The 72,089-nt window shown below is 38.1% G+C and overlaps 1 protein-coding gene and 2 long non-coding RNA genes across 4 annotated transcripts; 1 reads left to right on the plus strand and 2 right to left on the minus strand.

The window, feature by feature from the left end:
* Window positions 1–4,093: 4,093 nt before the first annotated feature.
* On the minus strand, window positions 4,094–5,825 carry LOC122038573. The gene is made up of 2 exons (XR_006127900.1): window positions 5,764–5,825; window positions 4,094–5,035 (listed from the first exon to the last, which is right to left on the minus strand). It is a non-coding gene; the product is annotated as an uncharacterized LOC122038573 (long non-coding RNA).
* Window positions 5,825–24,758, minus strand: LOC122038572. Of its 2 annotated transcripts, none has more exons than XR_006127899.1 (4): window positions 24,241–24,758; window positions 24,105–24,154; window positions 23,603–23,666; window positions 5,825–8,730 (listed from the first exon to the last, which is right to left on the minus strand). It is a non-coding gene; the product is annotated as an uncharacterized LOC122038572 (long non-coding RNA). The 2 variants fall into 2 exon arrangements; XR_006127898.1 differs by lacking the exon at window positions 5,825–8,730 and adding an exon at window positions 9,984–12,651.
* An 8,189-nt stretch (window positions 24,759–32,947) lies between these two features.
* On the plus strand, window positions 32,948–38,133 carry LOC122038574 (probable chlorophyll(ide) b reductase NYC1, chloroplastic). Its single transcript, XM_042598372.1, has 10 exons — window positions 32,948–33,472; window positions 34,131–34,209; window positions 34,328–34,463; window positions 34,804–34,878; window positions 34,993–35,194; window positions 35,836–35,904; window positions 36,301–36,440; window positions 36,816–36,938; window positions 37,275–37,467; window positions 37,656–38,133. The coding sequence occupies exons 1-10, from the start codon at window positions 33,029–33,031 to the stop codon at window positions 37,839–37,841; spliced, it is 1,647 nt and encodes a 548-aa protein (XP_042454306.1). The 5' UTR covers window positions 32,948–33,028; the 3' UTR covers window positions 37,842–38,133.
* The last annotated feature ends 33,956 nt before the right edge of the window (window positions 38,134–72,089 follow it).

The following is a 72,089-nucleotide window of genomic DNA, read 5'->3' on the forward strand; positions in this document are numbered from 1 at the left end:
AGGTTGTTAGGAAAGGTTCGACACTTGTACAAAATTTTTGTATAGTGGAACTGGTACGATCTTCCTAGGATCAACCAACAGCACCTTCCATCCAAGCTCAAAGACGCCTTCAGGCGCCTTCGTGCCTCTCCGCACGGGTTTTCTGCCAAGCCTCCCGAGGTGCCTCCAACTGCCCTAGAGGCACCTTGAACACTGTTCATCCGAGCTTAACTTGTGCTTTTCACTTCCTGCAAGATACGTTAGTCCAAAATATAAAACATACCCTATAAAACAAAATTAGCACAATATAATATGAATAATAGAATTTCTTGACAGTCTTTGGACTGTTTGGTTCTGACTTTCAAATTTTTCAAAAATCCTAAGTTGAACCGACGCCTACTATTCCCTCTTCGAGGAACGTGCCCTCACCTACTCCTCTCAGGAGAGTTTACCTTTTGCCAGACCGGTCCTCCAGACCGTCTGGACTTTTGCTCAGCATCCGAGACTTCAGGATTTCATGCTGAACATCCGCTCCACGACCCGTCCAGTCTTCCATTTGGTGTCCGCGATTTCCATGATTTTTACCTAGAGTCCTCGACTCTAGGATTCGTCCAAAGTCCTTGACCCACCAAGACTTCACCCATTCCCTCAGACCAGGACTTCGTTGCCTAACGGCGGCTAGGACTTTCCATAACCTAGGGTTACCACCCCTAGGACCTAGGGTTACCTCCCCTAGGTTTTTCCACCTACCTAGAATCCACTAGGACTTTTTCCTAAGAACACTTAGGATTTTCCTGCAAACTCAGTCACACTTATTAGATCACAAGACATATTAACTTTTGAACACTTTGCCATAATGAAAACTTAGGTTCGATCATTTGGTGCTCCTCACACTAACAATCTCCCCCTTTTTTATTATGACAATTTGATTCAAAAGTTAAGTAAAACATATAACAACATATAGCAAAAAAAAAATGCAACATGTAGCAAAAGTTAAGAGATTCATTTATAAAAAAAAAAATTAACTTGTTAGCTCCCCCTTAATCCCTTAACTTTCTCTCCCTTTAACTTTTGAATTATTCTCTTCCCCTTTGACATATATCAAAAATAATTTAGGGAGAAGAGAAAAAAACACTTAATTTTAAAATAAAACATTGTAGTTTTTCAAATACTTTGAACCAGACTTTGCTTTTGAGATAGTAGAATTTTGCTTTAAAAAACTTTTGAAAAAGGAGAGTCAAAAATAATTTCAAACAGATTATGTTTTGAAAGTACTTAGCATTTTTTTTAAAAGCCTTGAAAAAGAACTTGACTTTAGAAAAAACTTTATTTTTGAAAGATATTATATCTTCGAAAGTATATTTAGAGGCTTTGAAGAAAGAAACAAAAAATTAGCTATTTCCTTAAAAACATAGCTAAATTCTTAGATTTGAAAAACACTTTGTCAAGTACTTAGTTTTTTTTAAAAAAATCTTCAAACAAATTTAGTTAAGTGAAAGATTCCAAAAAAAAAATTATTTAAGCTTTTTGAAAAGATTTCATAAAAAAAAAAAAACTTTTTCGAAAACTTATTTTTCCAAAAACTATTCAAACTTGCCTCTAAAAAAAAGGAGGTTATTTTTCAAAAAAACTTTCAAAAATAGTTAAATTAAAGAAAAACTTAACTTCTTTTTGAAAAATACTTTGCACTAACTTAACTTAATTCGATCCAGGGTATTAGTCTTCTAGATTGCTAAGAAGTGCGCGAATTTGGTTAATCGATCAACGATTACCCAAATCACGTCATGGCCTCGTCGTGTCCTAGGCAAACCCACCGCAAAATACATGGTAATGTGTTCCCATTTCCACTAAGGAATAGGAATTAGCTAAAGTAATCCGGCAGGTCTCTAGTGCTCAGCCTTCACCTGTTGACAGATAAGACATCTAGCTACGAATTCCACGATGTCTTTCTTCATGTCGTTCCACTAGTAGGAACGCCTCAAATCTCGATACATGCATGTCCCGCCTGAGTGGATAGCAAATCGGGAGCGATGAGCCTCCTAAAGTAACTCCTCCCTGACCGGGTGAGATCGAGGTAAGCATAATCGGCCTCGGAAATATATAATACCCGCATCATCTCGGGTGAACTCTGTCTGATGCCCGGAAGCTATCTGGCTGCCAATGAACTGAAAATGTTGATCTCCGGCCTGGACCTCCCGGATCCTCGTCTTGATCGACGACTGAGCAACCATAGTAACCAAAACACCTCACTCTGTCTGCCCCTACTCCTCAAGGCCCAACACAGAGAAACCCTAAATCAAGTCCGTGATTGAAGCTCGGTGGCAAGCCAAAGTCCCTCTAGACTTTCTGTTGAGTGCATCGGCAACCACATTAGCCTTCCCTGGGTGATAGCTAATGGTATAATCATAATCCTTCAGGAACTCCATCCATCTCCTCTGTCAAAGATTAAGTTCCTTCTGGGTGAAAATATATTTGAGACTCTTATGATCCGTGAGAATCTCAAAGGTAATGTCGTACAGATGATGCCGCCAAATCTTCAAAGCAAAGATGATGGTGGCTAGATCCACATCATGTACAGGGTAGTTCTTCTCATGCTCCTTCAACTGATGAGAAGCATAGGAGACTACTCTATCGTGCTGCATCATAACAGCGCCCAAACTCTGAAGAGATGTGTCAGTGTGAAGTATGAATCGATCCTCTCCAGCAGGCAAAACTAACACCGAAGCCGACACTAATCTCCGCTTCAGCTCCTAGAAGCTGGTCTCGTAGGCCTCGGACCATGTGAACTTCACGTATTTCCTGGTCAGGTATGTCAGTGGCATAGCTATGCGGGAGAAACCCTTGACAAAACATCTGTAATATCCTGTCAGTCCCAAGAAACTGCGGATCTCTTGTACTGATTTCAGCTGCTCCCAGCTGGTGACGGCCTCGATTTTCTGAGGGTCTACTGAAATACCTCGGCTAGAGACCACCTGACCCAGAAAACCGACTGAAGATAGCCAGAAGGCACACTTGCTGAACTTCACATATAGCTGATGTCGTCGAAGAGTCTCCAAGACTGTGCGAAGATGCTATGCATGTTCCTCCTTGGAACACGAATAGACCAATATGTCATCGATGAAAACGATAACAAACTGATCAAGATACTCTAGGAAGACACGGTTCATCAAATCCACAAACACAGCTGGAGCATTGGTAAGCCCAAATGGCATTACCAAGAATTCATAATGTCTGTATCTAGTACGGAATGCTATCTTCTGAATATCAGATTCTTTGACTCTCAGCTAATGATATCCGGACTATAGATCAATCTTAGAATACACTGATGTATCTTTGAGCAGATCAAATAAATCCTCGATCGAGGTAAGGGGTACTTATTTCTGACGGTCATTGCATTCAGATGTCTATAGTCTATGCACAACCTCAGAGTACCATCCTTTTTCTTGACAAATAATACTGGAGAACCCCACGGAGAAACACTAGGGCGTATAAATCCCCTGTCTAAAAGCTCCTGGAGTTAAACCTTCAGTTCGTTCAACTCCTTTGGTGTCATATGGTAAGGAGCTTTCGATGCCGGCGTAGTTCCTGGAATCAACTCAATAGCAAACTCCACTTGCTTTCTGGGAGGCAACTGATAATGAGTCTGTCACACTCGTAAATTAAATTAATAATGTATTTTCCACTGAACCCCTTAACTATAGAATCATGTTGTAATAACGAGCCCAGGATTGAACTTCGAGGAACAAACGGTAGGATGTAATCTAGGGTTGTATTTTATTCCTATTTTTGGAATTTTTAATATGAAAATGGGGGTTTAAACTTGAATCTAAGTCTAACAAAAGTGAAGCACAACAATAAAGAAATTAATCTAAAGCAAGAGTGAAACCTAACTAGGTGCCAATGATCAAACTATAACGCATTGCCACCCTACGTTTTGATTAAATCATCACCACACTTAAACTAAATATGAAATAATGAGACGCAATTAAATCTGATCTAAAGCACAATTGAAACCCTAACTTAGAAATTAAACATTAAATAATTAACTAAGCATCAAACAAGAATTAAACTAAATTGTATCAATGAAATTACAACTACTAAACATGAATTAAACTTCAACTAAGTAATGAAATACTAGATTACTTGCTAAAACATAACAAATACTAAAAGAAATATGTGTCAAGCTACAAAACAGTAATAAAAGGAAATAAAATGGTAAACCAATCCATTCTCACAATCAATCCAACAATCCGCACACTCTTGTCATCACACAAGAATGCCAAAGTCGAGAACACCCAACTCCGGACCTCAATGAAGCATCTCAGCTGCGTCTCAGTTCAAGGAATGCTCAACAACACCGGCGGAACACCTCCGGCGAGCTGAAACAACCCTAAACCCAAGAATGTCCCGAAATATGCAAATATGATCTCTGGATCTGAATGGAAGCTGCGGATGATGGTATGTTGTCTGATGGAGCTCAAGAACATCGGAGGACCACCTTCAAGCGTTGCTGATGGGAATCAGAGTCTCAGATTAGAGGAACACCTCCAAATCTGAGATGGAATAGAGGATTGCCGAGAGCCAAATTCCACCAGAGGGAACACCCTCCGATGGCTCCAGAAGATCGGGATGAGCTGCTGTAGAGATTATCCACCGAGGTTGAAGCTTGAAAGGATGATCCGAGAAGGAAAGGGGCCGGATTCCGGAAGAAGACACGCTCCGGGATGAAGTTGCGTGGAGGAGTTGACAATGCACGAAGGTTATAGTAGCTTCTCTATTAAATCAGATCCAGATCTGAACGGACGGCTGAAATCAATTTGGAGCTTGATCAATGGTGGAACATCACTAAAAATCCGATCCGGAGGTATTGATCTTGATCAAGGGTCTGGATCTACTCTCCCTTAGGTCGGATCGACCATATCTTCACTGGATGGCTCAGATCTGTCCAATCTTCGATGAATGGTCCATATTACTCCATAGCTTGATCGTCTCGTTTAAACTCCGATTCGAGCACAAATTCGGTCCAAATAGATTCAAATCCAAGATCCTTTGATGCCTACAAAATAAGAATCAAATATTAGTATCAAATAATACAAAAACACAATAATTTGTAATTAGGTCCAAAATCTATACAATGCATAAAATGTGATGTAACCATGATTTAAACTTATGAAATCAACATCGAACCATGCATATATGAATCAAAATAATATAGTAAAAATCATGGTTATCAAATCCCCCACACTTAGTCTTGAACGTCCCGTGAAAGTAAAAAAAAAACCAAAAATCATCTCCAAAAAAAATTCCCTAGCAATACCTAGAAGATAGTAAAAAAAATTTAACTAAGATCATCTAAAGATCACAACCAATCATGAATACAATCCAAACAATAATCAGTAGGTATGGTAGTTTCAATCCAAATGAAAAATTAAGCAAGTTACAATCTCACAAGGTATTTACCTATTCTAGCTCTCACACTCAAACATGTGTATAAGTGGAGCTCACTCAATGCAACTCACAACATTTCATTACCATAAGCTTGCTTATTTTCTAATTCTCCACCACTATAAACATAACATACATGAATCAAAAGGAATTTATCATGAAGAATTGAAATAGAATAAAAAAGAACAATATAAGTGGATGAAATAGGCAAAAGAAAAGTATTCAATGAAAAATTGAGAAGATGAGAGTATTGGAGAAATATACTTGATGAGTTGACCATTTTGATGTGAAAAGAGATGAATATCATTTGTTTTTACCAATTCAACATATCAAGCTAACCTCTTCTTCAATTTGATGAAAATCCAAGATTCTTGATACTCTATCTCCACACTTGATACTCTTTGTTTTGCCACTGTTTTTCCTTTCTTCTTCACTGTTTTTGCACTTCAATTTCAGCATTTCGAAACTAAAATAATCTCACATCAACTTGCCAAGAAGAGTTCCCTCCCCCACACTTAAAACATTGGTCGTCTCGGGCAATAAAACATATCATGTATCCAAAAACTCAACACACTTTAACCACTGTTTACTCCTTTTTAGCTACAGAATTTGTCCACTGTTTCTGTGATTGGCAGACTCAATAAAAATGTACATCTCTATTGCAATAGTAGAAGACCAAATCAAATTCCATTAACTACCAATTGCAGCTTTGATCACAAAGGAAAATAGAAATTCTTGAACCTGCAGAAATGCTTACGAGGACAGATTCCTTTTCTTTCTACTGATTGCTTGTACTGCAGTGTAGTTGAACAATTCCAAGTTCTGCAACATGGTACAGGTTATCAAAGGTAGCAAGAACATTAGATTACAGCTCTTGAATTCCACTCATATTTCTGTAGAACAACTTCAAAAATCTTTTAAAAATTCCTACAAAATTCCCCGCAACATAGTCTCATAAATTTTGCATCCTGCAGAATCAGCTTATGGAATTTTTGTGCTTACTGCTTCCAAATTAGAAATTCATTCCCAGAAAATTAGTGCTTGAATCTAGACTCCTTTCATTGACTTCCTTCTGCTCAGAAACTTTTGGCTCCCATAAGTAAATGCAGAATTTTGGTTTCCCATATTTCAGATCAGCAATTAGTAAAGTGCTGCTATTTCAGTAAATGGAATCTGGATTCTAACATCTGCTTCAAAAATTCTGTAGAGAAGATCTTAAAAGACTGCAAGGGCAATTCCAAATCAAAACTCCAATGATACTTCAATTTCAGAATTGATATTTACTGTAATTGAGTTGTAGTTTTTGCAACTTCAACTTCAAAACCTCACTGATTTGATTCTGAATTCTGCACTTTAAAATTCAGATTCTGGATTCATTGGAATTATCACTCTTCTTCCTTTTCTCATTGGCTTCTTCCTAACCAAAATTCCACAACCAAGTATGGAACACCATTGATACATCACATTAGAAATGTAAAAATTTGATTCCTTTTAAAAGTATGTAGCATCCATCTGAGGCTTTTGTTCAATTTCCAGGAGCATATTCCTGCTTCCATTAGAATCTTGGACTCAAGTATCAGAATTCAAGAAACTAAGTAGCTCCAGCTTAAGTTATGAACATTCCAACTTAGCAAAGAATATCATTCGACACTCTGCATTTTAAATTCCAGCAGCTTAAAATTATGTTATCCAACACACACACTCATTGAATCAATAGACGTTATTCTTATTCAAACTAATAAGCAGTTCAATCAGTATCAATGACAGCAAGAGAATGAAACAAATTAAAGTTACACAAGAACAGTAGCAAAATTCAGTACTCTAGACTTTATCTTAATTCTGATGTGTATATCTCAATTTGTCCAACCATCAATTTGCTCCCAGCAATGACTGTCATCAATTGAATAATCTTAAAGAACAACACCTGGTTTATAACTTCACAGTGATCCAAAAGTTCCACCATGTAGCACAGTTAGTGTAAACCCTGAATCCCCTCCCCTGTATAGCATCCTGATTTTGTGTCAACTATACATCATTTAGCCGCCAAACATCTCAATTCCTTTTCCATCTAGCCTTTTAAGAACCTTATCAATTCATCCTCCAAAAATTTTCAGATTTTAGAAACTCTAGCTTGTTATAACTTATTTCTAAAATGGCACAAAAATGCTTCATTTGCAGAAATTTCTGCATTTTCTTCATTTCTGATCTACTTGGAAATTCCGGCCAAACAATAAAGCTTTAACCTCCAAAAGACTATCTTCATAGCATTCAATCACAATTAGCTTGCCCTTCAATTCCTTCCAATCGAAAAGTTCATTACATACATCTAGTATATTCTTGCACATTAACTTACATGCATTTCTGCTCATTTTTTTCAAACATTTTTTAACTTCTGCATATCTGCACAACAATCTTAATTCCCGTCCTGCATTTCTGATGATGAACACTATGCTTCTCCTCCTAGTTGTTGTTGTTATAAACACCATTCTTAACTTTCTCTACTTCACAACTATTGTTATTTAACCAGCCAAGCCTCACAGACCCATAAATTCAGCCCTATAAATTTTGCAATTTCAGCACTTCTTCTGGAATTCAGCACCATGCTGGTATCTATAAATTATTACTTCAATCAGCAGCTTCAAAATAAATTTCAATGATTCCAATCAGCAGCCCTCCAAACATTCAGTTTTCCAGATTTCCATTTCAGCATTCTACAGCTTGAACATAATGTTTCTATTTCAGCAATTCAAATTCTAGTAATCTAAAAATTTCAGTTGGCACACGGATCAGGCACTACTTGTAGAGGAAGTACAACAAATAGCAAATAGAGCCAAATATATCTTCTTAAGCTTGATTCTGATTAAAAATCTGCTATAACTTGATATGTTTCAGAATTCAACATTTCTCTTTTACTTGTTATGTACCATTTCAGCTACACATTCCCCAGAATTCAGCTTCTTTCCAATTCAATGAAATTTCAGAAATTACAAAGCATAAATTTAGTGTTTTCCCATAGCTTTCCATTCTAATATTCACAGAAATTCCAAGTGCAGGAGCATCCTCTTCAAAGTGTTGCCAAAAAAGTTTGCAATTAGTTGGTTGGAGTTCTTGAATTCCAACTCAAGCTATAAAGATTTCTTCATACAGAATTCAAACTTTGCTTGATCTCTTCACTGATTAAGAAACATTGTAGAAGCTCAACACACTTCAGAATTAAAAAGTATATTTCTGCATTTCTCTGCATTTCACATTCCAAAATCAAGATCAATCCACTATTCTTCAGGTGTCACTTGAGAATTGCATCAACTGCATATAGATTAAGAACTTTCTCCTATCAGCAATTAGTTTGAAAAGTTGGTTTTCGGAAATGCAGATTAGTTTGGCACTCAATAAACCAAATAGATAATGTTGCAGATTTACTAATAAAGAACAGGTCCAAAGAATTGGTGTTTCTTCTCTGTTATCGAAATTGCAATTAATATCAGATAATTCGAGAGAACATTCATGCTATATGAGTGGAGAACCAAACAAGTTAAGTGCAACATCAGCAACAACATTCTGGAAATAAGTTTCTCCATTTCTAAATTGTTTCAACTTAGAAATTAGCTTCAAAAATATAAATTTCATACTTCAGATTAATAGTTTTGACAAGTTTTAAATCACCACGAACTTGAGGAGAGTAAAATAATATTTGCCTTGCATCATTCCAAACAATTCAACAACAAACAGCACAGCTCCAAAACCAATAATTCAAATCTATATCTGCACTGCCTACTGTAGTAACAAGCTGAAACAATTGCTGAGTTTCATTTCCAACTTGTGTTTCTGATTAGTCTTCAACTTTTAGCTTAAAAATCAGATAAACTCTAATGAAGCAAGATCAGCATCCTTAAACTTCAAACAATGTATCCATCAACTTGGATTCTCAACTTCAGAATTTCCAAACCATTTCAAGTATGAAAACTCATGAACCTCAAGCATATACAATTCTCCCCCACACTTAAATCTTTGTCAATCTAATCAATCAAACTCATCAAGAATTCAACCAAAACTCCCAATGAAATGAAGGCAAAGCAAAGTGATCAAAGGTAGAATACTAAAGGGAAATGTTTTAAGAAAATTGTGGGAAAAGAAATTAGAAATTATGATGGAACAAAAATGACAAATATCCTTCATTTCATGCATACATATGCTATTGTGACTTTGAAAAGAAGCAAAGCAAGTTCTAGAGTTTCAATTGTTGTAAGTGCATATCACACAAAGAAATTAATGAAGTATAGGCATTGAGGTGGTCCTCTCTAGGTATTATTCATGCAAACAAGCTCAACTAATCAAATTGGAATCCACCACCAAATTAACTAACATTATGTAAGTAGAGTATCCAATCATGTCAAAAGACCTAAAATTTGATGATCAAATTAAGAAACTTTTACCATCTTAAAAACATTACTAAACAATTCATGGAGAATTTTATTCAAAATAAAATGCTATGTAAACTAAACAAAATGTAAAGTATGAAAGCAAAATGTGGAAATAAAATGCAAAATGTAAAAAACAAAGTGCAAATGCAAAGTATGAAACTAAAGAGAAGTATAAAGAATTTATTAGACATAAAGCATGAATTAAAATGCAAAAGAAAGCTAAATTAGAACCAACTCCCCTTTCATTCCCGGTGGTTAAAGAAGGTTCAAAAGGAGTATCCATGCCGGTAATGGAGTAATCATGGTTATACTCAAATTCTTCTTATTAATCATTTTTCCTTTCACCATTCTTTCCGGAGGTCTAAGGTGATTCAGTTCAAGCATCCACTCTGGAAGCTTGTATTCTCCTACAACATCAATAAAGGAAAACACCTCCCACACACATGTGGGATACAAAGAAAATAGGAGAACATTAGTGTGGGTAGAAAATATATCAAGAAATGAATCACATCTAATAAAATCAATGCATGGTACCTCAATTAGATTTTCTGATGTATCACAAATAATACTTACCTTATCGTGTTGAAAGATACCTAAAGGTTCTAGAATGGTGTTTATTACCTCCTCATCATCAACTAATGGTTCAAACTCTGGTTCAGGTGAGTGTTCAACCTGATGTAGTGATTCTTGGGTGCTTGGCTCCATAGCACAAGTCCCTACACTTACATCCTCTATTCTTGGTGATTCTTGAGGTAATGCTTCCAGTAAGCATTCCCCTACACTTAAATCATCTTCAACATCAAAACCTGCATCATTTCCAACATCTAAAGCGACAACATTAGTTGAATCAGAAAGTTGAACAACTACATCATCATCACAAATAAAACTAGATAAATCTTGTGAATAAATAGAAGTAGGGTCAGGCCTGACAAAATCATTACTTCCCATCTCTCCACTGCAGTTTTGTGCTTGTAACTGATTGATGGATAATGCAATCTGATCTAACTGGCTCTGAATATTCTGTATCCTTGAAAATTGTTGCTCTTGATGCTCTCTCATTTGTTGCATAATCTCATTGGACTTCCATACTGACTCTGCAAATTTTCCTTGTACTTCCTCATACTGATATTCAGGCGCATAAGTCCCAGTCTAAGGCTGATAATAATAACTCTGACTCTAATCTCCAAAATGCTGATATGGATCCATGGTCAAAAGGAATTTCCTGTTCTTACACTGAAATACTAGCAAATAAAATTAGAAGACTCAGGAACAAATAAAATCAAACACATGGATATATGACATGAAAGCAATCAAAACAACAAAATTTTTAAAGTTTTCCAAAATAAAAATAATCCTCAGATTATCAAACACCTCGATCCCTGGCAACGACGCCAAAATTTGATAACGAGTCTGTCACACTCGTAAATCAAATTAATAATGTATTTTCCACTGAACTCCTTAACTACACAATCATGTTGTAATAACGAGCCCAAGATCGAACCTCGAGGAACAAACGGTAGGATGTAATCTAGGATTATATTTTATTCCTATTTTTGGGATTTTTAATATGAAAATGGGGGTTTAAACTTGAATCTAAGTCTAATAAAAGTGAAGCACAACAATAAAGAAATTAATCTAAAGCAAGAGTGAAACCTAACTAGGTGCCAATGATCAAACTATAACGCATTGCCACCCTACGTTTTGATTAAATCATCACCACACTTAAACTAAATATGAAATAATGAGACGCAATTAAATCTGATCTAAAGCACAATTAAAACCCTAACTTAGAAATTAAACATTAAATAATTAACTAAGCATCAAACAAGAATTAAACTAAATTGTATCAATGAAATTACAACTACTAAACATGAATTAAACTTCAACTAAGTAATGAAATACTAGATTACTTGCTAAAACATAACAAATACTAAAAGAAATCTATGCCAAGCTACAAAACAGTAATAAAAGGAAATAAAATAGTAAACCAATCCAACAATCCTCACACTCTTGTCGTCACACAAGAATGCCAAAGTCGAGAACACCCAACTCCGGACCTCAATGAAGCATCTCAGCTGCGTCTCAGTTCAAGGAATGCTCAGCAACACCGGCGGAACACCTCCGGCGAGCTGAAACAACCCTAAACCCAAGAATGGCCCGAAATATGCAAATCTGATCTCTGGATCTGAATGGAAGCTACGGATGATGGTATGTTGTCGGATGGAGCTCAAGAACATCAGAGGACCACCTTCAAGCGTTGCTGATGGGAATCAGAGTCTCAGATTAGAGGAACACCTCCAAATCTGAGATGGAACAGAGGATTGCCGAGAGCCAAATTCCACCAGAGGGAACACCCTCCGATGGCTCCAGAAGATCGGGATGAGCTACTATAGAGATTATCCACCGAGGTTGAAGCTTGAGAAGATGATCGGAGAAGGAAAGGGGTCGGAATCCGGAAGAAGACGCACGCCGGGACGAAGCTGCGCGGAGGAGTTGACGACACATGAAGGTTATAGTAGCTTCTCTATTAAATCAGATCCAGATCTGAACGGACGGTTGAAATCAATTTGGAGCTTGATCAATGGTGGAACGTCACTAAAAATCTGATCCGGAGGTACTGATCTTGATCAACGGTCTGGATCTACTCTCCCTTAGGTCGGATCAACCAGATCTTCACTGGATGGTTTAGATCTGTCCAATCTTCGATGAATGGTCCATATTACTCCATAGCTTGATCGTCTCGTTTAAACTCCGATTCGAGCACAAATTCGGTCCAAATAGATCCAAATCCAAGATCCTTTGATGCCTACAAAATAAGAATCAAATATTAGTATCAAATAACACAAAAACACAATAATTTGTAATTAGGTCCAAAATCTATACAATGCATAAAATGTGATGTAACCATGATTTAAACCTATGAAATCAACATCAAACCATGCATATATGAATCAAAATAATACAGTAAAATCATGATTATCAGCAACTCTGGTAGCTCCTCTGGAAATACATCTGGATACTCTCATACTACTATAACGTCGGAGAGTAAAGAACTACTGCCGTCTTCAATAGTAATCAAGGATAACAAAAAACCCTGACAACCATGTGACAGCAGCTTCTGAGGTTGAACCACCAAAATAGTTGATATATCGTCGTCTCTGATGCCAGTGAAATCCCATGAGGGTTGGTTCGGAGGCCGGAATGTGACCACCCTCGTCGGGCAATCAACAGTGGCATGATATGCTAACAGTCAATCCATGCCAATAATAATATTGAACTCGACCATCTCCAGTACTAAAAGATCTACCGTAAGTATCATGTTGCCAAAGTCTAATGGTCAACCTCTGACCTCCTGGGTGACGTCTAAAGTATCACCAGATGGTAGAGAGACGGTCAGTCGCTGCGGTCTAAAAGTGGATAATCTACCAATCTCCCTCATAAAGGTACGGGATATAAAAGAATGCGAGCTACCAGTATCTATCAGCATATCAGCAGATAATGCATAAATGGAAATCGTATCGCGGAAAACGGATCCGTCGGCCCGCTACGCATCCTCTCTGGTAATCGCGTGTATACATCAAGTCTCTGGCGGTGGTGGAGGTGGTAGTGCTGCCAAAGGCTGCTGCGCCTGAGCAGGAGCCTGCCACTGAGGCGGTGTTGGATACTGTGCCAGAGGTGGATGTAAGGATTGCGACTGATACTATACTGATAGCTGGGACTGCGTCTGGTACTGAACCAGTGGCTGGGGCTACAGATACTGGACTAAGGGTTGAGGCTACAGCTGATATGGCGATCCCACGATAGAACTCTATGGTACTATGAGGGCACTGGGGTGCTCTTGTCCATGCGTGCCATAAGTAGCAGCTGCAGGGGGAGCTATCCTTTGCTGGCAATGCGAATATTGGGCTCTGTGCCCGCCTCGCTGAGTCCCTGTCTAACTGAGTTGAACTCCATGACTAGAAACTTCGGAAGCAATATGTTGAGCCTTCAACGAACAATCTCAGCTCATGTGCCCAGGCAGTTTGTAATAATAGCAAACTGACTGTCCCAAGGTGCAGGTTGATGTTGTGTGCTCTCTGGACCCACACCGGGCACAATGGATGTCATTGGCGGGTTGTTTCCAGGTCTGCTGAGGAGGCCGAAAATGTCCTGATGAAGGTTGCCTCGACTTCTGAGGCTGACCAGATGCCTCAGAAGTTCCCTGACCTATCCAACTGCGACCACTCTGCTACTATGTAGCCTGTGGCTGCTGGATCTGTCCAGATGTCTGATCCGCCTATTTCTTTTTCTTGTCTAGGTATGCTCTCTGGTGAGCTGATTCTATCATCAGGGCTCTGTTCAATATCTCTATGTAGGAAGAATTACTAAAATCGACAATCTTTACTTGTAGATGTCCATCTAGTCCCTGGACAAACTGTAACATGCGGAATCTATCCTTAGCAACTAATTCTGGACAAAACCTGGCCAACCGATTAAACTCAGCATTGTACTCTGTCACCGAGCGGTTGTTGTACCACAGACTCAGAAAATCTTGACGGTGAGTCATCTGATATGCTCGTGGGCAATACCAGCTCTCAAAAGCCTCTCTGAAACTCGCCCAAGTAATATTCTGCTCGTCGATAATGGAACGCTGCGTATCCCACTAGGTGTCGGCCTCATCCCGTAGATGGAAAGCAGCCAGCTCCGGTTTCCCCCACTCGGAGCAAGCCATGTAGAAGAAGGTCCACTCTATAGTCTCTATCCAAGACTGGGCCACACTCGGATCGGTCTCTTCGTGGAATAGTGTGAATCGACTTTTCATCCACTCCGCCAAAGTTGGGATCCGAGCTCGTGCTGCAACTATATCAGTGAGGTGAGTAAGGACTGTGACGTGTACTGGCGGAACCACTCCGCCAAAGTTGGGATCCGAGCTCGTGCTGCAACTATATCAGTGAGGTGAGTAAGGACTGCGACGTGTACTGGCGGAACCACTGGAGCTGGTACTACAGGTGGTACCGCTGGATAGGCCGGGGGAGGTATCCCCGGTGTTGTTGCATAAGATGAGGCAGGTGCCCCTGGTGGCACTGCAAGATTAGCATAGGTGGGCTCGACTGGAGGTACGGTAGGTGGTGGTACCGGAAATGGAGCAACCGGTACCGCTAGTGCGGGTGCTGGGTACACTATAGGCACTGGGGGCGCGGGTGTCGCTGGTGCCGAGTACATAGTAGGTCCAGGTGCCGGTGATGCTGGGTACGCCGCAGCCTCTACTGGTGGAGGTATGGAGTTTGCCACGGGTGATACAGTGTATAATGTATGGGTGGATACCTCTAATGAAGCCATCGGAGTCTGAGAGCCCAACACACCCGCATTATCTTGAGTCTGTCCTTGACTGACAGGCTCAACCCTAATAGGGATCTCTGGCGAGTCCGTTGCCAGAGATTCCAAAGTCCTCTTACGTGGTCGTCCAGCACCACGTCTCGCAGATACTGTCCATGTAGATCTCCTTATATCTGTTAAGTTATAACTCAGATATTACTACAAGTAACAAAAATTATAAAATTACCTTTTTACCTATTTGTCGTCTGGAGTTGTTTCGTCACTGTCCAACCCCTAATTTTGACCTCAAAATTTCGGACGAGAAAATTGGCGGAAACCCGTACAAATCCGAAAAATAAATACCCAAGTTAACTAGCAAACTTGGGCTAACTCTCAAATCCAGAACAAGAAAAGCAGGTATCGTAACCCGCTCTGATACTAACTAAATTGATATCAGATTAACACGCAAAACCAAAATACGAAAACCAAGCATCAGAAACCTGACTCTGATACCAAATAAATTGTCACACCCCGGGGGAGTCCCTGCCAGAAGAAATTTTGGCAGCATCTCCCCTATACGAGGGGCAATCTGACTCGCCCAACACATCCGGAACATATATATATATATATATATATATATATATAGTAAAAACTAAACCTAAGCAACGATAAGGAAATCATCTCAAATATCCTACTCAACTACACCCATAAAACTCAAATCACCAGTATACATCCAAACCTACCTCTTCTGCCGTCCGGGCAGACATGTAGGAAGATATACCAAATGAAAACTCATCGATAATAAAGGACCATTCAAGATCCAAAGTGCCAAAAAGTATAGACGATAACATAATAAGGAAACCAAAGAAAAGATCCAAAACGAAAATCCTCGAAATCTAAAAGGGGGACTAGCGACTGGAAATCCTCCCGATAGCCTCAACCTGAAAATGGTAATATCAACGGGGTGAGTCAACTCCTCAGCGGGTAACTACTGACATGCATAGTAAGAAATAACAACTAATAATAAATATGCGTACAGTCTCCTGGATATATATATATATATATATATCATATGAAAAATATAAAACTGTAAGGAGCAGGAGTATCTGTACTAACCAGGACTTGGGTATAGGGATACAAGGTCGTCAGATCGAGAGTATCATAAATCCTGTATGCATGTCAAGCATATGCATCCACCAAATATGCAGCATATAAAGTGCAGCAAACACAAGCAATAAACGCACGTCGTATGATGTAACGTATCGTCACCCCGATGCGTCGGCCGTCTCACACACGATGGTGAGACCGAGTGGGTAGGGTTGTGACAACCGTGCACTCTGCCATCACTACTCCTGATGAGTGACCGAGTGGACGGGATGCTGTTGGAGTACACCTATCCTCCTACCCCAAATCATAAGTGGGGGAGCTCAATGCTCTCATCTCCCGAGCCAATCCAGAGGAGGGATCCCTGTCCTGCTACCACGCTGCGTTACACTACCCATGAGTGGACCAGCGGAGCCCTTGACAGAGCAACCTGTTGCAACACACCCTACCTAATAAAAAAAAAACCACTAACCTATGAGTGGTTGTGTGTGCAAATCCATGTAACTGGCGATGTGCTTAACAATAATGAAGCTAACAATCGCACAACATGCAATCATGCGAGATGATGCATGACACTAAGTATGGAAATATCCTGATCCTATCCGCCTCTACATAATGTGTAACAAAAAAGTATATGGATCAAATAGAATATGCTAGGTACACATGTCAGGTAAAATAAATCAATGCCTTGAATATAATCATGTTGGTTGCTACTCGGAATACCGTTCTAGTTCCTCTGTACAAAAATTTGCATAAGCATAGAACTATCCTAGCTACCCATGTGCTCTACTAAAGTTAAATTTGGATTGAAAATGATGCTTAACATTATTAATCCATATTTTCCTTTAGAAGTTAAACTTGGATTGGGAACGAAACTTAACACTCTTACTCTAAGTTCAACCGATGTGATCCTCCTAAGTTAAACCATATTACAAAAGTTATCAAATATCTATTTCAAAGATCGGCTTCCAGGTTAAATATGGCAAGGCACTAGGCCTTCTTGGGTATGAGATCATCCACCACTTCCTAGATAAAGCCTCACAAAGAAATTGGATATTTAACTTCTTATAGTAAACTAGGTTTAACCATAGAGACCTCAATAGAAATACAATATCGAAACATGAAATCGAACAATAAAAATTGATAACAAAAATGATAACCCAAAACCGTTAACCTCTTGTGTTTGGTTTTCAAGATCTATACAAAAGATGAACTAGTCATGATGCGGAAACTAAGAACTAGTTATACCTTTTGTAGCTTATAGACCTCTTGATCTTCTATTGTATTCCTCTCATTCTCTTGGACGTCGTGTGGGCGACAATCTTCCAATATGAAATCCACTCAAGCTTCTTCCAAGGCTTCCAAGATCCGGCCACAAACTAACCTCCAAGGGATGCTAAACAATAGAGCTTCCTTCTCTTCTTCTTCTCCTTCAAGCAACTGGCCACCAAGAGATCTCCACACCAAGATGTCGCCGGCCACCAAGAGGGAAAACAAAAGGAAAGAAGAGAAAGAACAAGGGTCGGCCACCAAGGAAGAATAGAGAGTAATAGAAGATGTGTTATAAGGTGAGGCACCCCCTCCTTCTCTTTTATATTCCTTAGTCTTGTATAAAAAAGAAAGTTTTATAACAAAAAATAAAACTTCCTTTTCTCCCATGACATGGCCAGCCACAAGCTTATGCTCCAAGCAAGAAAGATTTTAAACAAAATTAAAATCTCTCTTTTAAAATCCCTTTTGTAGATAGCTATAAAAGCAATATTTTATAAATTAAAATCTCTCTCTTTTAAATCCTTTTATGGATATCTATAAAAGAAAAGATTTAAAATAAAACATAGTTACAAAAAGGAAAGTTTTATAACAAAAATTAAAATCTTTCTTTCATATTATAGATAACTACAAATAAGGAAAGATTTCGAATCTCTCTTTTATTCCTTTGTAGAAAGCTATAAAAGAAAAAAAAAATTTTAAATTTAAAACTCTCTTTTAAAACCATCATAAAAGGAAAGTTTTTAACAAAATAAAAACTCCTTTTATTTCCTTTTATGACCAATCTAAAAAAGGGAAATTTTATATTAAAATCATCCTTTTAAATCCTTTTTATAGATCTCTATAAAAGAAAAGATTTTACAAAAAATAAAACTTCCTTTTCTTCTTATGTGTGGTCGGCCCCTTGCTTAGGCACCAAGTAAGACTTGGCCGGCCCTAGCTTGGGCTCCAGGCTTAGCTTGGCCGGCCCCTTTCTTGGTCTCCAAGCAAAGCTTGGCCGACCCTAGCTTGGGCCTTAAGAAGCTAGGCTTTTGGGTGGATATAAGGATTTATATAAGAGGCTACAATAGGGACCGAGAGGAGGAATTGATTTTAGTCTCCGATAAGTTTGAGCTTCCCGTTTCACCCCGAACACCCAACTCAAGTTCATCAATAATATCCCATTCCACTAAAGAGTTATTATTACACTACCACACCAATCCCATATTACAATATGGGCTCCTTCTTATCATGAGTGTGTCAGTCTCCCTGTGTTTAAGATATCGAATGTCACTAATTAAATGAGTTACTGACAACTTACTTAATTAATATCGACAACTTACTTAATTAATATCTAGCTCCAAGAGTAGTACCACTCAACCTTATTGTCATGTAGGACTAAGTCCACCTGCAGGGTTTACATGACAATCCTTATGAGCTCCTCTTGGGGACATTATCAACCTAGATTATTAGGACACAGTTTCATTCTATAAACAACAACACACTATATAAATAGTATCATTTCCCAACTTATCGGGCTTATTGATTTATCGAACTAAATCGCACCCTTTGGTAAATTAAAAAAATAAATATTAAGTATATGTGCTTTGTTGGAACCCCAAGGTTGTTTTGGTGTGATCAACAAGTTAAGTTAGGTCCTGTGTGTATTTAACCTTGTGTCTAAGTGTGCAGGAGCTTAGGAACAAAGGTAGTCGAGCGGAAGACGCAGCTAGCGAGCAGGACGGCACGCTGTGCGTCCAAGGGACGAAGCGCTACGGAAGAGTACACCGGCGGACGAGAAGGAAGTGCGCGGTGGTTCCGAGGGACAAAAGCTGGAGCGGAAGATTAAGGGACGAGGTGCTACGGAAGAGTACGCGGACGGACAAAAATGAGGTGCGTGGCATTTTCGAGGGGCGAGAAGCCAGAGTGGAAGGTTGCTTGAGAAGGCCGGAAGTTGCGTTCGGGTGAGCCCTATTCTGGATGACCGAGATCACCCAAGCGAGCGGAGCCGGAGCGGAAGACCTAGACCGAGGTGAGCTGAACCGGAGAAGAGGGTCTGGACCAAAAAAGTCAACAAGGTTGACTTTAAAGGTCAGGGCGCCCGGAGCCCTCCGGGCGCCCGGAACCTCAATTTTACCAAGATCGACGTGGATGTTAACCGTTGCGTCGGGGATAAAGTTTTATCCCCTCCTAGGCACCTGAAACCCTTCCAGGCGCCCCGACCAAGGCTATAAATATAGTCTTGGTCCAGAAGTTTCACAACAAAACAAGAATTAGCAATACAACACTTGTGAGCTTCTATTTCTAGTTTAGCTTCTCTTTTTGTACTTTCACAGTTGGAAGAGGCTTCTCCGCCTAAAGGAGAAATTCTAAGTGTGCGATTCATTTCTTGGATTAACAACCTCCTTGGTTGTAATCAAGTCAAGACCGTGCGCATTTTCTCTTAGTTTATTGCTTTGAATTTTCTGAAGTGTTTAAGAGTTCGAGAAGGGTTGGTTTGTGTTTGATTTGCAGGTATTGACCCTCCTTCTACCGGCCCAACGGTCCCACAAGTGGTATCGAGCCAGGCGAGAGGACTAACGAAGCAACGAGATGGCGGACCAAGCATCCGCCGAAATTCGAAAGGGATTTCGCCACTTGGAAAAACATATGCAGTATTTCTTACAACAAATATTGAATTATTTTTACAACGAAACTTGGCTTTCAAGCTCCAGAGGAAATAGATAAATGGACAAAAAGGAGCAGTCGACTTCGTGGCAATGAAGCAGAGTACCATCTGCTAAGCGTTCTTCCGAATCAAGAAGTCAACAGGATCGGCAATGACTTCTCGAAGGAACTTTGGGAGAAGTTCCTCGAGTGCGTGAAGGAACGTCCGAAGCTAAGCTCGCTGAAGAGATCTGCCCATGATCGACTTATCACCGCGACTGGGAAGCATCGAGTCGCAAGATCTACACTCGAGAATAAAAGAAATTATCATCGGTCTTCGAATCTGGAGAAAAGGTAAGCTACCGAGATTCGCTAGTACGCTTTAAATTCCTTTCCTAGAAATACCAAATGGGCATCATTAGTAGATCGTTTTACATTTCTAAAGATTTAGAAAGATTTCATTAGAAGAATTCTTTTCAACATTTGAAATCATGAGTCGAGATGTGCAGGAATGAAGGAGCCTAAAACAACGTCGCCCTCAAAGCCTCGAACCAGAATCGGAATCCTCTCTCGACGAGGAAATGGTAATGATGGTAAGAAGATTCAAGAAACTTAATAAGATTTACTAACCATCCGCAGGAAAGAGGAAAAGAACGATCCACTGCTACTGCGATGAAGAAGGGCACGCCAAGGACAACGCCGGTGAAGAACAAGGAAAAGGAGAAGGGTAAGAAGTCTATCCAGTGAAAGGCCCTAAAGGCGACGTGGGACGAATCGGGACTCGAGCTTTCTCGACTTGAATATACGTGAGTCGTCCAGACTTGTAACTCTTCAGAAATGAGCATCGATGAAGGGGAGACACGTCGGAAGAAAGCGGCGGGAGAAACGAACAATGAGATCGACAAGGTAAGTCAGGTACGATCTCTTCCTCCTGATAAAATGTTTAAGTTTGTTAAACTTTTAACAAAAGATTGCTGCAAATTAGAAAGTGAAAGTAAAAATTTAAAAGTAATTCTAGCTAAGTCTTGTCCCTTAGAAGAATTAGATAAATTAAAACTAGCAAATGAAAAATTGAAACTTGAAAATGATGATTTGAAAATTCAAGTAGATAACTTGAAAAACCATGTATGTTCATCTAAAACTAATGTTAGAAGATTTAATAATTTAAATTGGTACTTTAAATATCACCCTGGACAAATTAGGAACATTTCAAGAAAATATGTTCCTAAAAACCTTTTAGTTAATCCAGTAGGTTGGAACCTATATTCGGTTCCTAAATCATGCTTAAATTAATTTTAAAATTAAAATTAGCGCTCTAAGTGAGAAAATTAAACAAAGAATTTCTTTATGAGGCTTTGTCTAAGGAAGTGGTTGTTGTTCCAATAACCAAGAAGGCCTAGTGCCTCGCCACGACCTGGAAGTCAAAATATTGAAATAAATATTTAATTAACTTACTAATGAAGCATTAATACAAGAATTAATTAGTGCTTGCAAAAAGGTTATTCAAAACATTTTATTTCAAATTAGAAATTTACTTACTTAGAAATTTTTTTGCCTAAGTCATTTAAAAAAAATACTTAAAAATGTAAGTTAGGATTTTTTTTTTAAATATTTTTTACTTAGGATTTTTTTTAGAAATATTCTCAAAAATCATTTTTCCTAAGTTAAGATTTTTTTCTTGAAACTAGAAAACTCAGCTTAAATTACTTAAATTTTTTTTAAAATTTCTTAAAAACTTAGAAATTTTTTAGAAATACTTTTTCTAAGTCTTTAACCCTTAGATTGTTTTTCTTGGAACCCCATTTTTTTGTGATCAAAGGGGGAGAAGGGAAAGTATAAGTCTAGGGGGAGGTAGGTAGATAGATTTATATTTTCTATCTTTTTGTACTTAAATTGTAAATTAAGTTAAGTTACTTAACCCTAGCTTAACTTGTGTTAATCACACCAAAAAGGGGGAGATTGTTGGAACTCCAAGGTTGTTTTGGTGTGATCAACAAGTTAAGTTAGGTCCTGTGTGTATTTAACCTTGTGTCTAAGTGTGCAGGAGCTTAGGAACACAGGGAGTCGAGCGGAAGACGCAGCTAGCGAGAAGGACGGCACGCTGTGTGTCCGAGGGACGAAGCGCTGCGGACGAGAAGGAAGCGCGCGGTGGTTCCGAGGGACGAAAGCTGGAGCGGAAGATTGCTCGGGGAGCAAGAGACGCAGCTAGCGAGAAGTGAGCCCTTTCCGGATGGCCGAGATCACCCAAGCAAGCGGATCCGGAGTGGAAGACCCGGACCGAGGCGAGCTAAACTGAGACAGAGGGTCCGGACCGAAAAAGTCAACTCTGTTGGCTTTCTTGGTCTGGGCGTCCGGAACCATTCCGAGTGCCCGGACCAGTCCGGGGTGCCCGGAACCCTTTCAGACGCTCAGACCTGGATGCTATCCAGATCACAGTCAAACACGATTTATGCGAGAAGCGATAAAGTTTTATCTCCTCCCAGGTGCCTGGAACCCTTCTAGGCGCCCCGGCCAAGGCTATAAATATAGCCTTGGTCCGAGAAGCTCAACAAGACAAGCAATTCTGTTCACAACACTTGTTTACTTTCATTGTTAATTTAGCTTCTTATTTTTCTGTGCTTCAATGTTGTAAGAGGCTTCTTCACCTGAAAGGAAATATCTAGTGTGATCATCTTTCTTGGATTAACAACCTCTCCGGTTGTAACCAAGTCAAAACCTGGTGCCTCGTTTTCTGTTCTGATCTTAGTTTATTGCTTTGATTATTTTACAAGTGTCAGTTTAAGAGTTCGAGAAGGGTTGGTTTGTGTTTTGATTTCTGCAGGGCTATTCAACCCCCCCCCCTTCTAGCCGGCCCAACGGTCCTACATGCTTTTTATTATATCATGATTAAGAGTACACACTTCCATAATAACAGAGGCTTGTTCTTTTTAACAGTCAGTATAAAAAGAACAACCTCAAATGGTCCTGCTCAATACACTCAAAGTGTACTAGTGTAATTTATAGTCAAGATAAACTAATACCAAATTACACTACAACCACTCCAATGGTTTGTCTCATTCCATCTTGGTTGTGAGCTACTATTTATAATTTATAAGGAACTGATAACATAATCTTCTGTATGTCTCCTCACACCATGTTATCTATAATATAAATTAAATAGACAACTACACTTAGCATAAATGTAGACATTTGACCAATGTGATTCTTTATTTCAAAATGATTGTTTATACAAAAAGCTAGACTTTTAGTATACACTATAACAAATCAGGTATGGTATGACATTACCTTAAGGACATAAGGACATAAATAATCAGAGAAACATGAATGCAAAGCAGGTAATAAATACAGCATGCTCAAGTAATAGATAATGACATACCAATGCAGAAATGAACATAAATATTACTACTCGTTAAATATTACTATGCATATCAAACGACAATATCTTAAAAGATAAATCAAAGTACCCGCCTCCAATGTAGATCGAGCTAATCAACCTCTGTGTTGAAGTGCTCATCCCGAATCCAAATCCTATAATAAATCATACAATTTAGCTAAGTTTTATTGTAACAAGATAGCTAAACCAAAATTCTTATTTACCAGGAACCCTAATTCATTTATTAAATCTCTAAATAAATGCTACTGATCATGTACGCACTCATCCCGATTCACCTTAAGCTATTGATCTGACAAATTTTATGATCATGATCTGAATTACCCCATGCCAATTAAGCTACTAGCATCAATACAAATTTTTAAGCTAAAACAAGAATCGTATTTCCATCATCTTACCCTATCACCCAAATATCCCTTGTCGCCCCACTTCCAATAAGGGTGGCTGTCGGAATAATGCTAGAGATCCGAGGCTAAAACTACAACGAACCCACTGTCATACTCATTTATCTCAGTTAGCAACATCCATAAGCCCAAAGCTCTACGAATCCAGATCTCAAGATCGAAATAACTTACCCAATCTTGGTACCAGCCGATTTCTTCTCCGATAGAGACACCGTCAACTACTGTTGATATCAACAAGGAAGAAAATCAATAGTTGTAATTCGGTATCAAGGTACAGGAGCAAAAAGTAACCATCTGTTAGGCTGACCTCAACCAAACACAATAGAACTAGTGCGCGGTAAAGAAGAACCGTTGGTGTTTTGCAAGATCGGGACTGCACGCAAGTGCCAAAGCTGGAGAAACTCGATGCTAGGGCTTGAACAGCCGGCGTCGATGCTCAGTGTCCGCTAATCGGCGAGATGGGAGGGGGTTGAGAGCAGAGGTGGTCGACGTTAGGGCAGAGGGTGCGGCGGTGCCGACATCAACAATCGGTTGGCGAAGATGGTAGCACTAATCGGAGTGGCACCCGGCGGTCAGTAGCGTCGGAGATTGGAGTGGCGTCGGCTGTGGCGACCGAGGGTGACGCGAGAGGGTGATCGACGACGTGAGAGGTGATCGGTGACTTTGGGCAGACGCAAGAGGTAGAGGGAAAGTGACGCTGGGGCTTCGGGCTTTCCTTTGGCCGGGGGTTATGAACGCGGAAGAGGGGAGAAGAGGAGTTGTCGGTGGTTTGGAGAAGTGGAGGGGGCAGTCGGTCGGCATTGGGCTTAGGGGAAGAAGAGGATCGAGCACGGTAGAGGAAACGGAGGAAGGAAATAAAAAGAAAGAAAAGAAAAGAAAATTTAATCTCTTCCTCGTTTAAATGGGGTAGCCTAAACAGGATTTCCCGTGGCCCGGTAATTGATCCCCATAACCTATACCATACGACCTCCGAAAAATTCTCAGAAAATTTTTAAAAATTTCAAAAAATTCCATTATGGTTATTCCTCTATTTAACCTTATTATTTAATTAATTTTTGTTATTGTATTTTACAATAAGAATCAGCTAACAACACTGAACTAGCAACAAAATGCTCAAGAAAAGAAGACACACTTGGATTTACCTTTTTCGGCTCAGTGCACTCCTGAGCGAAGTAAACATTCTTGTCACAGTTAAAACAAGTCAACTTATTTTTAGTTTTCTTTCCAGTCTTCTTTCCTATCTTCTTGATTGAACCTTGTCCCACAATAGTAGTTTCTTTCTTCTTTCTCTTCCCTTTCTTGAACCATTTTTTTGTCATGGATCAAGATGATTCAACAGAACCGACAGCCACATATGTTAATCCAGAAATTCTTACGAATTCAACTCTCTCCGCCTCCAATTCTATATGATGTGAGATGTCAATGAAAGTCTTGATACTTTCACTGTGAGTTAGGATTTGCTTCATGTTCTTCTAAGAATCTGGAAAGGAACAAATAACTTCTTGAGCTTGTTGTTGATCGGTCAACTCATGACCAGCAATTTTAATCTCCCGAATCATGTTCGACATCTCCCTGAGGTGTTGAATCATTGATACATTCAGACGCTTCTTGTAGCTGTCAAACTTGATTGTCAACTGTCAAAGCTTGCTCAGACTCACTCTACTATATTTCTCCTTAATGGCTATCTAGACTGCATGAGCCGAAAGATACGACTCATACTCAAAAGTTAGGTCATCAATCATTGAACTAATCAATATGCTCTTTGCAGTGGAGTCTTTTTTTTTCCATGCCTTATAGGTATCAAGATCTCGTCTGTTCTGTGCAGTGGGAACATCTATAGGTTCTATCATAACCTGATTTACAGCCTCGAGAATTTCTTGTTCCTTAAGTACATACTGTATCCTGAGGTGCCAGATCTTATAGTTATCCCTATTAAGTTTCTCACTCTTATTGAGTTCAGCTATAATATTTTTGGTTGACATAATCTATCATAAATAAATACATTATTTAGTATTCAGCGTAATTCATATGTATACAATTTATAATTAATTTAATATTAATTTGAGTTGATTTATAAAATGAAGTGATAACTATATTTTCACTCATCATTCATATGACCAATCAAATCAATATTGATCAATTTTATTACACACATCTCAACAAATGAACTAATCATTTATATATCATGATTTCTTTAATTAAATAAATTAATTATTTAATAAAATGAACTAATCATTTATCATGCATCATGTAGATTAAACAGCATAAATTAACATATGAATGAACATATCATTAACATAAAAATATGTTGCATATTGTTAACATATAATAAACTAAAATGAACTAATACTGTTCATACATAATGATAGTAATAACAATAGAACTCTAATAAATTAGATAGACTAACACCACTCCCACTAGAACATACACTAGTGTAGTGACCCACATTATGCCTTTCAACTTGGATTCATTTGAGATAATCTCAAGTATGATAGCTTTCGGATTCTCCATTGGATCCACAATTGGATCCTCTTCTGGATCTTCCTTGAACATTTTCGGGTCCTCTTCAAACTCTTCAAGATCCTCTTCAGCTATTTAGTGAAGTAGTTCCTCACATAATTATGAATATGTAATGCGTCCTTCATGATGCCCCCAAACATAGTCTGTTATCATCTTAGGATACTCTGGCAATGAACACATCAAAGCTCAGATTCTATAACTATCCAGGAATAGAAAATCTTCTCGCTCAACTTTCCAAAATAGTTCATCAAGCCCTCCAACATGTCCATCGACTCCATAAGCAGAGTTATACTCTATCTCCTGAATTTCCTCCCTGAGCTAGTTCCACCACACTTCGCGACGAGTCAATATGGTAATCGTCCGTGCCGCCTAAAATATTGAAATTAAATAAGTCAGTACAAAACCGACTAACCAGTGTAAAACTAGCTTAATTCAATTTATACAGGTATAGAACCTACATTATAAATCAAGAAAAATAAATTTTCTCAATTTTTAGGAGTCTAAGTCGACTTACTCATTGGACCGGTCGATTGGAAATCCAGATCCTGAGTTCGGTTCATTGTTCTCGTTAGAACTAATCTAATTAGACTGGAATGTTTTACGTATGTTCTGTCATTGTTTAATCTAAGCTAATTTCGATTCATCTCTGACTTATTGATCAAACTCTGATCCATTTAATCAAATCAATGCATATTGATTTAAGTCTAACCTATTAGAATAAATCTAATCTAATTGATCAAATTAGACCTGATAAAATAAATCTAATCATTAGATCATATCTAACTTAAGTCTAATTAAATCAACTATTGATTTAAATCAAAGTTGGATTGGATTAGAACAATCTGATTCAAACCCATTTTGATTTGAACCTAATCAATTTTAAAAAAAAAACTTTTTTTTTAAACCTCTGCTACCAATGAACAACATGCATGGGGAGAAAAAACAAATTCCTTTCCTTCGTTGTTTTTCCGTGAGAATAAAATCTCACATTTCCTTTTTTTTTTGTTGTTTTTTTAAATCAAAACTTCTTCTCACGGATTTACTAAGAAGTTTTTTAATCTATTAAAATAATCGATTAAACTTATTTAGATGATTGTTTTACTCGATTAAAATAGTTTCTTTATTTTCTACTCTTCATGCATTTTCTCCGCCACACATTCCATTTCATACCTCTGTCGCGACAAGTGCGGCGGCCGGAGCGGATGCCAAATGCGGTAGCCAGAGAGTGCCGAACGTCGGTCTCCCAATGCAGTCACTTGTGCACTCCAGCTACAAAGCCGATACAACCACGGAACACCATCGCCAGTTCTCCTTCGAGGAGAGCCGGTGGAAATCACATACCGTGGAAATTTCCCATCTCAGTTCGACACCGGCACCTACGGCAGCGACCAACATGATTGTAGACTTGCGACTCTGTCACTGGCCTCTCAAGTCTATCCTCCGGCCACAGATGTCGTAGTGTTGTTCAGCACCTTGCTATGTGTGTGGAAAACGCGATTGATCTTGTTCGAAAGCGTAAAGCTGAAAAGTCGGGAGATGGCAATTTCGTTAACTGGACGATGACCTTGCTCCTCTCTGTAAAACAAAGTCAAAACCAGAAGAGGTTTCTGGCATCAGTCCTCCGACGCTCAAGTTAGAAATAGAGGAAGGAAAATGAAAAATTAATGGTAGAGACCGAGACTTATTTTTCTTTTTTTTTTCCTTATACTTTGCGTCAGTCCTCCGACGCTCAAATTAGTCTTCTCTTTTATTACTTCGCGTGATTGATGTTGGTGCCACATCCGACCGGACGGCTGGTGTACTCGAACTGACTTCATGCCGACCGGCAGAATCATTCCGGTCGGCTGATGCAGTCACTCCTGCTCGAATTAGCCTTGCTTGAACCCTGGTGTAGATCGCTTTAACTTTGATCTACACCGTGACTATTGACCTGTGCCACGTAAACTCTTATCTCCGCATCACAAGCCTCCCCTTCAAGTCTAGTCGAAGGAGGCTGCAAGTCCGACTGACTGGACAAGATATGTCTTCGGCGACTTGAAGGTCCGTTCGGCTAGTATGTCGATCGGCCTGTGCGTGGTCTTTAATCGCTGATCGGCCTACAAGCCCACGCCATTTTAGCTTTATTTTGCCAAGTTCAACCCTGTGAACCATTCGTTGCGCCGAACGGGACAATGCATTGTAACACTAAGGCAAATTTTCTTTTATCTGTGCTTCCTTGGGCGAGCTCGGTCGTGGCTAACGTCATCCGAATTTCTTGAAGACCGTGCAAATCGCTGTTAATTATGACCAAGCATGCAGCCATACCTTTGTAATGAAGTTCATTAAATAATATTCGGTGATCGCAGGACACGTGTCCCTTATTACCGCACATGCTCGATGTGACAGGCGGGCATCCATTTGTGACGAGACGTGCGCCTTTTCAAAATTTACGTGCGCCTTTTCAAAATTTACGATTGGATCTGCTCCTAGGTTTCCGCAACCTTGGATCAGACGGCTGAGGTTGATCGACTGCTAAGTTTATAAACCTCACGTCCTTCGTCATCTTCCTCACTTGGCGTCTTCGTCTTCAAGCGTGGTAGCGACACTGCGTCCTCCTTTTCCGGCCATCTTAGAGATCTCTCTAGTAAGCTTCCGTTTCCCTTAAATCTAATCGTTCCATTGCTCTGCCAATCGAACTTCTTTGTTGTTTCCTGTCGCTTTTATTTTCGATGGCAAGCTCCTCTCAACCTCTTTTCGTCCCTAGGTTTTGGTATACGTCCATCAAATCCAAGTTCAACGGAGGTGATGCAGAGAGTTTGAGGGTTGCCTTTGAAATTCCCTCCGATTATCAAATCGGTCTTCCCTCGGCTTTTGATCGCCCGAACAAGCCGCCTCCGAGCTTTGTATGGTTTTTTAGGGACCAATTTGCCACCGATTTTGGGTTCCTGATCCATCCTTTCTTCTCTGTCATTTGTAAATATTTTCGTATTTCTCTCCATCAACTGGTGTTGAACTCCTTTCGGCTGCTCCTTTCGGCTGCTGTGCGAGGTCGTCGTTTTGTTCCACCTGCACGACATTCCCCTTACTCCTCTGCTCTTCCACTATTTCTATTATCCCAAATTGTCCGAGCCGGAGACTTTTCTCTTTCAAGCCCGAGTGGGCCTAGTCTTCTTTAACAAGATGTCGTCCTCTAACAGGCATTGGAAGGATTACTACTTCTTCATTCGCTTTCCTGAGCGGCCAGACTTCCCAACCAACTGGCAATTAGAGGTGTCGAACCTTCCAGAGCTCAATAAATACAAGAGCCGCTCAAACTACCTTCATACAGCTTCCAGCTTGGTCGGTCAGAAATACTATATACACAAGTTGTTGCTGGAGGGTGTCCTCTATCTGTTCGGCCTAAACCCGATCTGCACAAGGCTTCCGTCCAGCTTAGGTATACTCCTTCTTAGCTTAACTTTTGAATCTAACTGATTTCTTTTTTTCTTTTGCAGCTCAAGTCATGTTGCGTGCACATCTGGCCAGCAAAACCAAACTCCGGACGCGGAGATTAATGTTGTGGTAGTGGCCGAATTGGAGAGATGCGGTTTGCAGCCGGTCGGTTCCCACGAGGATCCGCTCGGCGAGGAGGAGAGAACTCAAGTGTTGGAAAGCGACACTGGAGGAAGTCGGACAACAACGAGCGATGTGGCGCTGCCACAACGGGCCTTCTGCCTGAACGATCGTCCATGGTCCCGATAGTTGTCGCTTCGAAGTCGGCAACTTCCGACGAGCCCCTGCAATACCGTAAAAGACATCGAGCGGAAGGTTTCTCCTGAACTGCTACTTCAGCCCTACAGACCCCCACCGCAATCAGCTCTCGACCCCCATCCGAGCGGGGTGAGACTTCCCTTCTACCTGAGTAGGGCCTTGGGGATTTCCTTGCGTCTCTGTCCTCCGACCGGACACCTTCACTGTCCGGGCTGCCTCAAGGGACGATCTACGCGCCGCCGACCGCCTTCATGCCCCCATCTCTGCCGGTGGCACAGGTGTCCCGCATCCGGTCGGTCTCCTCATAGCCCATCGGCAGGACGACTTCTGCACCTTCTAGCCTGAGCGGTCAGAGATCAATAACAACAATCATCCACTTGCCAACTGACGAGTGCCACCATCCGGACGACCCAGCGTCCCTCGCCTTCTGAACATCAAATAAGAATACAAGGGTCGATCACACAGACATGGGTTGATGCCCGAGCTCGTGCGGTGGTGGTAACTCCGGGGGAACTGGCGAATAGCCACACCAAGATATCTACTATCAACGATTGCGAGCCTTAGAGTAGGAGTCGTCACAGTCTCCAAACCAAGCAAAAGAAATTGTATTAGCATTGCTTTTGTCTTGTTCTTTATTCCGCTGCGTTACTTTGAGTTTTCCGAAACAAACGAATTAGCGACGAGTGATATTCAACCCCTCCCCTCCCCCCTCTAACACGTCATCGATTCTACATTTTTTTACCTACCATCTAATCAATCTTGACCTGTCGAGACTTTGTCGTTGCCTAGTATCCTATCATCCTTGACCTACTGGGACTTTATTATTGCTTGACATATGATTACCCTTGACCTACTCAAACTTCATCATTGTCTAGCATACGGTTCATCATGACCTATTAGGACTTTACCATTGCCTAACATCCGGTCCACCTTAACTTGTCAGGACTTCACCACTATTAAACTTCCTATTTGACTTCGAACAGTTAAGTGTCCGATCAACTATTACTCACTTAGACTTTTCCTTAAGTATCTGATCTTATCCTACTTAACTGTTCGATCTATTTAACAAACATATTTATCGATTGTCAAGTATCCAATCAACTTTGACTTATTTAACGGGTCACTCAACTAGTTAATATATTAATTAAATATCGAAACTAAACTCGAGTAAACTGGAATTTGGTCAACTAAGTTGGGCCAACTTGGTCAATATTGACCAGATACCAATTGCACCAATCAAAATTATATATAATTATTAAATAAAAATATATTCCATTTAAAGATCTTTATAATTAAAATGATCTTTAATGATCGACGCTAATCACAAAATGAAAAGGATTCATTTTTTTCACAATCTAAAATACTTCAACAATTATGATATATTATATTTTACTTATAATTTAATGTTATTTCATATCTCGGTTTCTTTTTGCATGATAATAATAAATTATTTTGTCTCTGTTAAATGGTAGAGAAAAATTAATTCCTCAAAATTTAAATCAAATATTTAAATTATTTAAGTTGAGTAAATCCAATAGACGTGGATGATTCATTTTCCCTAAAAGCTATAATTTTGAAAACGCATCAGAAGTAAAGGATTCTAACCTACTTGGCAACTTAAGAAGGATGGAATCTCAACATTCCCCAAGACCCAACAATGGCTCAGAAAGAGTCCGTGCATTCCTTCCCTCTCAATCCTAGTTTAGAAGGAGAACTTCATGCAAATAGAAGACCAAGGATGATAGCCCTGGAGAATGAATCAAGGATTGATTGGAACCTGCCTCGGCTACAATACATTGGCAGGGTTCTCATGTAATCCTTTAAATATTTATGGTTCAATTTTATTTACGATGTACTATATGACATTTTTACTGAAATAAAAAACTTATGAGATAGTGGATCACTGACCATCCATCATTTGTGTTTTTAAATTTAAAGTTTTACAGAGACGATCAATCATCCGTAAGAGCCTCCTCTCTCTGTCCAAGGCAGGATACCACTTGCTTAGGATTATATTAGGTAGTATAGATCGATATTATTGTAAAGGGGCAATACCAAATGACTAAAATTTGATCAGTCAAAATATATTTTATAAATTATTATTAAAAATATTTTAATAATATTACCTTTATATATTAATTATATACATATATTATAATTCAATTTGATCTGTCAGATTTTAACTAAATAGATTTACCGGTGGTAAAGATATTCAATGTAAACAAATGTACATTAGCTAAGATTTCGTTGTTAACAACGTGTCAAACCTTCACTCCTCCAAGTTTACTTGCCTGCCGCAGCTAACGGTTCGAGCACACGCCACGCACCTGGTGCACGGATCCCATACATATCCCTTTAAAAGATCACCTTAAAGCGTCCCATCAAAACCGTGCGCTTACGGTAGATTCCCAAACCAACGTCCAGATGTTAAACGCCTGGTCTTTGCAGCCGCAAGATCATACTTGTACGATAATTACAACGGCGACACATGGAGACGATAATTCGCATCCCACAAAAATCGCGGACGGCAACCACGCTTCTTCCGTGGAGAAAAAGCGACCTCGAATGCGCTGACGTGGCCGTCTCAACTCAAGGACAGAAGTTGCTAATCCTGCGTCTTCCGGAAACAGCATGCAGCAAGCCATCCTGTATAGGTTCACCATGTGTGTCCGCTGGCTTGTCTGACTCGTGAACCTGTCCCGGAACCGAACAGACGATCCTCCGCACAGATAGCGGAGCGTTCCGTAAACGTGTGGTCTTCGTCCTCCTCGCTTGCTCGCGAGATATTTAGATATTTCACTGTTCGCTTGATTCATCGCAATAGTTCGGTTTTGTGGTGGCAGCTTATGCCGCATCCTCTAGCCATGGCCGCTGCCGCCCACCTCCACCTCCCACGTCACCCCTTCGACCTTCTTAGCTCCAAGGACGTCGTTCGATGCGATTCGGGCGTCTACAGGCCCCGTCCGCGCTTCTACCGGAACCCCGTCACCTATGATGGGATCTCCTTCTTTGGAACAGGGTTGTTCCGCCGCCGGGGAGTCCAACTGTTTCCTTGCCATTCTTTTAGATCGGATAACCGAGGGGAGGAGACCTCCTCTTCGGAGTTGCCTTCTGAGGACCGTGACAGCAGGATGCTGGTGGTCGAAGATGAGAAGGGATCGCGAAAGCTAAAGCGTAAGGGTGCTCTTTACGCTCTCAAGTCGATGATCGTCAAGCTTTCAGGGTCAGATTCGAGACCTGTGGGACAATATAGGAAGTTCGTGGAGAAAGTGGAAGAGGTTTTCTTCTCAGTGAGTTCTTCTTTGATTCCCTTTCCCTCTCCTTTATTTTCTCTCAATTGACTTTAGAGCAAGAGGGAAGGCAGAAATAGGAAGATCGATTCTTTTTTTAAGCATATTGTCGTCATCAAACATTCTTCAACCACGGTCTTCTTACTAGATTCGTTTCTATCTTCTTTCTCTTTTTCTGGTCATGATTGACTATGGATAATGTGTGTCAAATTGGCAACTTTTAGCATGAAAGAAATTGTTTTTCTTAGTAGATTTGCTTGCAGATTTTAGCGATCCTATAATTTATAATTACATGTACAAAAAATCTTGTCTTATTGATATTTGAAGAAATAAAGTTGAAGCTGCGTTATTGAGCTGAGATTTTGCTGATAAAGAATAAACCTTGATATCTTAAGTGTAAAAAGAAACAAAATTCCTAGACGGTGAGTATTCTTTGTATCAAACTTTTTTTCTTGTATACACGTTTTGTTTAATGTAAATGTAGAACATGGTTTTAATTTTTTTTTTCTTTCAAATAATTACCAGTGACCATAGTTCGCTTACCACAACATCAGATTTACTTGTTCCAGCACTTTAGAGTATAAATGCCTCATGTAGTCATGTTTATAGTCATTCTATTGCTACTTTACTGATTCTTCTTTTCATGTTATTTTTACAGTGTGCAACACAATTAGGAAGATATCTTGTTACCATGATGAGTACAGGAGTAATTCTTGCAATTGGATTTCAGTTATCAGGTTTTTGACACTCCTTGCTTTATCTGAGATCCTCAACTTCCATAATTAGATTCTTTCAGGTTGAGAAGAACTAATTTTCTAATCTATGATTCTTTTGATGAATTTTCTGCCTATGTAGGCGGAGACAGTCAGATGAACACACTCATTTGGTATAGCTGGCTGGGTGGAATTATTATCGGAACAATGATAGGTGCAAACATAGTTCTAGAAGAGCATTGCAAAGCTGGTCCAAGGAATGTTGTTATAACTGGAAGGTACTACTAGTTTTGATAAAATTAATGATATGGCAATATGTTCATTCAGAAGATACACTTTACTGATTGACAATTCCTCCGTACAAAGACAGAAATCTTAGTGCACATCATTCCATTGAATAGATAGCTGGTACATTCATTTAATGTGTGAGAACTTGATTATCTTGGATCTTGCAAAATGCAGTACAAAAAACAGAGATTTTCAATATAATGATTATATGGCACTAACCTGGTTCCTCACAGTGTTAATTAAGAATCTATGACTTTAAAATATGATAATTTTCTTTTAGCTGATGAACTGTAGATGCTGTCTTTTGATTCCATTGGCACTATTTTACAGCACAAGAGGGCTAGGTAAGGCACTTGCTCGTGAGTTTCTTCTATCAGGAGATAGAGTTGTCATTGCTTCACGCAGGTCGTATTCATTGTCTTGACTTCTCTCTAGGCAAATAAGAGAGTTTTTCTTTCTTATAGTCTCTACAGTTTATGCCAGTTTCCTTATTCTTCCAACTTGGTTTGTTGAAGACAGCCCTGAATCAGTACAACAGACTGTGGAAGAACTAAGGGAAAACCTAAAGGAGAGCTTAACAGTTTCTGAAAACAAAGCCAAAGCCAAAGCAAATTTATCACAAGCTATGGTTGTTGGTATTGCTTGTGATGTTTGCAAGCCAGAGGATGTAAGAAAATTGGCAAACTTCGCTTTACATGAATTGGGTTCAGTGGACATTTGGGTAAGTATCTAAGTTTGCAACATTGTATAGCATTCAGTTTAATATATACCTAAATTCCCTGACTTGCCGCTTGTCATTCCTCAATATCATTTCTACTTTTTATCTGTGAAAATGAATGAGAACACATCCCCGCTATAAGTGCATCAGCTAGGTCAACTGCCAAAGAAATTGCAATTCTCATCTTGGTTCAGTATCTATATCTAAACAAACAACAAACCATGAGCCCAAACAATTGTGGGTTAAATACATGCATCCAATCTAGCCATGCATTTTGTAATTGTATAATGCTATAATGCTAGTAGCGTTCAGTTTCCTATCTCAAAATAGCTTAAATTTATATAAATTTATCCGCTGATTGCATTTCTGTGTCATTTGTTGTACTTTTTGTTTTTACTAAGGATTTTCAATGCCCCCTATCACATGCAAGTGTGTTTTGAAGTATTATTTTTTTATTCATACAATTAATGGTAAGGCAGGGGTAAAATAGGGGAAATGATCTGCCTATATGCTTGTTAAACAAGTATATCCTGAAATCTCTGAGATGAAATGCAATTACCCACAGCTTAGAAGACTGTCTGTCTAATTGTGCTATTATGTTTTATGTTCAGAACATCTGATTGCCTTTTTGATGCTATGAACAGATTAATAATGCTGGCACAAATAAAGGTTTTAGACCACTTCTTCAGTTCACGGATGATGAGATTGAGCAGGTTGGGGAAAAAATTATCACCTTTTTTGCTTCTTGACAAAATTTACACCACTGTATATTTTTTATTTGTTTGTGATTGCAACGCCAAATAATTTTGTTAATCTTTGAGAAGCTTTTGGTAACACTAGGAATAAGTGAAATTTGTCATTGATGTGGCCATAGAGAATGAGAATAACAAAGGAAAAAAGAAATGCAGGTTTTTTGTTACCTTAATATTTTGATTGTTTCTTCTAAATTCAAAAGTTATGCTTATTCATTGTTGACATATTAAGCATTTCCTGATGTTTCAAATCACTTCCTCTTGTCTCTTGATTATGGCTTTTGCATGATCTCAATTTATCTATGTTGAAAATTCTGATATTGTAAGACTTAGCCGTTTCATGTTTTGATTTTCTAGATCATCTCAACAAACTTGGTCGGTTCTTTAATCTGTACAAAAGAAGCAATTCATCTCATGGAATCCCAAGACAAGGGAGGGCACATATTTAACATGGATGGTGCAGGTTCTGGAGGATCAAGCACACCATTGACAGCCGTGTAAGATTTTTTTTTTTTCTATTGCCCCAATATTTTGTTTGTTTCTTTGAAAGGTATATGTTAGTATTTATCATATCATCTTTTCTTGTGGATCTAACTTCACATGACTTGCATAAACAAATTAAATTTCTATACAGATGGAAGGTCTGCAATTAGCATTCCTTACAAGAATACTTCTCTTGTCAATAACACATTTGACTATCAAAATAATCTTATATTCAGTAGTAGGGAAGATTGCAAAGTATCAAATTAAATTTATGTAATACCTAACAAGTTATTGAAACTGCGGTATAACTCACATACTGCCTAATGAATTGTCCAAATTGCCAGTGCATTTTTGTAATCCTTGTACCAACTATTTTATTTATTTCACAGCTATGGATCAACTAAGTGTGGACTTAGACAACTTCAAGCATCACTTCTTAAAGAATATAAACGTTCCAAGGTTGGAATGCACACAGCTTCTCCAGGAATGGTCCTGACAGATTTACTTCTAAGGTAGATATCAATGCAATAATGATTTCGTTGTTTTCTAGTTTATTACAACTTATTTGAGTCATACAAAGTGCAATGACGGAAATGAACAATTTAAGAAGAAACTTTTGAATGTGGCAGCACATAAAACCATAACTGTCTTTTTCTATAGTTAAATCATTGTTTCAAAAATGTTTTATTCTTCTCAGTCAACTCAAGTTACTTTTGGCACACCACTACATGGATGCCTATACTTTGCATCCCAAAGATGCCGTTTTAATTGTATGTTTTGAGAATGTCTACCATTATATTATGTTGGCTGATTATATCTTTCAATTATGTTCCTATTCAAATATGTAGTGGTTCAACTCTGAGAAACAAACAGATGTTCAACATAATTTGCGAGCTTCCAGAAACAGTGGCCAGAACTCTAGTGCCAAGGATGCGGGTTGTTAAGGGAAGTGGAAAAGCAGTTAATTACTTGACACCACCTCGAATCTTACTTGCCTTGGTCACTGCTTGGCTTCGTCGAGGCAGATGGTTTGATGAGCAGGTAACGTAACCTTCATTTCTTCATATATTTCTGCCAATGTTTGTTCCTGGTTCTGTATTAGATCACTTACCCTCAGTCTATGCTTAATTTTCTTCCCTTAGTTTTCTGAAATTTCGAACATGTTCGATTGTATATTATGAAAAATCGGGTGATGTCAGTTACATTTTAAAATTTGGTTCCATCTTCAGGGAAGAGCATTATATGCTGCCGAGGCTGACAGGATTCGCAACTGGGCTGAGAGCCGGGCACGCTTTTCTTTTACTGATGCCATGGAGATGTACGCAGAGAACACCTGGGTCTCCGTTTTCTCCTTATCCGTTGTCTGTGCCTTCATAATACTCTCCAGCTCTGGCAATGGATTCCCAGGAACATAACTCCAGGTCATGCAACAAGATTTCTTATAAGTGGAAGCCATCTTTTTTCAAAAACTTCCTCGCCGATGGGAGGGCAGTCTAGAGGAATGAATCAATTAATGAGACCATGTTTGTGAGAGACAGCCATATGAATTATTAACCATGTAGTTTTACACGCAAGACTTTTGGGGCAGCAGCCGAGTGGACATTCCACGGCCCGAAGAGATTTGTCTGTAGATATTTTAAATTGGTAATGAATCTCACATGTCAAGGACAGCATTTTATAGAATGAAAATGCATAATTTGTATGCTACTCCCAAATTGAGTTTTAAGGGCCATACTTCGTTTCTTTTTCATCCATCCTGGTGTAATTTTAGAGGTATTATGGATGATTAGGTTAAGTGTTGTAGGTTTTGTTTTAACAATTTGAAATTTTATTCACGATAATTTAAGCAGGATTATAAATGAATACAATATTCATAAACAAGTTTGATATTTAATTTTATAAGAGTTTGTTTATGTTTATTCAATATATATAAGATCAATAAATACACATACTTGAATAACTCATTAAACTAAACAAACAAGCTTAAATGCATATGTGTTTAATTTGTTAATATTTGTGAACATTTGCGAACTGATGTGGGTATATAAGCTAGCCACGTGGATGGCTAGGGCTTTTTGGTCATTTCATATCCCTCCCTTTGAGGGGACACCGCGTGTATCTGGATCGTCGGCACCATATGGCCAACCCAAACGCCCCCCTCGTTGCCTCAGCCGCTGCTGCTCTCTGCCCTCACATGAAGCCCTAGCTTCGGGGATCTCTTCTTTCTCCACTAGATCTTTTTGACGTCGCCTCCCTTTCTCACTGCACACCGATGCTGCCTTTCCTTTCCACGTCGCTATCGTCGTCTTCGACACAATTTCTGCCACCAGAACAGTCCCTTTTTCCCTCACAATCGTTACCCATAGTTTACACCTACACCGTGCCTCCATTCGACACTGATCCCGCACTTATTCGCTGTCATAACTTCTAACACCAATCCGACGTAGATTTGGCGCTATCGTATACCTTCGACATCAATTCAGTCGTTGTCGGCTGTCTCCAATGTAAATTTGTCGTACACCTCGGACATCGATCCGGCCACTGTTGTCGCCCCTGGCACAAATATGGTCGCTACCATCACTTTCGACACATTTCCAGGCGTCATCAGAGCATGATGCTCCCCCAAGCTAGATCCCTTTATTGGGCCTTCTAGCCCTCGTTGTTGTGCACTTATGTTGTACTCCGCCTCCGCAATCGATCTGATTCTTGGAGCCCTAGCCGTTGTGTTCCGTCCTTCGAGTCGCTAATGTGTTCTGACCTTTGAGCCATCCGGCTTTCGAGCCACTACTTTGTTCTGGCCTTAGAGTCATCCGACCTTTAAGCCACTGTCATATTCTGGCCTTTGAGCCGTTGTCATATTCTGGCCTTTAAGTTACTGTCATTGCCTCTTGGCATGCACCTTCTCTAGCTCCCCGACTGGATATCCAGTTTACATCTGATCGGCCATGTAGCTTGGACGCTCTGAATCACCTTCACTCCGACCTAACACTCCTCCCAATCCTAGATATTCAAATTCTCAAGCACGTGGACCAATGTGGCATGTGGAGTAGCAGAGAGGACATACCGTAATCTCACGAGATCTCCTACAGTGCTAGATGTGATTGATGAGACCTTCTAATACAACAATAGGACATCTTTCTTACTTTGATACAATATCCCGTCAGAAGCACATCATTCCTCCTGACAGCCGTAAATGTGATATCTCCCTCTTTCAGTTATAAAAAGTCCCGCCCCCATTTCCAAGATATGCATGCATCTATAGAGATACATGTTATTTTATTACATTGTTTATTTTTTTCATTCCTATCACTGGAGATTGACTTAAGTGTCAAAGTAGAAGGCCGGGGCAACCCAAACTCCCTCTAACACTCCATCTATCTTTTTCTATCTTCAAGCAGCCTTGCAAGTACCATTAATGGAAGACTTTCTAGCACCTTCGGTCTCCTGTTCTTAGTTTTTCTTGGAGGTTTAGCAATTCAATCAACCTAGAAGACAACACGCCTTATTCTTCTCCCTTCGGGTCATGGCAACAGCTACCTCACCGACATTTCAGCCCTCACCGATTTCAGACGGGATTAAGAACAATATTAATTCGGGAACAACGATCATGAATAAAACTCTAATCAATATACTAAATAAATAAATTAAAAATTAAAATAAACAAATAAGTTTGTATTATCAATCTCAATAACCAATCAAATAAATTTAAAATATAAAAGTTTGAAATAATCAAAAATACTTGAATTGAGAGCTCAATAATATCTAAACAACCAAGTTCAGACTTATAAAAAGAAACCAAGTTCAAGGTTATAAAAAGAAACCACTTATTATCTTATTAAATAAATATGAAAATCATAAAAATTAATTTGACATAACTAATTTACCACCCTGAATTTAAATACTTTTTAAGGGAAAAAAAGATCCAGGCTAGGTAACGTCGAGTTTGGGTGACCGGCCCGATCTTACAAAAGTTTTCTACTGGCTATCATGGTAAATTAGAAAGAACTTGTGGCGGACAGCCTAGAAGCCCAAATTCATTAGTAAATTTCATTTAGAGAAAAAATCTCTACAAATACATCATAGCTGAGAATCGACTTTAGTTGCGCACCTCATTTGAAGGGAAAATTTTTACAAATACGTCATAGCTGGGGATCGAACCATGGGCGTCTGGGTGACAACCTGGATATCCTACCATGGTACCATAGCCCCAGGGACTAAATGCTTTTTAAGAAAAAAAATGATAAACTCAGTTAGCCTCATTGACTAGCCCCTAGAGGTGACCAACTTGCCCTGATAAAATTTTTCCACTGGCCACTACAGTAAATAGGGAAGCGCATGCGACGAGTAGCCCAGAAGCCCAAGATTCTTTGATTATTTTTTGATAAAAAAAATGATAAACTCAGTTAGCCTCATTAACTAGCCCTGGGAGTGACCGGCCTAGTCCCGTAAAATTTTTCCACTGGCCACCAGGGTAAATTGGGAAGCACGCACGGTGGACAGACCAAGAGCCCAGCATCCTTTGGATGCGCACCCGATTTGGAGGAAAAAATCCTGCAAATATGTTATAGCTGGGATTGAACCGCGGGTGTTTGAGTGACAATTTGAATATCCTACCATGGTACTATATCCTGGGGGCGATTGCTTTTTGAAAGAAAAAAATGATAAACCCAGTTAGCCTCATTGACTATCTCTGGGGGTGACTAGCCCGACCCCACAAAAATTTTTCATCGGCCATCAGGGTAAATCGAGAAGCCCGGATGGCAGACAACCTAGAAATCCAATATCCTTTAATTGCGCACCTCATTTGGAGGAAAAATTTCTGCAAATATACCATAGCTAGGGATCAAATGGGTGCCTGAGTGATAATCTGGATACTCTACCATGACACCGTAGCCTCGGGGACCGATTGCTTTTTGAAAGAAGAAGATATTACGGTAGGAGAGAGGGAATATCATCATCCAATATATTCATTATATATGTATATTGGTAAAGGATTACTATTAACTTCATCTTTGATTAGAATATCCACATCAATTTTCCTATCATTATATCTAAAATTTAGGGTAAATAACTTATTTTATTAAATTTAGATAATCGCTTTTCACTACACACTACATCAACTACCCTAAAATTTCTATTATCTTTAATTTTTTATTATTTTCTTCTCTTTCTTCTATTTTTTATTATTATATTTTTGGAATGAGTGGAAAGAGAGAGATTGAAAATAATGAGAGGAAGGAGAGAGATTTAAAAGAAATATTATTTTAATTTTAGGATAGAAGTTTCATTCCCTAAATTTAGAGAATCACTATTCATCAAATCTAAATTTAGAAAATGGATAGGGTAGCTGATATAAAATATTTTTAGCTACCCTATTTAAAATTTAGGATAAAATTTTTAGATAAGATAGATGATATGGATACTCTTATAAACTCATCTATAATATTATTAAACCTACATGAGTTTTAGTGACCTTCATAATATTTTCTCCCTTGATTTTGTAATTTTGACCTTCTTTTAGGCAATTAATTTCATCCAATAATTATAAATAATGTAAAAAAAATTAATCAAGTCACATAGAATCTGAGATGAGCAATTCAGTTCTATAAAAATTTTTCATTAATCATCTTGATAAATCAGAAAAATTTATATGAAAACTTATCCTGAAAATCAGTATTATCAGATCCATTATTTATGAGGGAGAAATTTTTTTAATATTACATTACAGTACACATAGAATGATTTAATATGCAAACACTCTTGAATGATTTAGTTTTATCTATATTGTTTTGATATTTCACTGATGAGAGTATGATTTTTCCCGCAATAGATATTTGTGCTTGATTGTATAGTTGAGCAACATGCAAGACTTAAAATTTTAAATATTGAAGTAATTAGCTTAGATGATGAACTTTAAAAAAATCAGGAAATATGAAATCTGTTTATAAAATATATTAAAACAAAAGGAACAAATAGGGAATGGAAAAAAATCTAAGAAATATAATGATGGATGAGTGGAGGATTCAAGGAGCTGAGATTGATAGTTCTTATAAAAATCTAAGTAACATGAATTTTAAAATATAAAGAACTCATATATAAAAAATATAAAAATAAGAAGATCTAGTTTCATCAATTAAACATGGCATAAGAAAGTAAATAACATAATGATAAAGAACATGATTGAAGAGTCATATCTTTATCTTTTAGCGTCATCCAAAAGATCCTGAAAAAGAAAGAAGCAGAAGCAAACGGGGACAATCTTCCAAGGGGCTTAGGGGATGACGACACCGTAAGCTTCTTGTCAATGGAAAACAAGACACTAGGTCAAGATGATATCCTAAACCCTTGGGGACAAACCCTATATATAGTGGGCATCTATTATTAGCTCATAGATAATAATAGATGTGAGACAATAGATCCATATATATATTGAGCATCTATTATCAGTATATAGATGATAATATATGCGAGACTATAAGTTCTATACATATAAAATCTACATCCAACAATCGAACCCAATAAGCCTAAGTTAGATCACTTTAATGGATTCAATTTGTACTTATATGCACAACTTACAATTAAGCCCACCAATTAGAGATAATAACCAACAATCTCCCACTTGGGCTACTTGTGAGTTGTACATGGAATACAAGTAAAACTTTAGTTGATATCAAAATTTATAAGTACATAATACCCTTGTAAACAATCTGGTCTACTAACTTTATTGGTATAGGGCTAAAGAGGTCATAACTATTGTATATGATCGTAGCAAGCCCCAACAATAATAACAATGCTAATGTCATTAATGACATAGATCAAGATGTAGATATGTAGAGTGAAAATTATATGAAATATGATCAATACATGTCAATTTTCAATTGGTCCTAAGATTACCTCAAAAGATATCAGATTACATTTACAAAATACTTTATGCTAAACTGCAATAGCAAATAATGATCTAAACTGTATGATTCCAAAAGGAATCTATATCATATTTACAAACATCAAATGCTAAACAACAACAATCAATGATGATATCATATCAGAGTGTCAAACAAACATATAAATTCTCATTAATGTTTTGAACTTTAATATGCACAATAATCAAAATAAATGATTATCTTTATAAATCAACATAGAGTAATAAATACAAACTCCTGCTAGATGATTTCTTCTTCCATAAAAAGGACTCTCATATCCACAATATGCGCATGAAACACCTTAGATACCAAGCCTTTGGTGAGTGGATCGACCAACATGGAATCTGTGTTGATGTGTTCTGTCATAATCTGACAACTCTGAACTCTTTCTTTAACCGCTAAAAACTTAATATCGATGTGTTTAGACTTTGATGAACTGCGATTATTCTTGGTATAAAGTTCTGCAGCTTTATTATCAAAGTAGGTCCTCAATGGCCTGTCAATGCCATCAACGATATGCAATGTGTTGGTGCGGGTAGCACTAACGGTCTAACCTAGGTTTTTGATGAATGACAAATGGGTTAAGTTAGTTTTGTTGTTGTCTGACACTTTGATCGAGTGTGCAGGAGAAGTCCAGACAGGTCGACGGGCTGACCGGATGTCTGGCAAGAAGTCCAGCTAGGTCGACGGGCTGACCGGATAGCTGGCGAGAAGTCCAAGCGGGTCGACGGGCTGACCGGACGCTTGGCAAGAAGTCCAGCTAGGTCAACGGGCTGACCGGATAGCTGGCGAGAAGTCCAGACAGGTCGAAGGGCTGACCGGACGTCTGGCAGGTAAGTAAGGTAAGTCACTGGAGGGGAGTGATTGCGAAGACGCGTTCCCGGGAAGGGAACATTAGGCGTCGATCCGGCTTAGATCCATTTCGGATATCTAAGTCGAGATCGTGACTAGATTTCGGTCTCGGAAAGACGGAATCTAAGTCATACTTTTTCTGTTAATTCATTGTGCTAACAATCTGTGTTGCAGGGTATATTTTGCCTCGGACTAACCTTGTTTTGCAGGAGAAGGAATCTCTGGAAAAAGGTGGTCTGGGCGCCCGGAGGCAAGTTTTATCCTCTGCGTCGTCTCACCACGTGGAGCATCCTGACTGGACTTGCCACGTCGCACCAGGGCGCTCGAAAGGGATCCAGGCGCCCGGAGCAGCATATAAAAGAAGCCCCAGGGGTGGAGCTTCTTAAGAACATCTCTCAGAATTCCCAGATTGCTTTGCTGCTCTGTGCTCCAGCGACGCCAACAAAGCTCCGACAACGCGCCCTTGCTCTTTAAGTTTTCTTTTCTGTCGGTACAGCTTTGTATTTTGTTTCATTAGCATTTCTTGTACTCTTTTTGTAATCACATTCGAATTGCTAGTGATTGCCCAACGAAAGTGGTCAAGGACCACGGGCCTTCGAGTAGGAGTCGTCACAGGCTTCGAACGAAGTAAAATCAATTGTACGTTCATTTACTTTTCCGCTGCGTACTTTTACACTCGAGTTTTCGAATCGATATTCACCCCCCCCTCTATCGAACGATCACGGTCCTACACAATGTTGTGATGAAGTTCCGCAGCCAAATCCCGTGATTGGATGCTTCATAGTAGGGGTGTAATCGAGTCGAGCCGAGCCGAACTCTTGGATGTTTGAGTTTGGCTCGTTTATAATCGAGTCGAACTCGAGCTTTATTTAACGAATATATTCATGGCTTACGAGCTTATTTGAGCTTTTATCGAGCCTAAATGTAACGACCCGGCCCTTTGGCCTCTTGGACGGCCCTTGTGGTGGCCCAATTCGCGGCCCTTATGTCGTCGGCCCATTTGGCGACCTCTCATGTCGTCGACCAATGACCCTTTGGCCGTGCCGTTACTCACTAGGTCTTTCCACCCCTGGCAGTGGATTTTTGCCTCCCCCAGGATTCGAACTCTAAACCTCCAGGCTTAAGTATTAGAGTTTATGAATCCTGATAACCAAGTGAGTTACGCGGCCAAAGGGTCGTCGGTCGACGACATGAGAGGTCGCCAAATGGGCCGACGACATAAGAGCCGCCAGTTAGGCTGCCACAAGGGCCGCCCAAGAGGCCAAAAGGGCCGGGTCGTTACAATAAAAAGGCGCCTTTTATTGTAACGACCCGGCCCTCTTGGCCCATTTGGCGACCTCTCATGTCGTCGACCCTTATGTCGTCGGCCCATTTGGCTACCTCTAATATCGTCGACCGACGACCCTTGGCCGTGCCGTTACTCACTAGGACTTTCCACCCCTGGCAGTGGATTTTTGCCTCCCCCAGGATTCGAACTCTAAACCTCTAGGCTTAAGTGTTAGAGTTTATGAATCCTGGTAACCAAGTGAGATGAATGCTTAAGTAAGATCGAAGATTTTGTTTCCCTTTTCTATATTTATATATAAGTATGATTAGAAGAGTTAGAGAAGCTATCAAGCCTTTTCCTCTGCATAATTAGATGTCAAGAAGAGGACGTCCCCGTACCGTTCATACTGAGGACCGAGTTCAGGAGAACGAAGAGCCCAGAACCCCTGGGCCTATTCTCTCTGAAGTTGTTGCTCAACTTCAGAGACAAGTAGCGAGCAGCAGCAAGAGATTGCCAATCTAATGGCCAATCAGAAGTCAGCTTCTCCCACTCCCCCAACCATTAATATGGAGACCCCAGTGGTGATTGAAGTCCTATCGGTTGCCCTAGAAGTCGCCACAACACCTAGAAGACAAGAAGCATACATCATCCAGTGGCTGAAGCTGAAACCAAAAAGATTCTCAGGCACGACTGAGCCCTGGGATGCCCAGGCTTGGTTCAAGACACTTGAGAGCACAATGGAGCTTCTTGACTGGCCAGAAGTCGAGAAGGTTAAGTGTGCCTCTTTCTGCCTATCTGGAGGTGTAACGACCCGGCCCTTTTGGCCTCTTGGGCGGCCCTTGTGGCGGCCCAACTGGTGGCCCTTATGTCGTCGGCCCATTTGGCGACCTCTCATGTCATCGATCGACGACCCTTTGGTCGTGCCGTTACTCACTAGGACTTTCCACCCCTGGCCAGTGGATTTTTACCTCCCCCAGGATTCGAACTCTAGACCTCCAGGCTTAAATACTAGAGTTTATGAATCCTGGTAGCCAAGTGAGTGCCGATCATCTCACTTGGTTACCAGGATTCATAAACTCTAATACTTAGCCTGGAGGTTTAGAGTTCGAATCCTGGTGAAGGCAAAAAATCCACTGCCAGGGGTGGAAAGTCCTAGTGAGTAACGGCACGACCAAAGGGTCATCGGTCGACGACATGAGTGTTAGGGTGTATACTAAATGCCTAGCTTTTGGTATAAACATTTATTTAGTAATAAGAATCACATTGGTCAAATGTCTACATTTATGATAAATGTAGTTGTTCAATTAATTTATATTGTAGATAACATGGTGTGTGGTGTCACACACAGAGGATCATGTTATCAGTACCTTATAAATTATAAACAGTAGCTCACGACCAAAATGGAAAGGAACAAACCATTAGAAGGTCGTAGTGTAATTAGGTATCAGTTTATTTTGACTGTATAATTACACTAGTACACTTAGAGTGTATTGAGTAGGACCATTTGAGGTCGTTTCTTTTATACTGATTTTATAAAGAAACAAAGACCTCGGTTATTATGGAAGTGTGTGCTCTTAATCCTAATATAATAACAAGCACATATATTTGATATTTATTTCTTTAATTTATCAATGGGTGAGATTTAGTTCGATGAATCAATAAGCCCGATAAGTTGGGAAATGGTATCACTTATAGTGTGTGTTGTTGATTATAGAAGGAAACTGTGTCCTAGAGATACTAGGTTGATAATGTCCTCAAGAGGAGCTCATAAGGATTGTCATGTTAAACCCTGCAGGTGGACCTAGTCTGACATGATGATAAGGTTGAGTGGTACTACTCTTGGACTAAGATATTAATTAAATGAGTTGTCAGTAACTCACTTAATTAGTGGACATTCGATATCTTAAACACAGGGAGACTAACACACTCATGATAAGAAGGAGCCCAAAATGTAATTTGGGATTGGTGCGGTAGTTCAATAATAGTTCTCTAGTGGAATGAATTATTATTGATAAAATTAAGTTGTGTGTTCGGGGCGAGCACGGGATGCTTAATTTTATCGGGAGACCAAAACCAATTCCTCCTCTCGGTCCCTATCGTAGCCTCTTGTATATAGAGATTTATACCCACCACATACTCACCTTCTTACCCAACCAATAGGGGTCGGCCAAGCTAAGCTTGAAGCCCGGCCAAGCCTAAAGGTTGGCCTTAAGGTGGCCGGCCAATAGCTTGGAGCCCAAGCTTAGGTGGCCGGCCACATCATATTAAAAAGGATTTTTTATTAAAATTATTTCTTATGTGGATATCATAGTTTTAAAAGAGAGTTTAAAAATTAAATCTTTCCTTTTAAAGCTTTCTACAAAAGATTAAGAAAAGATTTGAAATCTTTCCTTATTTGTAGATTGAAAGGAGATTTTATTTTTAAGAAAAACTTTCCTTTTTAACCATGATAATAATTTAAAAGAGAAGTTTAAAAATTAAATATTCTCTTTTATTAGTTTCTAAAGATTAAGAAAAGATTTGATATCTTTCCTTATTTGTAGATTAAGAGAGATTTTAATTTTTTAGAGATAACTTTCTTTTTATCCACATGTTTAAAAGAAAGATTTTAATTTATTAAATTTCCTTTTTATTAACCACCATGAAGGGAAAAATTATTTGAGAAATTTTTATAAATTTCCGAAAGCAAATAAGGAAGTTTTAATTCTTGTGTGAATTAAAATTTCCTTGATTAAAGGGATTAAGGTGGCCGGCCATTACAAATAGAAAAGAAAATTTATTTTTAATTAAATAAAATTTCCTTTTTAATGGCAAAAGAATTAAGGAAGTTTTTAATTAAATTTCCTTATTTGCCAAGACCAAGGATTATAAAAGAGGGGTAGAGGTGCCTTCATGGGTGATAAACTCTATTTTATTCTTCCTCTCTTTTCCTCCTTGGTGGCCGGCCCTAGATTCTTTCTCTTCTCTTCTTCTTGTGGCCGGTGGCAATCCCTCTTGGAGCTCTTGATGGTGGCCGGTTCTAGCTAGAAGAAGAAAGAGAGAAAGGAGGTTTTGTTTCTTGCATCCCTTGGAGCTTGGTGGTGGTGGCCGGACCTCTACTTCTCTTGGATTTTGGCTTGGCCGAAACTAGAAGGAAGAAGAAGAAGGTGCTTGGTGGTTCTCATCTCGGAAGATCGTTGCCCACACAACGTCCGAGGTTAGAAGAGGAATACGGTAGAAGATCAAGAGGTCTTTCTAGAAGGTATAACTAGTATTTTTTCTTTCCGCATCATACTAGTTATTTTTGGAAATAATACCAAATACAAGAGGCTTACGTTCTAGTATTTCGAATATGTTTTTCGAAGTTGTGTTCTTTTGTTTTCTTTCTTTTCCTTGTGATTTGATTGTTCTCTTTGGTTAACCTAAAGTTATTTTAGGAAATTAAATATTAGCTTTCTATTAAAGGTTTTGTCTAGTCGGTGGTGGTTGCTCCCATATCCAAGAAGGCCATGTGCCTCGCCACGTCAGTACTGGGAACCTTTTATGGAAATTAATATTTAATAGAATTAATAACTTAAGGAGACTTGGGTCGAACGTGTTAAGTTCCGCAGGAGATCCAAGTCAAAACCTAAAAGAACAAATAGATTAAGTTTTGGATCAAACGTGTTAAGTTCCGCAGGCGATCCAAAATTTAATTTAAAAGAACACATGGTAGCTAGGAAAAGGTTCAGACCTTTGTACAAAATTTTTGTACAGTGGAACCTCTAGGTTTTCCGAGTAGCAACCAACAATGAGAGGTCACCAAATAAGCCGACGACATAAGGGTCGCCAGTTGGGCCGCCACAAGAGTCGCCCAAGAGGCCAAAAGGGTCGGGTCGTTACACTAAACGGGCTTAATAAATATAAATTATAAATTTAAATATTCATTAAAAACTAAATTATATATTTTAAAATAATTATAATATTCTTGTTAAAATTTATAATTTTATTCTAATAAATAAATTTAATATATTTTTCTATGCTTTTCATAAGTAGAGTGTAAAATCTATAAATTCAATATCAAAACTATTATATTTTTATTTAAAAGTTGATTTATGAGCTTAACGAACATATTCACGAGCTAACGAGCCGAATATTGTGAAGTTTGAGCTTGGTTTGTTTATCTTAACGAGCCTCATTAAACGAGCTCAAACGAGCTTTTATCGAATCGAGCTTCGAATAGCTCACGAGCGGCTTGGCTCATTTACATCCCTACTTCATAGCATGCTACCAACTCAGCCTCCATAGTAGAAGTGGCTACTAGCGTTTACTTTATGCTCTTCTAAGATATAGTCTCTCCAGCAAGCATAAAAATATAGCCCAAAGTAGATCTCCTCCTATCCAAGCATCCAGTAAAATTGAAGTATGAATATCCAATCACCTGGTTACTTACATATCTGCCTAACATCCCTACTATAAATGTGATATCTGGTCGAGTACAAACTTGTGCATGCATGAGACTTCCCACTGCTGGCGCATATGGGAATTGTTCCATCTCTTTTATTTCAAGTTCAAGCCATGGACACTACTGCAAGCTAAACTTGCCACCTCTTGATACAAGTGTGTCACCAGGTATATAGTTCTGTACACCATGCCTTATAAGCACCTTTTCAATATAGGCCTGTTGTGAAAGTCCAAGAATGTCTCTTGAACGATCACGATAGATCTGTATACCTAAAACAAAGGATGCTTCACCAAGATTTTTCATTTCAAAAGTATCAGATAAAAATGACTTGGTTTGATGCAGCATGCTCTTATTATTGCTCGCAAGTAATATATCGTCCATATACAAAATAAGTATAACAAACTTGCTCCCATTGAACTTGATATATATGTATTGATCAACGAGGTTCTCTTTAAATCCAAATGAGGTAACCACTTGATCAAATTTCCAGTACCACTGACGGGACGCTTGCTTTAAATCATAAATGGACTTCTTTAATCTACATACTAGGTGTTTTGAGTCCTTAACTCAAAATTCTCTGGTTGCACTATATATATAGACTCCTCTATGTCTCCATTGAGGAATGCAGTCTTTACCTTCATTTGATGTAGCTGCAAATCATAATGAGCCACAAGTGCCATGATTACCCTAAGGGAGTCTTTCGTTGACACAGGTGAGAAAGTGTCCTTGTAATCAATGTCTTATTTCTGAGTGAATCCCTTGGCAACAAGACGAGTTTTATACTTTTCAACATTGCCCCTTGAATCCCGCTTGATTTTCCATATCCATTTACAACCAAGGGAGTTCTTACCTTCAGGCAATTCAATAAGTTCCCAAACATCATTATCTGCCATAGACTTTAACTCTTCTTGCATGATGTTAATCCACCTTTCAGGGTTAGAGCATTGTTTGACTTCTTGAAAAGATGTAGGATCACTTTCCAACCCTATGTCAAAATCATGCTCTTGGAGATAAACATAATCACAAGAATTAGTGGTTCTCTGTTCCCTTGTGGATCATCTTAGAGGCACTTGTGTTTGAGGTGGTTGAGGTACTTGCTCATCAATATGAGGTAATACTTCAATTTCAGTGGTAGACCCCTCCAATTGCATTAGAGATGACATGGGAATATCTTGGATCACTACACTCACTAGATGTGTGATACCCATAATATGGGGTATAATAACCATATCACTACAGATCGCACTACTAGTGACCACAGGAGGATTGCTAATGCTTTTTTAAAAGATACTTCCCTGATTTTATCACTCCCACTATCCTCAATGAATTTAGTGTTTCCCATTTTGAAGAAGGATCTCTCAGACAGATCATAAAATTTATATCCCTTTGATTTTTTAGAGTACCCTACAAAATTGCAGCTAACTGTTCTTGAGTCCAGGTTCCTTTCATTAGGCCTGTAAGGCCTAGCTTCAGCTGGGCAACCCCAATGTGTAATGCCTGATGCTAGGCTTTCTACTTGTCTATATCTCGAATGGGGTTTTAGTTACTGCCTTATTAGGTACTCTATTGAGTATGTAAACTGCAGTCTTGAGTGCTTCACCCCACAAAGAGTCTGGTAGAGAAGTGAAAGCCATCATACCTTTTACCATGTCTTTTAGGGTTAGATTGTGATGCTCAGTTACACCATTCTGACTAGGTGTACCAGGCATGGTATATTGAGGTACAATCCCACACTCAACAAGGTAGTTCATAAAAAGTCTTGGACGTTGTTCACCTGATCTATCATATCGACTGTAATATTTACCTCCACAGTCGGATCAGATGACTTTAATTTTTTTACCTAGTTGAAATTCAACTTTAGCTTTGAAAATTTTAAAAATGTCCAAAGATTGTGATTTCTCATGAATAAGGAACAGATAGCCAAATCTAGAATAGTCGTCTATGAAGATAATAAAATATGTGTGTCTATTCCAAGATTCCTTAGGGAATGGTCTACAAATGTCCGTATGTATTAGCTTCAAAACGTCACTACAACTGCTAGTCCTCTTGTTCCTTTTGTTAGTAGTCTTCCCCTTAACACACTCTATGCAGATATCAAAGTCTGACATATCAAGGGAATCGAGAATTCCATGTGACATTAACCTTTCTAAGCGTTTTTTGGATATATGTCATAAATGCCTATGTCATAACATAGAAGAATTCTCGTCGATCAATTTGCCTTTCGTACCTATACTATGCATTATTACGTTGTCAACCGTAGGAGAAAAGGTGCTTAATTTATAAAGCTTATCAACCAAGGAACCATTGCCAACCAATACTGAATTAAATAAAATACTGAAAAATTCATTTCTAAATGAACAAGAATAACCTGATTTGTCCAAACAAAAAATTAAAATTAAATTCCATCGAAAAGACGGTATAATAAATATATTTTCTAAATCTAGAAAAATATTGATTCATAAACAAAGCCTAAAAACACTAATCAGCTTGATGATTTTGCTATATTATTTTGAATCATAATGCATATTTTTATTGGTCTATTCATAGCTTAATCTCACATTTACATCATATTTCATAATTACATATGATTTTGGACCTAATTGCAAATTAGCCTATTTTCATGGTATTTGATGCTAATATTTATTTATTATTTTGTAGGCATCAAAAGGATCATGGACCCGATCAAATCAGACCACATTTGGGCTCAAATCTAGGGCTAAACGAGGCGATCAAGCTTTGGATTGATTTGGACCATTCGTTGAAGATCGGAGAGATCTGAGCCATCCGTTGAGAATCTGGTCCATCCGACCTAATGAGGACCAGATCTCATCCGTTGATGAAGATCCAGAGGTTTTGATCTAGATCTGAAGACATCACAGCCGTTGATCAAGCCTGAGTTAATCTGGACCGTCCGATTTAATCTGAGGAGGGTTTAAAACCCGCGAGAATCTACAGTGTACAGTGGACTCAGCGTTCGCGATTTCTCCACTATAGCTGCTTCTTCTCCGCTGCGACGCCGCAGTTCCCTTCCTCATTCCAGATCCGCGAGCTAGGCTTCTTCATCGCCGGCGATCACTGAGCATCTGGCATTCATCATCCGAGGTTAGATTGCGGGCGAGGGTGTTTCCCAGTCCATTGGTTCAATTTTGATTCCCATCCGCAATCCAGGCAGAGGGTGTTTCCCATGCTTTAAGATTTTCATCAGCCACCGGAGCTCAAAGGGCGATTTCCAGAAGCATCCGGATTCCATTCCATCTCCATTTTATCTGCTGAATTCGGACCGATCTGATCAATTGGCCGAGTGATGCAAATTTCCAGAGTTGAGCTACTGATCTTCGTGTGCTATGAGGGTTATCCGATCCGTGAGCCCGAAGGATGTTTTCCAGAGGCTGTGATCGATAGGATGCACTAGTTGGAAGCTCTGTTCTTCGTTGGTGGTCACCCGAAGGGTGTTTCCCAGAGGTTACTCTGCTTTTCGGCAAAATGAAGAAGATTTGCTCTGGGTTGGGTTTGTGGAATGTTTAGGGTTTAGTTTTCTTGATCCTTATCTTTGATTTGTTCATCATCTTGCTCAGATCTGAAGCTTTGATAGTATAGATTGCATTTTAATCTTTGTTTGCGTTTTCCATTTTAGATTTTGTATGAATTTACTTCTACAATTCCATTTCTGCATTTCCTTTGCAATTTTGTTCTTGATTGAGATCTATAATCCGAACTTTGTTTTAATTGTCTGCAATTTATGTTCATTTTAACTTGAAATTCTGATTATAGTAAGATTGTCTAGTTTCGGACATTAGTTTAATTAAACCTTGGATCTATGCATCATGATAGTTGTTTGAGCTTGATTGTTCAAGTTGATTGCAAGTATGAATTAGATGCTACCTCTGTTTAACATCAATTGGCTTGAGTTTTTGATTTTAACGAGATCTGTGAATGTAATTGAAGTGGTTGAAATGGATTTACTGAATTTGATGATACATTGGTCACTAAACTTGTGAAACTTTATTTGTAGAGTTGAAGCAGATTATGTTTAGATGTAAACAACACTTCTTCGATTCCATTTTGAATTGATCTAACGAATTTTTGAGAATTAGATATGTTCAAGTTGAAATGAGAACCGAATGGATGAGCTTAATAACTTGTTGATGCAAGAATTTGATTGGAACCAATTCTAGAATTTACATACACTCACTAGTTATCCTTGGAAAAAAAATATGACTTGGGACTCCATACTACATGAGTTTACTTTAGTTAATTGAGTTTCCAATCTTTATCAATTTGGGGTGTCACGTGACATGCAAAAAGGCCAACATCAAATTTTATCAATTAACTAAAAATCCCCTACAATTAATCTTGGACGTCCTGTTCAAGTCAAGAAAACTAAAAATCATCTCCACACAATTTCCCTAGCAATACCTAGAATATAGTAAAAGGTAATTAACTAAGGTCATCTTAAATATCACAAACAATCATGAATACAATTCAAACAATAATCAGTAAGTATGGTGGTTTCAATCCAATTGAAAAATTAAGCAAGTTGCATTCTCACAAGGTATTCACCTATTCTAGCCCTCACACTAAAAAATGCATTTAAGTGGAGCTCACTCAATGTCACTCACAATATTTCACTACCATAAGCTTGCTTATTTTCTAATTCTCCATCACTATAAAACATAGCATACATGAATCAAAAGGATTTATCATCAAAAATTGAAATGGAATCAAAAAGAGCAAATTAAGTGAATGAAGTAGCAAAAGAAAAGGCTTAAATGAAGCAAATGAGAGAATGAGAGTATGGGAGGAATATACTTGATGAGTTGATCATTTTGATGTGAAAGGAGATGAATACCATTTGTTGTTACCATTTCAAAACATCAAGCTAACCTCTCCTTCAATTTGATGGCTAACAAAGAATCTTGATACTCAATCTCCAACTTTAATACTCTTTTGTCTTACCATTTCCTCTTCTCTGTTTTTTTTTCTGTTTTCACTGAATAATCTCAAATCATGAAGAATAATTCCCTCCCCCACACTTAAAGCATTGGTCGTCTCAGACAATAAAATACATCATGCTATTCACTTATTTGATACTAATCTTGCCACTGTTTTCTTGTCTTTATTCTATAGTTTTTTTTTCTTTCCGTGTCTGTTTCTTTTTCTGTGGACACAAACTTACTTTCTTTGTTTTTCTTCATCCTTGTCACTATTTTTTCCTTTTTACCACATTGATTCGTGAGTTCCATGTATAATCATTTTAGTTTCAATTCCCTCTGAACTAGCTTACAAATTTAATCCTTGTTGTAGAGTTTCAATAGAGAACAGAATTGCAGTTCAGTGTCACCAGGATTCAGAATTAAATTCCAGAACTGTGGACTAAAATTTCAATGAATAAAGAATGATTGCAAATACATCTTGTTATATTCGTGCTGCATATACTCTGAAGACTAACAACTCAATTCCCTTAGCAAATTTCCTGGATTTCCAATTTATCACTCCCCTTCTTGACATAGCTTGTATATTATATCCTTGATGTCAGATGCCAAATTCTAAAGTTCAAATAGTTGCTTAAAATTCTGCTTACAACAGTCTCTAATTTCCAGCAATGCAATGAAGCTATGCAGATTCAACAACTTCTGAAATCAGCACATCAATTTTGATACAATAACTTGAATTCTCTTTCAAGATTAAAGTTCATGGATCACTCAACACCAATCTTCAATCCAATATACTGATTACTGATTGAAGTTTCCAGCAAATCCAAAATCATAGCAATAAACTCTCAAATGGTCCACATTAGTTTCAACGAACCTGAATTCTGGATTCTGGAATTCAGCTAACATCAGTAAACAGGATCCAAGTTAAACCCAGTGAATCAAATCTTCACAAGTTTCATAAATCTGGATAAGGTAATCATATTCAAAGTATTTCAGAGAGTTAGCTCAAGCTTTGAATCTGGACATAGTTTTTTTTTACTGATAATGATTAACAAGTTTTTACTGATCAGAAGTTGGTGTCAAAAAATTGGCTCAACATCATTAACTTTGATCCCCTACCCACAATTTCTTTTCACAAAAACCTTGCTGTATTTTCTGATTTTAGACTCAATCAGATATTTTGTTTCATTTCAAATTTTTCCAATTTTAGATCCACTTCTGTATTTTAGAATTCTAACTTGTAGAACACTTGAATAAGGAAGAATAACATATTGACCACAAGACAGGAGCTTCATTTCCAAAATTTACATTTAATCCTTGATAACCAAAGTTTACTGTTTTTCAACATTCATAACATTCTACATCAGACACACAATGAATTGCCAAGGAATTCATATTCCAAATTCTTCAGAAACCAAGTCCAGAAGCAATGTTAAATAATTTCTGCAGAATTGAACACAACAACATTTCTTTGCACCATCCTCAGTAACCTACATTAACCAATCTTTCTTGCTTCAACTCTCCTATTTAGTTGAAGATTACTAATAACCACATTCTCCAAAGGCCATAGCAAAGCTCCTCTTCTTCTTTTGAACATTTCAAACAGTTTCTTGAATTTAGAATTTAGGGACAGCAAATGAATTAAAGTTTTCCAATTCTAAGAATCAAGTTCTGATCTGATGAAAAATTCCTGCATCTCAGAATTCAACTAATCTCCCCAAGGTTTAAGTTGTGCTATACAAATTATATTAAGAACTGAATCTTAATTATTGTTGTCCAGAATCAGCAAATTGTATTGGCTTAAAATTGAAATTTCCATTTCAGCATTCAAAATTCAGATTCAAGATTTCAGATGTGCCATTTATAGTCTGTATTTCAGAAATTCAAAGTCAAGGAATCCTCATTTTTGAATTTCTGCATTCAAACATTTCCTTTCTGCTTCTTAATTCTTGTCATTTCCTGGCTTCTGCTCTCTTTCAATTATGCAGCTTCGACCATTTCTGACATCAGATTCTGTATCTGAGTTTCAGCAATTAAATTCAATGTAATCATTCCAAGTTGTCTTCAAAATTTGCTCTTATCACTGAAATGAAACACTAAGAACTTCCTCATCATCAGCTCATCCACTATCAGCTGAATCCCAGTGTCCCTGTAAGATCTGGAATTTAAGGTAATCTCAGCTTGGTTTGCAGAATTCAGTGGCTGATGAATCCTTTCCAAATTGGTGAAGTACCAAATCAAACTTCATGCACTTGTAATAAGTTGTTTAGATAAAGAAATCACCATTTTTTTTTTTTTGCTTTTCTTTACATACAAATCCTGATTTCAGCATTTCAGTTCCTGAAATCAGATTCCATTTGTTTGCTTTAAAGTATTCCATTTTATGAGAGCTTGAGAATTCTGGTACTCAAAATCAAGTCAAAGCATAAAATTCAGAACTTGCAACTCATCAAATTCAAATCTCATTTTTGCATATTTCACAAAACTGCAGCCAAATCAGCAATCTACAGCTTACTGCAGCCACCAGTTGGCACTTTTAGAAATCCAAAACCTAGTTTTTGGTTTCGTAATTGTGATTCCAAGGTAGCTCCAGTTTAAATCATACAGAATTAGCTTGGAAAAGGAATCATTTGGCACTGGGATTGTTGGCACAAAACAGGGCTAAAAAACTGATTCCAGAATTTAGAATCTGGAAATTTCAGCTTCTTGTCAAATTTAATTCCTCTTTTGAATTACTTCTTAAACTCGTGGTTAAATCTTCAGTGATTTCAAATCAAGAATTCAGTTAGCAAATCATCTCAGATTCATTCCTTTGAACAGTTCCCAGCTTTCAATCTATTGATTCTGAAACAGGGACCCTTAAGATTGCTAATACTAATTCTGTTTCAATATATTTCAGCCAAATTCCCCTAGCTAGCAAGCCTTGGAAGATAGCATATTTAATAATGAATCAGAATAGCTCAAATTACATTCCTTCCAGATTCGAATAGCAAGAGAACTTGGCTCAAATCAGCAGATTACCTATGGCACAAAGCTGATCTGCATTTAAATCTGGATTCAGTTCCTTTTAAAGATGCACACTTCTTTCCTCTTAAAATTCTCTTTTGCACTTAATCAGCATTAAGTCTTAACTCCTTCCCTATTACTGCAATACCAGTCCAAGATCAAAGTTGCAGTTTCGGTTAATCTTCAGTTTTTCAGCTTAATTCTCCTAATTGGTATCCATTTTCTTGCCTTAAAGTCTTGAAAACTCTAGAGAAGAAAGTTAACCATTTATTAAAACTAACTTAGCAACTGGGTTTCAAGTTTTTCTAAGAACCAATAGCTTTGAACTCCATTATGTGCAGTAAGCTACATATTCCAGTTTCTTCTCCCCATTCTGAACTTTGTATCAATTTATCACTGTTTAGCCACAAAAATTTTCAATACTTCTTCATCTTGTCTCTTAAGACCCTTTACAATGCAAAACTGAGAAGCTTACCATATTCCAGCAGCTCTTGCTCATCTCAATCCTCTTCCCAAATTGGCACAAAATTGCCAAATTACTTGTGTTGTAAAATTCTGCAGTTTCCGAATTTCCAAATTCCACACCAATTCAATCCGAAATGTTCAACAAAAATTTGGCACACTAGAGACTTCAGTTGATACACTTAATTTCAGAGGTATAGTTAATGCAAATGATTTCAGATTTATCTAATTCAGAGGTTCAGAATTCAGTTTCAAAACCTCAATGTTGTACTTTCATTTCAATATCATTCTATTGGCTATTTAATCTGAGAATATGAATCAGCAACACTTGTTTCAAACAAATCACACAAATTCTGAATTTAGATTCAAATTCAAGCTTAAGAAATCTATATATATCTGGCTCTAGAGATTCATATTCACAGATATTCAAACTCCACTTATGCATTTCTGCTTAAAAGCTCAGCTTCACACTTTTGTTCACTTACAGAAGCTTGATCACAGAATTCAATCTTGTTTCTGACCAACAAATGGGTTGAAAATTGGCACTAATTCCTTGAAACTCCAAATTCCTTGATAACAGAAAATAGCTTCACAAATCTGTATTCATGATCTCAGTTTGCAATTCTATTAAATTCCAACACTTCTATTCCATAATTCAGATACTGCCAAAAATGCCTCCAGAAACTTGGTTTACAAGCTTGGTACAAAACAACTTAACTCATTGTCATAGTTTACTCCTTTAAGCAAACCAATTATAACTCTTTGGATCAAATTCCATAACTAAGAGTTGAGGTAATTCAACTAGCTTGTGAAATAAGCTTGTGTAATGAAGAACTCAGCTAGCTGATACTCTCATTAAACAATGAAATAACCAAGACTCTCATCCAAACTAACCAACTCACAACAATAAAAATTCCAGTAAATCTTACAATTGAAGAACTCCTGTCACTACCATATCATGCTTAAAAATCAAAGATCAATCTTCATGAAGTCATCAAAGATTTTCAAGACCTCTGATTAAATCCAAATCCTTCCCCCACACTTGAAATTTATCCATCTCGAACAATCCACTCATCAAGTAAATCAACCAAAGCTCTCAATTAAAGAATGACAAGCAAAGATGATCAAGGATTAAAGTACTAGCTGAGAATGTTTAAAGAAAATTGTGAGGAAAGAAATTAGAATTTATGATGGCACAAGAATGACAAAATCCTTCATTACCACACATACATATGTTCTTGTGACTTTGAAAAAAAAACTAAGCAAGTTCTAGAGTTTCAATTGTTGTAAGTGTTGGTGCAACCTTAGGTCAAGGTTGACCTGGTTGACCCGACTCGAGTTGACGTGACTCGAGTTGTATTTTGATGTTTGACTTGGGGAGATTGTCGGTGCAACCTTAGGTCAAGGTTGACCTAGTTGTGTTGCATGTTGATGTTTGACACTCGTGAGAGAGTTCTATTCTTGATGTGGGACAAGAATAGATGTTTGGGAGATTATTGGTGCAACCGTAGGTCAGGGTTGACCTGGTTGACCTGATTCGGGAAAAGTCCAAGTATGGAGACTTGGCACGGAAAAGTCCAAGTAGGGAGCTTGGCACTGGAAAAGTCCAAGTATGGAGACTTGGCACGGAAAAGTCCAAGCAGGGAGCTTGGCACGCGAAAAGTCCAAGTATGGAGACTTGGCACTGGAAAAGTCCAAGTATGGAGACTTGGCACTGGAAAAGTCCAAGTATGGAGACTTGGCACGGGGAAAGTCCTGGTGAGTGAAGCCAGGCAGTGGGAAAGTCCTAACTGGGATGTTAGGCAGTTGGAAAGTCCTGGTGAGTGAAGCCAGGTAGTGGGAAAGTCCTAATTGGGATGTTAGGCAGTGTGGAAATCCTGGTGAGTGAAGCCAGGTGGAAAGTCCTGGTGAGTAAAGCCAGGGAAAATCCAGATGGATCAGGGATGATCGGACTTCTGGTGTTGGAAAGTCCAAGTAGGTCAAAGGGATTGACCGGACACTTGGCAAGGAGTTCTAGCAGGTCAAGGGAGTGACCAGATGCTAGGGATGAAGTACCAATAGGTCAAGGTTGACCGGATATTGGTTTGGAAGTCTTGGGACTTGGTTTGGGCAAAAACCAAGCTCTGGATCGGTCACCAGACCAATCCAGTGATACCTTGTTTGCTCTGATCGGTCTGATGACCGATCAGATACCGAACAGAAACTCTCTGTTCGGTTACTGATCGGTCTGGTGACCGATCAGCAAGCGATGATCGGTCCACGGACCGATCAGGCCATGTCCTGATCGGTCTGGGGACCGATCAGAGACGATGTCGCTGAGAAAGCCAGAGTTGGGATCGGTCCGTGGACCGATCCAGCTGTGGCCTGATCGGTCCACAGTCTGTGTGGAATCTGATCGGTCCCGGGACCGATCCAGCGTCCCTGATCGGTCCGTGGGACCGATCAGGTTCCATGCTGATCGAACGGCTAGTTTCTTCATTGTCTTCTTCGCAGTATAAAGGGTCGAGGGCTGCTGCTGCATAACTTCTTCTCTTCTTCTAGAACTTCTGTTCTTGAGCTGTTGAGTTCGAAGCTTCGTGTGAGCTTCTACGACTGGTTTCCTGCTGTTGTAGGCGTTGCTTGAAGCTGCTGCTTCATCCAGTCGAAGAGAAGGCAAGTAAGCGAAGGTTTTACAGTTGTATTGTATTTTGCTTCTTGCTGTATACTCCTTCTTGTATTGCTTTTGCAAAACTTTGTGGCGAGGTTTCTCCACCCAGAAGGAGTGATTATTAGCCGGTTCTCCGGGGACTCATCCACCGACGGATTGATAGGGCTCGTCCACCTTACGGACACGCCGAGGAGTAGGAGTTTATCTCCGAACCTCGTTACATCGACGCGTTGAGGTTTGATCTTCTTGTTTTCGTTTCTTGTTCTTATTTCCGCTGCGCTAACCCTAGTTTGTAGAAAGAAACGCGAACGATTTGGGGCGGCTATTCACACCCCCCCTCTCTAGCCGAGTACGAACGATCCCAACAGTAAGTACATGTCACACAAAAAATAAAAAAGTGTTTAGGCTTAAAGTGGTCCTTCTAGGAATTTTTATATACAATCAAGCTCAATTGATCAAATTGGAATCCACCACCAAATTAACCAATATCATGTAAGAAAAACATCCAATCATGTTAAATGACCTAAAATTGATGATCAAATTTAAGAAGCTTTTACCATCTTAAAAATATTACTAGAAATTCCATGAAGACTTTTATTCAAATGATATGCTATGTAAACAAAATGCAAAGTATAAAAGCAAAGTGTGGAAGTAAAATGCAAATATAGGAAAATGAAACTAAAGACATGTATAAAGCAAAAAGAAACAAAAGCAAGGAACAAACTCCCCTTAACTCCGGGCGGTTGTAGAAGATTAAGGAGGAGAAGCCACACCGGAAGTGGAGTATCCTTGGTTGCAATTAACTTCTTTTTATTCATCATTTTTCCATTGCAAATTTTTTCTGGAGGGCGGAGGCGGTTCAGTTCAAGCATCCACTCCGAAAGCTTGTATTCTCCTACAACAACATTAAAATACAAGACCTCCCACACGCGTGTGGAATAAGATGGAAATAGGATAATATCAGTCTTGATAGAAAATGTGTCAAGAAATGAATCACAACTAATTAAATCAACAAATGGTACCTCTATTGAATTTTCTGATAAATCACAAGAAATACTCACCTTGTTGTGTTGAAAGGTACCTGGAGTGGTGATTGTTACCTCCTTCTCATCAAGATATGGCTCAAGCTCTGGTTCTGGTGAATTTTCAACCTCATGTAGTGATTTTTGGGTGCTTTGCTCCATAGCACAAGTCTCTACACTTACATCTTCAATTCTTGGTGATTCTTAAGGTAATGCTTCCAGTAAGCATTCTCCTACACTTAAATCATCTTCTACAACAAGACCTACATCATTTCCAACATCTAGAGCAACATTATTAGTAGAATCAAAATTATACTCAACTACATCATCACAACAATAAAAAGTACTTAAAGAATCTAATGAAGAAGTAGATGCAGTGTCAAGCCTGACAAGAGCTCCACAATCCATCTCTCCACTAGCGTTTTGTGTTTGCAACTGATGAATGGATGATGCAATCTGATCTAACTAATTCTGTGTATTCTGTATCCTTGAGAATTGTTGCTCTTGATATTCGCTCATTTGTTGCATAATCTCCCTGAGTTTCCATGTTGACTCATCCATCTGAGGATCGTTTTGTTGAAAAGGCTGTGGCATAAAATTTGTTGAAACCTCTTATTATATAGTCTTCTTCTAAAAACTGGGCATTGGTGCTAACAATGACCTTCTGGTCTTTAGGACTATAAAATAAACCACCTTTCGTTCCTCTGGGATAACCCACAAACACGCGAACTTCTGTACGAGATTCTAACTTATCAGCATCTGGTTTCAGCACATGTGCTGGACTACCCCAAATCCGAATATGTCTTAGACTGGGTTTTCGCCCATTCCACAATTCTGTGGGAGTAGAAGAAACTGATTTAGAAGGTACTAAGTTCAGAATGTGCGCTGTCGTTTCTAGAGCGTATCCCCAAAACGAATTTGGTAATTCTGAATAACTCATCATCGATCTAACCATCTCCATAAGAGTCCTATTCCTTCGTTCTGCCACATCATTATATTGGGGTGTACCAAGTGCAGACAATTGGGATTGAATCCCGGCCTCTGATAAGTAATTCCTAAACTCTCCTAAGAGGTATTCGCCACCACGATCAGACCGTAGTGTTTTGATACTTTTACCTAGTCGTTTCTCCACATCAGCCTTGTACTCTTTGAACTTATCAAAGCACTCGGACTTGCGGTGCATTAGGTAAATGTATCCGTATCTTGAATAATCGTCTATAAAAGAGACAAAATATTCAAAACCACCTCTCGCCTGGATAGACATAGGACCACACAAATCAGAATGAATCAATTCTAACACTTCTTTGGCTCTATACCCCTTGGCCTTAAAAGGCCTCTTGGTCATTTTACCTTCTAAGCAAGATTCACAGGTTGGAAAATTTTCCAACTCTAATGAACCCAAGAGTCCATCGGCTATAAGCCTTTGAATCCTACTTAAGTTAATATGACCAAGCCTTGGATGTCAAAGATATGCTTGGTTCATTTTCGATGGTTCTTTTCTCTTATTTGAGTTAGAAGATGTGTTATTAATTTTCATATTTTGCTTTGTGAGAGAAATTGGATTTAAAGTATATAAATTGCCAACCAATGCACCAGAACAGATAATCACTTTATTTCTCTTAATAACCACATCATTACTAAAGGAAACTGAATATCCATCCAAAAACAGCTTAGAAACTGAAATTAAATTCTTTCTAAAACTGGGTACATAAAGACAATTTCTTAAAACCAAATTTCTATTCCTATTAAATGATAAGTAGACGTCTCCCACTGCAACAGCTGCCACCTTAGTAGCATTACCCATGTAGACGGTAATCTCTCCTTCAGTTAGTCGTCGGGTTTCCTGGAACCCCTGTAAGGAATTACAGACATGATCAGTGGCTCCTGTATCTACACACCAGGTGCTGGTAGATAATACCGCTAAACATGTTTCAACAACTAGAGCATAAGATATACCTTTGTTGTTTTGATTCCTACGAGGACAGTCCGCCTTCCAATACCCTGACTGCTTGCAGATGAAGCACTTGCCCTTCGGCTTCTTCATTCCAGCTTTAGGTCCTGTACTATGAGATTTATTCACTTTCTTTGCTGAGCTAACTTATTTCTTCTTCTTCTTTCCTTTCGGTTTAGAAGTAGAATCATTTTCAGCATAGTGAATATGAGAATTATGACGGAACAAACCTTCTGCTGCCTGAAGTTCTGTCAGTAGTTCCGCCAATGAATATACCCTTTTATTCATGCTGTAATTCAGGCGGAATTGCTCAAAACTTCTAGGTAGCGTTTGGAGGATCATATCGATCTGGGTTTCCCCATCAATTTCTCCTCCAAGAATTTGTATTTCATTTAGATAAGCCATCATATTAAGGATATGATCCCTCACAGGAGTACCCTCTTGCATGGTGGCTGTCATTATCTTTCTCATGACTTCTTGCCTAGAGGCCCGATCCTGGTGACCAAAGAGTTCCTTGAGATTGTTCATAATATCATAGGTTGTTGGTAAATCTTGATGCTAATATTGCAATACATTTGATATTGAAGCCAAAATGTAACACCGCGCCATCTCATCTGCTTTTACCCATTTCCTATGGTACTCAATCTCCTCTTGGGTAGATTCACCATTGGGTGTATCAGGGCAAAGCTCAGTTAGTACAAACTTATAGCTTTCAGCAGTTAGAACAATATCCAGGTTCATTTTCCAATCTATGTAGTTAGGACCAGTAAGTCTGTTCTCTTTTAGTATGATGGCCAGTGGGTTGAAAGTCATCCTAAGAATCACAAATAACTTTTGGTCAGAACTCTAAATTTAGAATAATATTAATTCCTCAAATAATACTATTTTAAATTAACCAACACCTCAAAACACCGAGAATTTTGTATGCCATGATAGTGTGGACGTATACAAATTTAACATTTGTAAAAGGAGGGTTTAACCCATTAATTTTATTATCTTGTCAACCTAACTTTTTGACAAATAAAATTAATAGTTGGTTTCCTTTGGTCACACGAATAATAGCAGTGACTCCGATGGGGAGGATACTATTAGACGTGCCTAAGTGTATACCATTACTTGACACTAAGTCCATTAATAAGATTGTGCCCCTTCCGATGGGGAAGATCACACGCTCTTAATTCACTTCCTATAGTTATCCAAAATGGAAGTTTGTTCTAGTGATCCACAAACAAGCTCATCCGATATGGAGGAAGGCACTCAGAGCCAACGCGCAAGCTTGTCTGCATCACTTACAAACCAGTAATGGAGACCGTGGAATTTATTTAAAATTCCTCTCCCACTTAGTTATTTAAAAATGAGGAATTTTGACTATGCTAGCCTACTTAACATGCATACTAACAAGCACACACTGTCACAGCATAAAAAGAAATAAATAGAAAAACTAATTTTCAACTATTATGGCTTTTATCTATTGCTGTCCTCCGTGTGTCGCCAACCCTAGCTGCTACCATCTTTGGCCACCGCCACTGGGTCTAGATGTCGCATCCATCTTGCTCCTTGTTCCGCTGTGCCTCTGGTTCTCAAAAGGTTCCACGCCTTGCAAGATTCGATCCGCGACATAAATAGAATTTTACACTTTTCGATCCTATATTCCTCGAAGGAATGTACATGTAAACTAGATCGAACATAAAATAAAATTTACATCCATCGATCCTATATTCCATAAAAAGAATGTACATGTAACTAGATCAAAAATAAAATCCTAATAAAACTAAATACAGCTCCTAATGTATTTTATAATACAATCATGCACACACAATAAAATGCCCTTGACATGTCCAAGGGTCCAATCACACACATAAAAACTATAAGCCATAATAGTTGGATCCTGCATCCACAAAGTTAGCACATCCTACTATTATCCTGTCTAAATTATGTATGACATGTGCATAATTAAACTAATACCAAATACACATAGGCAAAACCCTAGCTCTGATATCAATTGTTGGTTGCTACTCGGAAAACCTAATGGTTCCACTGTACAAAAATTTTGTACAAAGGTCTGAACCTTTTCCTAGCTACCATGTGTTCTTTTAAATTAAACTTGGATCGCCTGCGGAACTTAACACGTTTGATCCAAAGTTTAATTTATTTGTTCTTTTAGGTTTAGACTTGGATCTCCTGCGGAACTTAACACTTTCGATCCAAATCACCTAGGTTATTAATTTCATTAAATATTAATTTCCAAAATTGGCTTCCAGCACTGCATGGCGAGGCACATGACCTTCTTGGATATGAGAACAACCACCACCACCTAGACAAAGCCTTTTAAGGAAAGCTAATATTTAATTTCCTTAAATAACTTTAGGTCAACCGAAAAGAACAATCAAATCACAAGGAAAAGAAAAACAAAAGAACACAACATCGAAAACAAATTCGAAATACTAGAATCGCATGCCTCTTGTATTTGGTATTTTTACATGAAGATAAAACTAGTATGATGCGGAAATTAAATACTAGTATACCTTTTCTTTTGCAAGCAAAAACCTCTAGGTCTTCTACTGTATTCCTCTTCTAACCTCGGACGTTGTGTGGGCAACGATCTTCCGAGATGAGAAACTACCAAAGCACCTTCTTCTCCTTTCTTCAAGTTTCGGCCAAGCACAATGCTACCAAAAGATGAAGATCTTTTTTCACCAACCAAGCTCCAAGGGATGTAAGCTTTCTCTCCTTCTCCAAGCTAAAATCCGGCCACCACTTGATCTCCAAGAGAGAAGAAGGTTTCGGCCACAAGGATGGAGAGAAGAGAAAGGGAAGTGGCCGGCCACACCAAGGAAGAAAAGAGGGAGAAACTAATAGAGATTGTTCACTTTGAAGGTTCCCAAAACCCCCTCTTTTATAATCCTTAGCTTTGGCAAATAAGAAAATTTAATTACAATAAAATTTCCTTAACTTTCCTTGACATGAATTAATTAAGAAAAATTAAACAAAATTTCCTAATCCCTCATGTCATGGCCGACCACCTCATGGAGAGCAAATAAGACAATTTTCAATCAACAATTAAAAATTCCTTATTTGTCTTCGAAAATTTTAAAAAATAAAATTTCCCTTTAAAATCCCTTCATGGTTGATAAAAAGAAATTTCTATAATTTTAATTTTTCAACATGTGAATAATTTATAAAGAAGAAAAATAAAATATCTTTCCAATCTACAAATAAGGAAAGAGATTTAATCTCTTTCTTTAATCTTTTGTAGAACCTTATAAAAGTGATATTTTAATTTTTAATCTCTCCAATAAATTATATCTTTCACATAAGAAAATTTAAAAATTAAAATTCTTTTTTAATTAAATAGGGCCGGCCACCTAAGCTTGGGTTCAAGCTAGGGTCGGCCACCCATGAACCAATGGTTTGGCCGACCCTAGCTTGATCCACAAGCTAGCTTGGCCAGCCCCTACACCATGGGTATGAAGGTGGGTATAGTACTCTATAAATAAGAGGCTACGATAGGGACCGAGAGGAGGAATTGGTTTTGGTCTCCCTATAAAATTAAGCATCCCGTGTTCGCCCCGAACACACAATTTAATTTGATCAATAATAATTCATTCCACTAGAGAACTATTATTGAACTACAGCATCAATCCCAAATTATATTTTTGGGCTCCTTCTTATTATGAGTGTGTTAGTCTCCCTGTGTTTAAGATGTCGAATGCCCACTAATTAAGTGAGTTACTGACAACTCATTTAATTAATATCTTAGTCCAAGAATAGTACCACTCAACCTTATCGTCATGTCGGACTAAGTCCACCTGCAGGGTTTAACATGACAATCCTTATGAGCTCTTCTTGGGGACATTATCAACCTAGATCACTAGGACACAGTTTCCTTCTATAATCAACAACACACACTATAAGTGATATCATTTTTCAACTTATCGGGATTATTGATTTATCGAACTAAATCTCACCCATTGATAATTTAAAGAAATAAATATCAAATATATGTGCTTGTTATTATATTAGGATTAAGAGCACATAATTCCATAATAACTGAGGTCTTTGTTCCTTTATAAAGTCAGTATAAAAGAAACGACCTCTAATGGTTCTACTCAATACACTCTAAGTGTACTAGTGTAATTATATAGTTAAGATAAACTAATCCCTAATTACACTACGACCTTCCAATGGTTTGTTCCTTTCCATTTTGGTCGTGAGCTACTGTTTATAATTTATAAGGTACTGATAACATCATCTTCTGTATGTGACACCACATACTATGTTATCTACAATATAAATTAATTGAACAACTACAAACAAATGTAGATAATTTGACTAAATGTGATTCTTTATTCATAATAAATGTTTACAAAAGCTTAGGCTTTCAGTATACACTCTAACAAAACCTATGTTAAATAGCTCTTATTTTCAAAATTGAACCCAAGACTATAGAAGAAATCCTACCTGACCTAGATTGGATAATTGCAATGCAAGAGAACTAGCCCAATTTAAAAGAAACCAAGTCTGGGAACTAGTACCTAAACCCATAAATAAATCCATAATTAATACTTATTGGGGCTTTAGAAATAAACTAAATGATAAAGATAAAATAGTAAAAAATAAGCCTAGACTAGTAACTAAGGGATTTAGCCAAGTAGAAGAGTTAGATTATGATGAAACCTATGGACCTACAGCCAAACTTGAATATATTAGGATGCTGCTAGCTTATGCAACATATAAGAGATTTAAGTTATATCAAATGGACATAAAATTCACATTCCTCAATGGATTAATCAAATAAAAGGTTTATGTAAATCAATCCATAAGATTTGAAAACCTAGACCACTCAAACCATGTCCTTAGGTTAAAGAAAGCTTTATATGGATTAAAACAAGCACCTAGGACTTGGTATGAACAACTATTAACATACCTAATATCTAAAGGGTTTAACTAAGGCCAAATAGACCAAACCTTATTTGTTAAAACTTTAGAAAATGATATTTTTATAGCTCAGATTTATGTAGATGACATAATCATTAGCTCAACAAATACTAAATTTTTAAAAGAGTTTATCAAATTAATGGAAAATAAATTTGAAATGAGCTTAGTGGAAGAACTTAATTTTTTCTTAGGTTTATAGATAAAACAAATAAAAGAGGAAATTTATATTTTTTTCAAACAAAATATGCTAAGGAATTAATTAAAAAATTTAGAATTGAAAATTCTAAAAATATTAATACCCTAATGGCAACCAATATAAAAATTGATTTTAACTTGGAAGGCAAACCAATAGACTTAAAATATTATAAAAGTGCAATAGGAAGTCTACTATACTTAACTGCAAGTCAACTTGATATTTTATTTACAGTTAGTATATGTGCTAGATACCAATCATGTGGAAAAGAATCACATTTAACTAATGTAAAAAAGAATACTTAGATACATTTAGGAGACACTAAGTGTAGGACTTTGGTACACTAGGACTAGCACATTTGACTTAGTTGGATATTCTGACTCAGAATATGCTAGGTGCAAACTAGATAGAAAAAGTACTAGTGGAAGTTACTAGCTTTTAGGTCATTACCTAGTAAGCTGGTAAGTAGAAAGTAATACTGTGTTACCTTATCCATTACTGAAACAGAGTATATAGCTATGGGGGAATGTATGTCTCAACTCTTATAAATGATGCACACTTTAAAAGATTATCAATTAGAGTATAAAAATTTGAATTGATAACATAAGCTTAATCAATTTAGCCAAAAATCCAGTACACTACTCAAGGACTAAACAGATAGAAGTTAAGCACCACTTTCTAAAGGATCATGTATCTAGGGGTGATATTGTATTTGACTATGTTGAGTCTAAGTCAAATCTAGTAGACATTTCATAAAACTCTTACCTAAACTTGAGTTTAGTACACTTAGAAGATAATTAGGTATGTGCTTAGTAGAATAGATTCTAAAATTTTTAAAATTATTCTTTTTATTGTTTTTCCTTTTTAAAAATTATAGGTTTTCAAAATTATATTATAAAGTTAAAAAAACAACTTGGTTTTAAAATTCTAAAATAAATTGTTTTATTTTCTTCAAAACTCCTAATTTTGCTAGTGCTTTCAAAGATTAGACTTATCTTAGGCTTTTCCCATAGAAAGCATGTATCCATAGGTTTCAGCCAGAGCATCTCACAAGCACACTAGGAATAATTTGCTTGTGTATGAAAAAATACGTAGAATGGTATGAGATGAATAGGATATTGCCTGAACTTTAGAATGCTTATATTTGTGCATCAACATAAGTCTGGGCTCTAAATACCAATTCAAATTGATAAAGTTAAGCCATCCTTTTTAATAAACCTAACTGGATCACATACTTAACTTAGCTAACTAAGTAAACGCTACTACCTTATGATAAATAACTAGTAACTAATAGTTAGACATTTCTTCTAAGGAAAATAGATGGCTATTTTTTTAAAAAAAAAAGTTTTGTTATAAAAATTCTCTTTACTTTGATCTTTACATGCTTAGACTCTAGGATAAAAATTATTCTCTTTCTCCTCAAACTTAAAGCACTTACTTAAAGAGTTTTAAGATATTAATCAAGGGGGAGATTAACAATTATTTTTTTTAAGTTAGTTGTTTTTTAAAAATCAATAGCTTCTTTTCTCTTCCTAGTATTTTTTATATATGTAAAAGGAGGAGTAAAAGAAGTTAAGTTAAATATTTTTTTAAAGTTAAAGTATTTTAAAATTTTTAAAGTTAAATATTTTTTCAAAGTTAAAATATTTTTAAAAATTTTAAAGTTAGAGTATTTTTTTTAAAAAAAAAGTAAGTACTTTTCGAAAAGTAAGTTAAAATTTTTAAATACTTCTTCAAACTTAAGTTTTTTTAAAGTTAAAGTATTCTTCAAAAAGTAAATTAAAAGTTAAATTTTTGAAAAAAAAATACTTATTTAAAGATAAGTATTTTTTTCAAAGTTAAAATATTTTTCAAAAAAAAACAAGTTAAGTAGTTTTCAAAAAAGAAAGTTAAGTATTTTTGTCAAAAAGAGTAAGTTCAACTATCCTTAACAAAAACAAAATTTAAACCAAGTTTAACTATTTTTGAAAAAGTAAGTGTTTTTGAAAAAGAACTTTTAGCTAAGTATGTTTAACTAAGTGTTTACCTAAGTGTTTTTGAAAGAAAAACTAAACTTTTGAAAATTAAGTTTTTTTTTTTGCTAAAAGAGGTGTTATATTTCAGGGGGGGAGTCTTTGAACTATTAAATAATTCTTAGTTGTATTTCAAAACTTAAAAAATTAGTTTTGGGAAAAAATTTTGTCTTGTGAAAATGCTAACTCATTCTTACTTGTTATCTATTTACTTAACTTAACTATGAACTATGTTGCCATAATAAAAAAGGAAGAGATTGCTGGTGCAGGGAGTACCAGACGATCCAACCTGAATTTTGATAATGGCAAAGGGTTCTAATTAAGTGTTATTGTTGTTCTAATAAGTTGAACTGAGTGTGCAAGAAAGCCCTAAGTGATATTAGGAAAAGGGAACATCCTGTGGGTGCAATCAACCTAGGTTTGATCGAGTACGATCATGTTTTGATGTGTGTGTCAAACAGTTTAAGTTAGGTTTCATATTGGTTTGATATGTGTGTTTGAGTCATGTAGGACTTGGTAAACCACATATGAGAAGCTTGGTGCGACCAAACTTAGGAAGCTCATCCTAGAGCTCGGGTCCTTGAGATCGGTGATGGATGATGTGGAAGGCATCCGAGGGGCCACCGGACAAGGAGCAATGGAGTGGAGTCGAAGGAAATGGACTGCAAGGCAATGCAAAGGATACATGGAGAGGAGACACGAGCTCGAGTGCATCTGAGGGACGAAGGCTGAGGAAGAGGGTTTCAAAGGGCAATTCCGGAGAGGATGAAAGTTGAGTGTGTAACCGAGAATAGACGATTGATGGAATTGGCAGTTATCTTCCCAGTCAACTACTCGGTCGACTATCAGACTACTGAGAGCAAATAGAAGTATTCTGTTCTCTCAGCCAGCAGCGACCAGTCAACTGGTATCATTACCAACCGATTGGTAAGTTGTCATTGGCAACCATTGATAGAAACCCTGAATTTGTCAAGTAGCCGTTGGATGTGTCCAACAGTAGTATCAGTCTACTGATGTTGTTATATCAGTCGACTGG

This window comes from Zingiber officinale, chromosome 1A (assembly GCF_018446385.1).
Source record: "Zingiber officinale cultivar Zhangliang chromosome 1A, Zo_v1.1, whole genome shotgun sequence".
Classification (NCBI taxonomy): domain Eukaryota; kingdom Viridiplantae; phylum Streptophyta; class Magnoliopsida; order Zingiberales; family Zingiberaceae; genus Zingiber; species Zingiber officinale.

Coding starts and splice junctions, on each gene's coding strand:
- LOC122038574 (XM_042598372.1), top strand. CDS start 33,029: ATGCCGCATCCTCTAGCCATGGCCGCTGCCGCCCACCTCCACCTCCCA. Junction 34,464..34,803: donor AATGTTGTTATAACTGGAAG/GTACTACTAGTT, acceptor ACTATTTTACAG/CACAAGAGGGCTAGGTAAGG. Junction 34,879..34,992: donor GTTGTCATTGCTTCACGCAG/GTCGTATTCATT, acceptor TGTTGAAGACAG/CCCTGAATCAGTACAACAGA.